Genomic DNA, 62,209 nt, shown 5'->3' with positions numbered 1-62,209 from the left:
CACGACACAGCATTCACCTACGGTCGGACGATCTCAACAACTACGGATGAAAGACAATGGCAAGAATACAATACCGGAGGACAGCAACGAAAAACACTACTACTATGGGTACAACAATCCCAAGGCAACTAGTCTACATCTTCTCGGGGCAATGGCTGAGTGAGAGGAACCAAGGGTTCTGCTTCTAACACTTCTGATGGAGGATGTGCTGGCGGTTCTGCAACACCAGTTCTTCTTTCTGGTGGGTGGATAGGGATCCCTTCCAAGATCGGGGGATCCTACCTTTCAGCAGCCGACATCCTCCGCTCGGCCCTGGTGACAAGATAGGCCACCCATAGCTGATGGACATGCCGATCTTCAGCCTTGTTTAGAGCTTCCTCCATGGCAGCCTCTCGGCTCTCAGCAGCTGCAGCGCTGGCATGTGCTTCGGCGAGCTGCACCTGAAGCATCCGGTTGAAGATCTCGGCTTCCTCGGCGCGCCGAAGGCACGCCCCTAGTTCCAAGGCTTGATGGTCGTACTGCTCATCCAGAGCGAGCAGGTACATGGTCAAGTGCACCACGGTGGGACTATCCTCTTGCACATCCCGTCCTTGCAAAGCCTCCATGCGGGCTCTCCATGTCCATCGATTCTTGTCCAAAGGAGGAAAGAACCACATGGGAGTACGAGCAATGGGCTCCTCATAGATCTGGCAGAGGTATCGCAAGGCTTTGTGGGCCATAACCTGGTAGGTGTCGACGAAGCAAAACCCGATTGTGGTCACACTCCAGGCTTCGGTGAGGTCGAGGAACTCTTCACTCTTCCCGATGTAGATGGTAACCTCACACCGCTCGGTGCCATGCTCCTCATACTCACGGCCCTCATACTCGGGACGAGCTTGGACCCTGAGCTTTTGCACAGTGGCATGCAGGATTCTGGGAAAACCCTCAACGTTCAGGCAATAGGTACTAACCCAGGCTCCTACCATTTCTAGTGGTGGTGGTGAGGAAGGCTGAGCGAAAAGCTTGCTAAAAGGAAAAGCTAAGCGAGCTAAAGTGCGCCGAGTGGTAATACCAATGGCTAAGCTAGGCTCTACTTATAAAGGCGGAGCGCTCAGTGGTCCTAGCGCGGTTCACCAGTGCTCCCGCGCAGGATCACTACGACGAATCGACCAAATTCTGCGCGTTCGAGGCGAGCAACATGCGAGGCCATTACTGACTAGTACGACTACAGGACAAGGGTCCGACAACAGCGCAGAAAAGGGGTATAGGGAGACGTGGGTCACGACCAGTGCGAACCACGGGCGAACGCGAAACACGAAGCCACAGTGCAGACCTAACTATAAAACAAGAATGATCCAGTCGTGCACAATACGACACGCGTGACACCTATGGAGGGTGTGTCTACAAGCAATACGAGCGCTACAATGCACAACAGGTTATGCATGAATGCACGTCCTATACGTCCTTTCACTATTGCCAACATATAGGGCAACCGTTCTCAGAGTTTTGGCACATCGTTCTCTCCCTGTAGCTAGTCGATACTATCGGACTATGCTCGAGTCAGTGTACCTGCAGAAAACTTGATTAAGCCTATCTAAGTCAGCAGAGTGCCATCTATCCTGGATAGATAACCATAGCAATAGGGCTACTTATATAACTTCGCATACAAACGTCCTAACTTTTTTAAAAAATGGGTTGTCAATTTTTATTTTAGAAAAGGTTTTCGAAGCCTTATTTCCTCATTTGTGCTCTGATACCACCTGTGGCAGAACCGCCTAATCTAATGCCTCACAGGAGTGCTTATCTTCTATTAGACACTAAGCACTCGAGGGAGAACACTAAATTACTCAGTTCCATCGGGCACACCCCAGGGGAGAACCCAAAAATCTATATTTTTGCCATCAGGATCACAAATGAGAGAATAAAGCTTGCATCATTCTGAACCATTTCTTACATCACTTTTAATACGTCATCAGAGTATAAGATTTATTAATATAACAGCGGAATGAAATCATATTATCAGAGTTATGAATAATTTAATTGAACAACGGAATATAAACATGTGAACAGAGTTACAACGAAAATAAACATCTATTAATGATATGATGAAGTATTGATATATACACTACGACAACAGATTATGAAACTTTCATTTATAAAAGCATTTGGTGAGAGTTATAAATAGCAACTACGATCACAGCGTAAAGGAATCCTCGCTGAGCCCACTAGGAGGAATCCACACACAAAGGTCAGCTTTAGCATCCACCTGGCACCTACAACAGGGGGAATAAAACCCTGAGTACTCAATTGTACTCAGCAAGACTTACCCGACAGGAGGAAAGAAAAGACTCCAAGGATATGCAAGGCTTTCTGGCTTGTGGGTTTATTGCATTTGCAGGAAGCATTACTAAGTGTGAGTCCTTATATTTGATTTTTATTAATAGACGCATTGGTTCATTAACTAACCATTCTATGTAAGCACATGTGCTACTTTCAAGCAGGTGGTAAGCAATCAGATTTCCTTGTTCCATCGTCCATCCTTCATCTTCAGTTCTTACTACGATGCTAAACTGTAGACAAACCGTACCGGATCGTCCGGCGATTCATGAATCAATGTCCCCAGCTGGGTACCTCAAAAATACATGCCCCGCTTGTACCTCAGGCACAAGAAGGACCAACCCATCACTCTCCAGTCCTGGATGTCCAGGTCCCCATCCAAACTAGGACTCCAAGCCCCCGCCCCTGAGTCCCAGACTCAGTGCGGTGCAAGGACCTCCTCCACCAAAATAAAACCCTGATAGTCGGTCCGGAAAGAGCCAGATCCACGACAAGAGAGCGACAAGTCTTTCAAGCACCCATACACAAGTATGTGCTCGGGATAATAAGTCTGTGACCTGCCTAGAGTCTTATGCAACGATCAGTCCTTAACCGACCAGACAGGGAAAGCAGTATAACCAAGCCATGCCCCGCGTCCACGGCGACACAACTTCTTACATCCACCAATACCCAAACCATATCCCTGCTCGGTCGCCATTTTTCCTTTCCACCATTTTATATATTCCAAGTGATAATCTTATAGTAATATATTTCCTATAGCTCGTGAGTGATAGGCAATCACCCGACTTTTACCGAAGTCCTGTAGCATAGCAATCTACACAATCCTATCATACTAGTAAGACTCATAGGATAGATATATATATGCAAGTGGGTTTCATTCAACTCCTTAAAACTTAATGCACAAATATAATTTAAACTGCAGAAAGGTAGAGGTTATGCACCGGGGCTTGCCTGGGTAAGATATATTTAAAGTTAGTATCTGCATCTTCAGATCATCCACCATCAACTGAATAGGAATCCCATTGCATCATCTTCGGATTCCCAATCATCCTTCAATCGATCCGTTGATCCATCATCGTACCTATACGATATGCAATGCGATGCAATGCAAAGACATAATTAATCGATTGCAACCGTGACTCGTAAAATACGATTTACGTCTCTCGAGTTAATGGGCTAGTTCTGACGACGACCGTACTCAGCTACGTATCCATGTTGTCGAATCAATGCGTTATTTCCCAATAATTGTTTTAGTTATACAAACCCAAGTTGTTTCTTTATTGCATTCTATCGATTTAACCTTTATTCGGAATAGGGCATCGTTATCTATTTAGCAAGCTAATTATTTTGGAACCAATTTATCACAACAATTCCTACCAGTTATCTTTTTATAATATTAAGTACCTTAAATTAATTACATAGCTTCCAAGAATATTAGCAAACTATGGGAACAAATTATACTAATAGGTAGATCATGATTTTAGGAATCTAACAAAATTAGTTTCACAATTTTATGATTTTTATTTGATTTATTACGGATTTATAAATTTCAGCCATATTAAATAAAATAGCCAGCTCAGCAACCCACAGCCGCACAAGGCCCAACCGGCCATCAGCCGGCCCAGTGGTGGGTAGGCGGTGGCCTAGGCGGCGCACGACCAGCGCGGCCCAGGCGCAGGCCACAGGCCGGCCCTGCGGGTAGGAGGCGGCCCACGCTGCGTGGAGTAGGCCGTGACCGCAGAGGCGTAGGGCGAGCGGCCTAGGGCGGCCCAGTGCTGGCAGGTGCACAGCACATTTGCGAACAGGCCCTCGTACTTTCTTGAAATAAACCCGCAGGACATTGGCACTATTTACTTGAGTCATGTATTTAGCAAAAAGGACCCCGTATAATTCTTTTGCTTGGATATATACCCTCCTCACCTCGCTTCTTCAATCTCAGAACAGAGCATCGTCAGGCGAGGAGCACCGGCCGACCACGGCGTGCTCGCGCGTGGGCGGCTGGATGTGCGACGCGTAGCTGTGGGCAACAGCGGAACCGAGGGGTGCCCGGTGGGCGGGTGACGATGGCCGAGGACGGCCACACGGTGGTGCAGCACACGGGCGCGGCAGCTATGGAACAGAGCGGCGGGTCCAACGCGGGGAAGGTCGGCACCGATGGCGTGAGGCGCGGCGCGGGACAAGGCAGACAGCATCGGGGCTCGGTAGGAGCCAAGGGGTGTGAGGCGAGGTGAAACCGCCTGCGGGCTCAGGCGGGGTGCACGGCAGCATGGCACGTCCACGCTCGGCGCGACGGCGGGCGCACATGCACGGGAAAGGAGCACGCGGCCGGGAGACTCGGGGAGGTAGAGTTGCGCGCGGGTCACGGCCATGGCGTGCTGCGGCTCGAGGACGCGCTCGCGGGGAGGACCGGCACCAGCGACGCGATGTGTGAGGCGAGTGCTGCGGAGCTCGGCGCGAGGAGGTGCTGCGAGTCACGACGGCCCGGCGAGGGCAGACCCTCCGGCAGCGGCGGACCCAGCGCGGATGCTCGGCGACGGGGCAGCAGGGAGCCCCAACGCTGGAGGTGGAGCAACGGGAGGAGAAATCGGCAGCGCTAGCAGAGCGGCGAAGGAGGGCTTTGGCGCACCGTGGTGGCTGCGGTCTCGGCCGGTGCTGCGGCACGGCGCGCCGAGGGCAGCAGGCCCGCGCGGAGTCAGGGAGGGGCGCGCTCGCGAGGGAGAAAGGAAGGGGTGCCGATGAGCGGCTGCGGGCGCGGCCATGTCTGGCCGGGCGCACGGTTTGCTCGACAGGCGATGGGAGAGGAGCGTGGGGTAGTTCGGTCGTCGGCTTAAGCAAGAAGACAGCAGGCAGGCGTATTCAAGAAGCCGAGGGAGGCCGACAGGGCAGCATGACACCACGCGGAGATAGGATGGGGCGGTGCAGTGTGGCCGGTAGCGGCACAGCTGCACGCACAGGGAAATGAAAATGACCCGGCGTGACAGGGCAGCAGAGGTATCAAGGCAGAGAGAGGGGACGCTGACGCACTTGGGTGCTCGCCAGATGCATATACATACATATATATATGTGTATATATATATATACACACACTGAAAAGTGCTGGCAGTGCTGACCGCTGAGAAACCAAGACAGCCGAGTGTATATATATATACATCGAAACGTGCAGTTGAGGCAGTCAGAGACATTGATTGCCCTGCCGAAAAAAACACGACGGAGCAGGCACATACAAACAAGGCAGACAGAGACAAGCCGAGGCAGACAGAGACAAGCCGAGGCAAGCACAGCCAGACACCGATAGAGTGAGACAGAGAAAATGCGGGACAACGACATTACACGGGTCGGCCATCAGGGCGTCCAAGGAGCAAACAGCAGAGAGGGGCAAGGCCAGGACGAGCAGAGGACACGATGGTTGTTGACGCTGCAAGCCACTGCCGCCGCATGCAAAATTTTACTACCAGGAAAAGAGCCGGGTGGATAGACCAGAGATGGGGTGATAATGACATGAGTACAGTACAGTTACATATTATATATAGAACACGTACTACACTACACTAGTGCAGACACGTCTAGTCTAGCATGACAGTACGTCTCATGAGACCCAATCAAGTCACGTCAAGAAAATTAAATGAATATTGTGCTTTGTCTCATTATGTGTTTATGCATTGTCCGATCCGATTAACTTCCACCAATAATTATTTCACGCAAAAGTTCGTACTACGCACTAACCCATAGAGATAAAATATTTAAGCGCTATTTAATTACTTTGCCCAATATAGTTTGTCAAAAATGGCATTTTAAACATAAACTCAAATATTTTAAAATTTAAAATTTATAAATCCGAGAGACTTGTTCTGGAAATTTTTCTTAGGCCTAAATCCCGGTGCTAAACGAGCTCGTAACACCATGGGTGTTACAATTATTGCGGCAAATTTCAACCCCAAATTCCCATTTACACCATGGGAATCTCTTTTTAGTAGTAAAATCCTAACCCTATGAAGAAACCCAACCCTAGTAAGATACAATACACTAGGGTGGATCTTGCCAAAGTTGCACTGGATAAGAAAGGAAAGCTTGGGTATTAGGGAAGGGAGAAACACTCAAGTATCATGTGTAGCTTTTTTCAGAAACTTGTACAATATTTTTCGTGAGGAAAAGTTTGACTTTTATATGAATCCTCACCACTAGAAGAAAAAAAGCCGGAATTCTTGGCTCCTTATTTTTGGTATGCCCAGTATAAAACTTTATTTCGATAATATATTAACTATGCTTGTCCAAATTACTTATATTTTTAAAAGAGGCATGGTTAATTTAGAAGAGATCTAATTATTCAAAGTTTTATGGATAAATTTAGGGCTCACATTTAATAAAAAAATTCATTGGACTTTCATTCATCTATTCCCTAACTTAATACACAGTTCTGATATTTAACCAGCTAATTTACATGCTTTTCCATTCTATATTAATATTTTTGCCCTTTGCATCATATCTCCATATGTGTTCAATTTGTGTTTTATTTAAAAGCTTACCTTGAAGGCTTGAACTATGTTAGCTTCGTTATTGTATCCCATTTATTGGTCCTTTATAAATCCAAACTTGGTCATTCCACCTTGAATCATATGTCCTGCCCCCTGCTAGCTTCAACTTGCTGCCGCTTTACAACCACATATAGTAGCCATTATATTTATTAAGGGGCTCTTGTGTTTGTACCCTTGTTTTGTATCGAAATTGTGATTTTGTCCCTATTTGTTTGACTTTGTGAATTTATCCCTACTGTGCCATTCACGAAGCACCAGTTTGCCCCTGCTCCGTCATGCACCCCTAACGGTGTTAAACTTTGTACAAAAGGACATGAATGCCCATACGATTTTACGCCTGTTTGTTATCCATAATTGTGATTTTACCCTGATTCGTGAATTACTTACTAGTGGTTCTTCTTTTCTTTGCTTTGCTTTTTTTACTGGAGGTCATCAGACATTTCTTGCCAGAAAGGAAGGAAACACTTGACTGACTTGACTCGTGTCTTTTTAACTGACACCACATTTTTCACTCACTCCATTGAGTTCAGGACTTCAGGTCAGTCATTCCCGGCTGATCTTTACTTTTCGACTGAAAATTCACCCCCAAAGAATCCACTGTACTACTGAGCTGCAGTCACCTGAAAATTCACTTGCAATCTGGTATGGGGAATAAGGCTCGGGGGACCTCCTATGTACGGGCTCAGGCTCCCTCTGGTAACAGCCTTCTCCCTCCATCCCCTGCTTCTTCACCCCTCCCCTGTTTCCAGCTGCTCCAGGAACCGAAAACAGAGGAGGAGCAGCGCGGCAGCGAGGCATGGATCGATCGATCATCAGTCGTCGTCGTCAGTGTCAAGAAAGAACCAAGGAATCAAGAAATCATTATCAGGCCTAGGCCTCCAGCTCCCGTTCGCCGATGAAGGTGCCGTGGAAGCCGTAGGGGACACGGGACAGTGGATGTCGTAGCTAAGCGCGAACAGCTCGCTGGACGCTGGGTCCAGCTTCGGGTGCACGATCATGGACGCGCACCCGGCGAGCTGCCCGTCGAAGTCGTACCGCCCCACGGTTCGGAGGTCGCCGTCGGCGGTGACGCGCACCTGGTACGGGAGGTCGTCCTCGGACATGGCGAGGAGTCGGCCGTTGAAGTAGACGAGCCCCGCGTTGGCCACGCTCGTGCCACGGGACGGGTCAACGAGGCCGCAGAGTCCGCGTGCGTAGAAGAGCGCTAGGCGCGCGATGCCGGAGTGGCCGTGCAGCTCGCCGATGGCCTTAGGGAAGACGGCCCTTCCCAGGGCGCGCTCCTGCCGGAGCCGCACCGTCTCGGTGAACCAGCAGGCGTAGGACTCTGCGACGCCATTCCGGACGCGGACCGCGTGCACCATGCCGTCGCCATCGAACAGGTGGTGCCCTGCCGCCGGCTCGAAGCAGGGATTGGCGTCGTTGCGGACGTACACTCCCGTGCCCAGAAGAACCAGAGGCGGGTGCCCCGAGCCACGCCGAGAAGAGACCCGCCGGGAGCCGCAGACGGGCGCCGCGGAGACCCGCTGCCAGGCGCCACCGGGAGCCACGGCCAGGCGCTGCCGGGAGCCGCGTCCAGGCACCGGAGCCGCCCGCTCCGCCAGCCCTGATGCCGCTCCTCCCACCCCTGCGCCCCGGCCCGCTCCGCGTCCACGTCGCCAGGCGCCCCGGCAACCGCGACCAAGCACCGCCACCGCCCGCCCTGATGCCGCGACGCCCGCCCCCGCGTCCCAGGCCGCTCTGAGCCCACGTCGCCCCAATGTGGGGTTGCCGGAGCGCCATGACCGGCGGCGCGAGGTCGCGAGGGCCACCATCACGCCGATGCGGGGTTGCCGGAGCGCCATGACCGGCGGGCGAGGTCGCCGAGGGCCGCCGTCGCGCGGGCGCGGGGTTGCCGGAGCGCCATGGCCGGCGGGCGCAGGGGCGCGCGGCCGCGATGGTGCTCGGCCGCCGGGGCGCGGTCGCCGGTCTTCTGTCTGCACAGAGCTTTCGCGTCAGTCGCGAGCAGACAGCAACGAATAGAACGAGCGGATAAGAATGAGGAGGAAGGGGCATTTCAGTCATTTCACAACTGATTTTATGTGTTTTGTTTTTTTTAATCGTTTAATCAGCCTCTAAATAACGGACATCCAAACCAGGGGCAAACGACTCCTTCGTCTCAAAATAACAGGGGTAAAATCACAAAGTTGAAAAAACAAGGGTAAAATCACAATTGAACCTCTGGACAGGGGTAAAAACATCGTTTTCCCATTTATTAAAGATAGATGATTAGATGAATATTTGATTTGATATTGTAGCTCCTAAAAGAATAGGACAGGAGGAGGCAGGAGCCAATCGTTCAGATGGCTCAAGCATCACTGAATGAAACTCCACTTGAAACCAACTGCAAGTGCAGACACAGCGAGAGATGGAACAAGTTGCATTACAAATTGGTGCATTTCTTTGATCGAGGTCACCCTAGCTGTTGCTACGCCATGCCCACATCTTCAAGACATCATCTTCTTCACCATATGCATATGCATACAGACATACATATACATACATACATACATACATACATCCACCTGCGCTGACTTTGGTAACCTAGAAAGTTCATGACCATTAAAAAAAAACTCGACCGGTGAGGGAAGAACCGCCCTCACGGCAATGTCATAGGAAGGGGACCGTATGACCCCGGTCGAGAAAACCTCCGAACCCTGGCACATACTCCGAAGGGCCAAGTGAACCGGGATAGATCATCAGGCCAGCGCTGCTAGAGGCGCACCGTTGCCGACGCAGTCACCAGGCTCGCGTGCACAGCGAGGGGATTTTTTTGGGTGCGAGACCGGAAATTCTGCTCCCGGGGGGATCGAACTCCGGCCGGCAAGCCCCAGCACCTGGGCACTTGCCACCCGAGCTAGGCTCGGTCCGCAGTTCATGACCATTAACAGGAGCACCGGCACCTGCAGACTGCAGTACAAGATCGAGCTAAGCCATTTTCTTCGTGCAGCTGGTGATTGGATGAAGACAACCTCAGGTCAATCCCCAGGCCGGAATATTTTTGTATAATACATGGCACTACTTGCACACATGACATACATGAAAAGTTCAGACGTAGTTTTATTCGAGGGTAGCAAGTGGACTACTCACTTGTATTTGTATACAATATACGCACCCATACGTGTAGCAGTATACAATGAGGTGAAATATTAGTCTGTGTATGCCGGGGCCAATGAATCGCCGGGAATATCCTGGCGGATCTTAGCTTGCAACATGCGTTGGCTGTGGTTCTTGTGACGTCGTTGGATAGAAAACAATGCTAGCAGTACCATGATAGCAAGGGAATTGTTTGATATTTGACTATTTGCGGATCATGTTGAGTATAATACTGATCGATGAGGCTGCTCAGAAGTCATAGTACCTGAATTGGTACTGAACTGCCGATGATGACCTCAATCTTAACCATTCCAGTTTAAACTTGTTCGTTAAGCTATGCATAAAAAACTGAGCGAGGGATTTCCACTCTGTTTTAGTGGCATTTCAAGATCGTCATCCTATTTCCTTTCTGATGACATCAGGATCAGCATATGACAATCATACATCGGACAGGAACTGTGAAAGTGCCAACCGATTGAATCTATTTTTTTTTGTGCTTACATACTCGGTGATAAAAGGCAGAGAAGCTGAAGGATTTCAATACAAACTCTTGCGGAGTTTTCCCCTCTTTTTAAGTATATTTTTTCCAGATTCCCTCGTGCCAAAAAATGAAACTCAATTTGAACATAGAGCGAAAAGAACAAGACAGAGGTGACTTTTTTTATTATCAAATGAATGTGACTCAGAGGACTATTGAAATTACTGTACTCTACAGAAAGGGTATATAATCATCTTTATCTTTATAGCACTTATACAAGTGCGCAATTGACTTAAAGAGAGAGGTGCTCACAGAATATGGCAGCCTGTTCGTTTGGCTGTGGCTTGTCGTAAACGATCGTAAATTTTCAGCCGGAACAGTATTTTTCTTTCACACAAACCAGCCAGCAGTACTTCTTCACGAACCGGCAATGAAACGAACCTGCCAACCGAACAGGCTGATGGTTTGTATACACCACTATGATTAGACTGCATGCCCATCCCAGATTCTGCAACTTTTGTTTTCCTTCATCTATTTCCGCTTTCACTTTTTCTTTCTGTCTATTCTTAGGTTCATTCAAGTGAAAGCATATTATGAGCTGTTTCTCTCTATCTCTCTCCGAAAAAGAAAAAACAAAAACACATTTCAAGTTTGCAAGATTGTTCAGAGTTCAGACCATAACTGAAAAAGATACTCATATCTTTGTTCTTTGGCTCAGTTAGATACTTAGATATCACCATTCCATTATTTCATTAAAAAAGATATCGATATTCTGCTATCTAAAGGAAAAGAGAAAATCCAGAACAGTAGCCTGAAAACGTAGCTGGTCATGTCGATACTTTGAATTTTAGGGTACTCTGCATTCTGCAAAATCTTTTTCAGAGACTAACTGTGGTGGCCAAGTGGAAAAAGATACTCGTATCCTTTTTTTTTTGGCTCAGTTACTTAGATATCAATTTTCGATTATCTAAAGGAAAAGAGAAAATCAAGAACAGTAGCCTGAAAACTCTTGCTGGTCATGTTGATGTTACAGATTTCAGGGCTCTCTGCATTCTGCAAAATCTTGTCTGAGACTAACTGTGCTGGCCAAGAGGAAAAAGATACTCATATCCTTTTTTTTGGGCTCAGTTACTTAGATATCAATTTTCCGTTATCTAAGGGAAAAGAGAAAATCAAGAACAGTAGCCTGACTGTAGCTGGTCATGTTGATGTTCCAGATTTCAGGGTACTCTGCATTCTGCAAAATCTTGTCAGAGACCAACAGTGCTGGTCTTTGGCCTTGCCTTCGTGCGCAGCAGCGCCATTAGTTGCTAGTAGCTTTCTGTTTTTCGTTTTGTTCCTGTTTTCCCCTCTTCTTCTAACAGTAATCATGCCCGAGCGCTCTGTCTTTTCCAAAATGTAAAAAAAGATTAACAATATTGCCATGACGCATGGACTTCTGGTTAGAGCTCTCGCAGGAATGCCTTACTGTTTAGCACCAACTTTGAGTGATGCAGCCCTGTTTCACACACATATATATTGTTCATCTCAGATTTTGTAGCACTGTAAATAGGTTCTCAGATTTTTTTTTGCAGCATCTCGTTCTCGTCAGTCACAGCAAGAAGCAAGCAGTGACTCTGACGCATGGGGCCGTCAGTCAAACAGAGACACAGGTAATGCAGAAAAACACATATATTAAATCAGGCACGAGGCGGACATAGGAGGATAGACGACGACGGCATCGTCAAACCGCGAGACGTTGAGATGAACCCCAGGAGACGGAGACGAGGCAGGCGACTATGCATGAATAATGGCGGTGCACGCAGTTGACAGGATCTTATTTAGACGCCGCTACATAGTTTAGTACGCTGGGGGGTGGTTGTCTCCTTCCTCCTCGTGCGCCATCGCGGCTGGCTCAGTTGCAGCTGCAGCAGGAGCAGCCGCAGCTGGTGCCGCACTTGCAGGTGTTGCAGTCGCAGCCGCCACCCTCGGTGGCCACCTCGAACCCGCCGGCGCTGGCCTTAGTGGTGGGCTCAGCGAGCACCATGGGCTTGATGCCGACGGTGGCGGTGGTCTCCACGTCAGGGGACATCTTGCAGCTGCATGCATGAGGATGGATCATACATACGCATTCAAACATATATGATCATCATCTGCTCGTCATCAATATGTATACGATATGATTGTGATGTGAGGAGGATTAGCAATCTGATTTTTTACCCGCCGCAACCGCTGCCGCACTTGCAGCCGGAGCCGCACCCGCAGTTGCCGCTGCAGCAAGACATGCTCGGTCGAGTGGATCACCGGCGAAGGGCGCAGGGGCTGCTGTGTTACTGAAGAAGGAGTTGTGCTGCCTTGCTTGTGATGAGGTTATGGCGAGGGCGAGGAGGGGTATAAATAGGCCGGGCGGCGGAGTGGGGGACGGCAGCCGGTGGCCGGAAAGAATGGACGCGGGCGAGCCAGGGACCACCACTGCTTGCTTTGGGAGCAGGAATATGGATAGGGAGACACAGCAGCCTCTCTTTCCCTCTCACTTTCTCTCCGTCTTTTGGAGGGAAAGGGTCCAAATGGTGCAGGAACCGAACAAAAAGGGATTTTTTCTGCAGTAATTTCACTTTACTTTGAGCGAGCGAGGAGTAGCTCGCTGTCTGTCTGTCGCCATCATATTCATATCGTGGCAAGAATAAGTTTGTCTTTTTCATCAGAAACACAGAGACCGATAGATGCAAGGGGATGATGAGGCACAAATTAATATAACTCAAACTCTGCGCAGTTTATGCTAATTGTTAAGCACCAACCAACCAATTAATCAAACTGCAGGCAGGAAAGAAGTCAGGGATGTTGAGATCAGTTTAGGATTAGCTGATCAGGTCGAGTTCTCCTTGATCAGATCAGGTGTGCAGAGTCCAGGGCCAACAGTTCAGACTTGAGAGGTAGGTTCAGTCAGATAAAAAAATCTGCAGGTGGCCAGGCGTGCTCGCTGTTCCTCCCATTGCTCACTCAGGAAAGAGAGAAGAGAGGTTGCAGCACCAGCTACAGATTAAATTAAAATCACTGCATCAATGCCATCCTCTGCCGTCACTTTCATCTGCAGGACGAACACTTCGTTGCCGAATCAGAATCTCTGCCACATCGGCGAGGCGACGATGGGGGTTGCGTAACAATCCGCACGGCATCAATCAGAGAGATTGCCGGACGGGCGCAGTGATCACGGATGTGCATGCGGATCAGACGACGAGAACGACGGCTCGCGGGAACCCAACCACTCGTGAAAACGAGAAACAGTGGGCGAAGCAGAAGCAGAGCAGGACTGTTGGTGGCGCCCGCCAATTATTGCTTGCCGCGAGCTGGAATGGAATCGATGGAGCATCGCGCAGCAGTCGCTGCTGCAGGACGCGAGCATCGGGTACTAGTGTGTGTGACTGTGAACTGTTGTCGTCGATGGAGCAAGGGCCTGCCTGATGAGAGTGGAATCTCCGTGCCCATCAGATCAGTCCCACACGACCCGGATGCTTGCTGGGAGCATCATGGATGCATGCAGTAGTGACTAGTGAGTGGTCACCACTACCAGCATCAGCGGCGGATGGATGGACTCCTGCTATAATGCCTCACGGGTCATGCACTGCTCTGCTGAAACCAAGTTCAGACTCGAGAGTGATCGTCATCGTCACTTCGGTTTCAGTTCCTGAGTACATTCACACCAAAGGCGTGGCTCAATTTTTACGTAGTGTTTCCATCAACAATGCTGGAACGTGCACCAAATAATATATAGGGTTGACCCTAAGCGGATCATCTGCAGAAATGTCAGCCTAGTAACGAAGTGGGCGCCATAGGATTCACTGGAGGACTTCATGACCTTGGCGATTCATTCGGTGAAGCTAAGCTAGACTTCGTTTATAGTTGGCCGACTTACTGTGTTATGTTATATGATTCAGCAGAGGACCGCGTGATCTCGGCAGATCATTCGAGGTAAATGTCCAACTTGACTTAATGACTTGTCGCCATGGTTATTGGAGTGCATCGTATGATCCAACAGAGGACTTCATAACCATGGAGGCTCATCAGGTGGGTTGAGCTAGATTTTTTTACCAGCTGGCTAAGTCTCCATGGTGCACCATATAATTTGGTTGGATTGTGTGACCCACCGGTGTATGATACAGCATACGTTTATTCAAAATGTTTTATCTGTTTGAGACGTATGTTGCAAGCGTTTTGATCCGGATGTTTGTATATGTTTCACACATATTTTGCAACAACATGTTCCATATGTTTTTCATCTGTTTCAAACGTATGTTGCAAGTATTCTATCAGGATGTTCCATATGTTACAATGTATGTTGTAAGTGTATGTTCCATCTGTTTTAGTTGTATGTTTTAATTGCTTCATTCGAGTGTTGCAAAAGTAGATCTCAATATGGAGCTGTTTAGCGAGGAAGAGAGAGCTAGTGCAAGAGCCATGGTGGTATCGGCTGTAAGCTGGCGGTAGCGCTCCACATCCGTGCTAGTGCACGCAGCCCATTCCGTACGACATGCTACCTCCGCTGGCCCCGCCAGAGGTCCTGTTGCAGAAGCTGTGGCATCTCCGTGCGCGATGGAGATGCAGACCCTGGCTATGGAGGTGACGTGAGCATGACGAGGTTGAGACCCCCTGTGGACGTGGCGAGCGGGCAGTCTCCCTTGTTATGTGGGCGTGGCAGACGCTTTGTTAACGAGGGACGGGATAGGGTGCAGCAGAGCTGTGTCCGGACGCGGGACTAGGCTGGACTTCCGGGCACTACGCGCTAGTTATTTTGTTTCTTTTAGAGCCTGATTGGTTGGCTTCCAAAATTTACCAAAGTAAAGATTTGGCAAGCCATAATTTTGGCTATTATTTGGTTGGCTACCAAAACTTGCCAATCTCTCACATTTGGCTTGGCAAATCTATGGCAATTTTTTTACTAGCTTTAGCTTGCCAAATCTTTAGCATGATAAATTTTAGTCACGAATCAATCAGCCCTTAATTCCTGGGCAAGCTTCATTGGAATAGGGGAATATTCGACCGTTTGCTTCAAAAAGAGGATGAAATCCATCATATTAAAAAAAACTGAAATAAAAGTTTTTTTCAAATTAAATTCTTTATTTATCTTTTATTCCAAAATTCCCCCGAAAATCCAATTTCATCTTTTTTTAGAAGAATCTGGCCGACACTTTTTTTTAGCAGACGACACTTTTCTTTTCTTGGGCATTGTCCTTTTCTTACCGGCCTATCAACGGACGCAAGCCCACCTGCCGCTCCGCCTACTGCAGCCCAACATCGCAGCCTGCAAGCCAGCTAGTTGCGACTTGACTTGCGAGCGTCCTCACTCACCCTGGCGGGCCGTCGTCCAACGTCGGCCCAGTTCAGCGCCGCGCTCGCCCACTCCGTCTGTGCGGCTGACGCAGCGGGCCCGCACTCAGCGTCCATCTGCCTCTGTTCTTTCTTGGTTCCCGCACGGAGGGGAAGACAGCACGTGAGTCCGACGAGAGATATCAGATATGGAGTAGTAGTATATATTTATTGCCATCACGGTCTACCAAATCGAACGGGAGCAAGATCGAGTAGCCAGCGAGCGGCGCCGCGTCCCTGCTCGTCCACGATGGCTCTGAATCCGCGCCGTAGCTCGCTCGCATCTCTCGTCGCCGTCGCTGAATCCGGCCGTGGCGGGTGGAAGAGGAACGCCGGCAAACATCGACACGTATGCCTACATTGCATCCGTATCGGAGTCAGCAGCACCTGCAGGTGACGATGGCAGCAGCTCTTCGCCACCGCCATGGCCAAAGCTCAAGCTGGATTCAGGTGCCAGTGTCCATATGGTGGGCGATCCCAGACTCCTCTCCGACCTCCGTGACGCGCCGGCGGGGCTGAGAGCGGTGGCGGCGGAGGACGGCAACACGATGCCCATCACCAAGATCGGCAACATACAGATACCCGGCTTCTTCACGATCCGAGGTGTTTGCCTTGTGCCAGGACTCAAAGTAGACGGCCTCATCAGCGTCCGTCAGCTCGCGAGGCAGAGCAGGATCTGTACGTGGTTCGTCGGAGACCGGGCGATGCTGTACGCGGGGCCCAAGCTGGTCGGCGTCGCAGTCGCTCCACAAGAGAATTTGTTCGGTCTCTACATACTGCAATTCTTGAGGACGATGCCAAAAACATCTGGTAACTGCAACTGCTTGGATGGAGATATAAAATTACTGCCTGTTTGGTGCGGCTCCTCCGCACGCACTCCGCGGCCGGAGTCAGAGCGCTTCACGTGGAGCCAGTTTTCGCCGATCCGTGTCCATACACGAAAACAACTTCGGCTCCGTCTCCATATGCAAAAGCGCCTTCAGCTCCGTGCTTGGCTAGCCAAAAACGATCGTCCACGTGAGACCATTTGAGGTGGCTTCCGTCCGCGGAGTGGAGGAGAACACGGCCTTAGTCTAGTTAGTTCCATATAGATATAATGTATAGACATGTCAATGGGCTGGACGAATGGTAAGGACCAGCTATCTTCTTCAATTTTCCGCAAACATGAATCGCGCACGTCGTTGCTTGGTAAACTAGATGATATCCCGCACGTTGTTGTGGGAACTTATAGTATTGATAGGAGTAAGAATGGATGGAATGAAAAATAGTAATCATAAAGTTAAATGTGTTCTTTTTATCAGAATCATCTGTGGGTCAGAATGCATTTTTTTTATATTAAAGGAATTCACCAGCCGCCGGCTCGGCTCCCGCTGGACACGAAGCAGCCCTGCCGCTGGTGGCCTCCCTCCACGCCGCCGTGCTCCGGTGCGGGGTCCCTGCGCTCCTCGCGGCGTCCCCCATCAACGGCTACTCCGCTGCGTTCATGGCAAAGCCGCTCTCCCCTTCATGCACGGCGACTCCGCCCCTGGAGCTCGCCGATGGCGCTCCACCGCGCTAGCTGCCGCCATCGACGGGGATCCCTCCAAGCGGCTCTGCCCCTTGCCGCTGCGTCCCCATGGAGCTCCACGGTCTTGATGTCAGCCCGGGTTTGGCCTTCCAGCTTGATCTCTGGCATGCTCTTGGCCTTCCGATTTCTAGTTCTTCCTCGTCCCGTTCTTTTTTTTCTGGTGGTGTCTTTCGGTCGTTGCAAGTTCCGTCTTTGCTCTTCCTCTGTGAGTTTGCTTCTTCAGACCACCATTGGTGGCTCGGCTTCTGAGTTTGGGGTGATTGCGTTGGGCAATCGGGTTTTTCGCTTCTCCGTCTCTTCCAACCTAGTTGGCCACTGCATTTACAAGCTCCGATCCTTTGAGTGCTCCCTCTATAAGTTGTTTTTCCATCTCTGGAACAATGGAGGTCCAAATTGGCAACTGGAGTGAAAAAAGTTCAGGTCTGAAAAAGAGAGTTCTTGGCAGCCTGCTCAGAAATCAAAAGGCACCCCAAATGTTTCTGGGCTTGATCTCAACCAACCGCCCCTTTCTGGGGCCAATGCCATCCCCATCAGAGTTCCAGTATTCAAGCGTTTGCAGTTTCCTCCTTCTGTGCCTGGCTTTCATGCTCGTTCCTCTGTTTTTAATCTGCTGAAATTTCCTAGCAAGCAAAACCGGACTCAGACAGTTCGTCAGTCCTCGGCCACGGTTCTTGGTCCAGTTCGTGTGTCTCTCCATTCAGACAATTGGGGCCAAGGATTTGCTCCCGTTGTCTGGCCACTATCCATGAGAGGCGCTTCTGCAAGGCTCCCGTCAAGTGCCATGCATGCCTGCATTGGGGACATGTCATGGTCAATTGCCCAGTTAGTAGACAGTTGAGCAGCAAATCGGGTGAAGTTACTCAGGCAGATAAAGGAAAAGATACTCTCGGGCAGCCTAACCTGTTCAATGCCCCTTCCGGGTCTGGCTCGAGCAAGCCGCCCGTTTTTGAGTCGTTTGCGGATTGCGCCGCCTCTCATTTACAGCGTGCGAGTGCCCCGAGCCAACAAATTACTGTGCCTTGGGTTTTACCCCCTGAATCGATGACAAGAGGGCCCCATAGCAATTGCACCCCGTCGTCAGTGACATGTAACTCCCACTCTGCAACTCAGCCTCGCCCCTTCAACTTCTGATCCCCCTTAGCTTATTTCAGCACAGTCTGAAGAGCGCTAAGAAAACCCCAGCTCAAATCCATTGCCGCTGCCTCCTCAGTGCCAAAGCTCTTCTCCTCCACTGCAAATGGCCTTTCAACGTGCTGACCCTGCACCCTTCATTCCACGTGGAATGCACCTTCAGCATGTGGAGAACAGGAGATTCATGGTTCGTGCAGTTGCTAGCTCCAGACCAATCCCAAGAAATGAAGATTGGGCAATCGCAACGATCCAGCCTCTCCCGGGTAATCTTCTCAACTTCCAAAATGTCATAGCAGTCTTGGATGATTTTTTTGCGGATGTTGCAAGGGTCCAGATCATAACCATCCAGCGTAGTCACCTTGGTCAGGCTCTGATTAAGTTTGCTAGAGTTCCTGATAGACAGTCTTGTTCTCAACAGTCCACATCAGTTCGGAAATATATCCATTTCCTTTGTTAGGCACAATCAAGGCCGTAACTGGAGGCGAGTCTTTTTTAAATCGAGAAGTATGGCTGCTGCTTCTAGGTTTTCCTTTTGACTATGTCAAAGAGGAATACATTGACATAGCCTTGGGTCCATTTGCTAGAATGCTATCATGGCATTATGATCCAGAACATAAAACAAGGTTGCTTGTCAAAGGTCGAGTGGTTGACCTGGAGTCAGTTCCTCACTTCATCTTTTTTTCAGAAACTGAGGGCATGGAGGGTGACTCCTGGACCATACAGTGTGAAGTTGTCCAACAAGAACTCCTGGGGGCAGGACCACAAGATGAAGATCAAGTTCCAGAGAATGTTCAGAACTTTGGACAGTTGCCCTATGACTTTTTTGGTTTAGGACAGCAGGGACCAGGACCTTTCCAAATGCAGAACTAGGACCCACCTGCATTGAATCAAGGACAACAGGGGCAGAATCAGGGACAGAACCAAGGGCAGCAACCCCCTCAAGCAGACCAGCAGTTACCTGACCAAGCTGAAAACTAGAACTTTTGGCCTGATGCTTTGCCAGCTATTGGTCAGCAAGAAGAAGGAATCATTAACATTCAGTAGCCAGTACTCCAGTAGGACCTTAATGAGGAGCCAGTCATTGAAGATCCAGAAGAAGTGATCATCCATCCACCCCCAGCTGCTGCCCCAATTCAAGACCAGGAGCTTGACTGGGAACACATGAATGAAGAAGTCGAACAGCAAATAGCTCAGCCAGCTCCACCAGAACCTGAAGATGTGCCCCCAGTTGATCCAATTGATAACCAAGCTATCATCTTTCCCCAAGAGTTCCCTGATGACCTCCTTATGGAAGATGCTGATTTAGCATTAATGGATGATGATGATTTGCAGGCACAAGATCCTCACCTTTTGGGTATGCCAGTTGTGCAGAACAACCTTCAGTTAGGAAGAGTGCAGCTCCTTGAGGACAATTCTGAACATCATCAGTTCGTCCTTCAGAACAAGAAACTGGCCACTGGAGGCTTGTCAGATCTGCAGAGAGAATTCTGTCACAGTTGAAGTCCCAAAGGCTTGGGCTGATTTCTTTGCTTCCCTGCTCCAAGCCCATCTCACTTTCCTTGTGCCAAAGATTTTGGATAGTCTGGTGCTAGCAATCTTCTCCACTTGGCTGGTCCAACTAGCACCCTAGACATTCCAAAGGCTTCTACCTCCTCCCCTGATAATTGCTGCTCCCACCTGTCACTTTGGAAGCCCATTTCTGCTGAAGAAGAAGAAATAGAGGAGGATGAACTCCAACTTCAAGATGACCATCTGGACATCAGCATGGAGGGCCCAGCCCAGAATTCTCCTAGTGGTTCAGGCAGCTCCAGGAAGGCCAAGGCCAAAGAATACCTGGTTGACTCAGAGGTTAGGAGAAGTAGTAGACTGAAAATCAGAAACGAAGGCTTCAAGCAAAGCTCATGTGGGAAGGCAAATTGCATTGGTTGCTCCAGCAAACCCCCAATCATTCCAAGCTCAGTTATCAGGAACTTGGGTATGGAACTGGCTCAGATTGACCCAGAACTGCTTACTGATGACAACCTCATGAAGAAAAAGGAAGTGGGAGTGGTTGGCAGAAAGAAGGAGGGTGCCAATACCCCCAAGAACAAGAAGGCTGACAATGGCAAGACCAAGAAGAATGATGACAACAAGGATGAAGCAGAAGACTAAAAGGCTTGGCCTGCTTGCTTTTGGTGCTGCCTACCAATTGGAACCCATATTTTTCTATCTCCTTTTGTATGCTGTGGCCTCGTTGCCCTTTTACTTTTCTAGTCTTAATTTCTTGGGCCCTCTCCTTTTGGGTTGGACTTAGCTTTTGCTTTTCTCCTTTGTTGCTGCTCTGTGTGTTGAAGTGAGGCTAGACCTCTACTTCCCCTTGTTTCAACTCCCCCATTTGGTTTAATGAATAGTAAGCATTTCTAAAAAAATTTGTGTTGGAATATCAAAGGTTTAAACTCTGATAAAAAATGGAACTCCATAAGGGATAAAATCCAAGAAAGTCGTTGCAACATTCCGTGTCTTCAAGAAACTAAAAGGCAGTCCTTTGACATCCAGTTCATCAGGAATTTTTGTCCTCACAACTTTGATAGCTACCTTTACCTTCCTTCTAATGGAGCCTCAGGAGGTATACTAGTTGTTTGGCAGGGCAACTTATTCCGAGGAGACTTGGCTTTCCAGAAAGAGTTTGTGATATCCATCAATTTTTCTTCCAAGATGAATGAGGCCACTTGGATGCTTACAACAGTTTATGCCCCATGCACCTATCAAGAAAAAAGGGAGTTCCTCAATTGGTTTTAAAATGTTCAAGTGCCTGAGGACCTAGACTGGTTGGTAATTGGGGACTTCGATCTCATTAGAAGACCTGAAGATAGAAATAAGGACGGAGCTGGTGTTCAGGAAATGTTCTTTTTCAATGGCGCCATTAGTACACTGGGGCTAGTTGAAATCCCTTTGCTAGGAAGGCAATTCACTTGGTCCAACAAGCAAACTGAACCTTTATTAGAAAGATTGGACTGGTTCTTCTCCTCCCCAAGCTGGACTTTGAACTACCCCAACACAGTTGCCAAGTCTCTAACTATGGAAACTTCTGACCACTGGCCCTGTTCCATTGAGATCAGTACTGAAATTCCTGCAGCAAAGATTTTCAGATGTGAAAACTTCTGGCTTCAGCATGACAACTTCAAAAACATTGTGCAGCAAGCTTGGACAGCACCCACCCAACCACAAGAACCAGCAAGACGATTGACAGCTAAGTTTAAAAAATTGAAGAGTGTGTTAAGAACCTGGAGTGCCAATATTTCCTCCCTCAGCCTGCTCATCAAGCATGTCAAATCCCTCATTTATCTCTTTGAAACTATGGAACTGCTCAGGGATTTAAGTATTCAAGAATGGAATTTCAGAAATATTTTGGATGACAGGCTGGTCTCTCTTCTCAGGATGCAGAAGGCTTACTGGAAACAAAGGAGCAAAGTTGCTTGGGTCAGAGAGGGTGATGCAGGAACCAAACTGTTCCATGCACATGCCACTGTAAGACACAGAAGGAATACAATTGCATCTCTGTTGGATGACAATAACATCCCTATCACTGAACATAATCAGAAGGCAGAACTCATTTGGGATGCCTTTAAGCAGAGGCTGGGAATTTCTGAATTCATGGGTATGGATTTTGACCTAGAGGACCTGCTCACCTTTCACCTTGATCTGAGTACCTTGGAGGATGATTTCGGTGCTAAAGAGATTAACAGCATTATCCTAGAATTGCTAACTGACAAATCTCCTGGGCCTGATGGCTTTAACAACGAATTCATCAAGAAATGCTGGTCCTTCATTGCTCAGGACTTTTAGGACATATGTGAAGCCGTCCACCAGGGATCTCTATGCATAAGAAGCATCAATTCCTCCTATATCACCCTCATACCCAAAATTGAGGGGGCCTCTAGAGTGAATGACTTTAGGCCCATCTCTCTCAACTCCTCAATGAAGATCATAACCAAGCTCCTAGCTAATAGGCTCTAGTCTATCATTCCACAGCTTATTCAGAAGAACCAATATGGTTTTATCAAAAAAAGGACCATACATGATTGCATAGCCTGGGCTCTTGAATATCTTCATATCTGCCACAAGTCCAAAAAAGAGCTGATCATCTTAAAACTAGACTTTGAGAAGGCTTTGATAAAGTGGAGCATGAAGCAATCATGCAGATCATGAAAAAAAGGATTTGGTCAGAAGTGGCAAGGTTGGATTAGAGCAATCTGCTGTTCAGGGACTTCATCTGTCCTGCTCAATGGTATACCAGGAAAAACAGTACATTGCAGAAGGGGAGTCAAGCAAGGGGACCCCCTTTCTCCACTGTTGTTTGTACTGGCAGCAGACCTCCTACAATCAATTCTCAATAAGGCCAAAGATAGAGGGCTAATCAATCTGCCAATTGCATTAAACTATTCCTCAGATTTCCCAATCCTCCAATATGCAGACGATACCCCCATCATTATGCAGGCTTCAGCTATGCAACTCTTAACCCTTAAGGGCCTGCTGCAGTCATTTGGCTCATCAACTGGGTTGAAGGTGAACTACAACAAGTCTATGATGGTACCTATCAACATCTCAGAGGAAAGACTTGATCATCTAGCAAGAACATTTAACTGTCAAAAAGGGAGCCTCCCATTTACCTATCTAGGCCTACCTCTTGGTCTGTAGAAACCTAGAATCATCGATTTCTCTCCTTTGGTCAGCAAGTGTGAAAGAAGGCTCATAGCTGCATCTTCCTATCTCAACCAAGCAGGCAGACTCCAGTTGACTAATTCTGTGATTACAGCAATGCCGACCTTTGCCATGTGCATCTTCAAGCTTTAAGACACAGTTGTAGAGCAAATTGATAAATATAGGAGACATTGCCTTTGGAGAGGTTCAGATATGAACTCTAAAAAGCCAGCAGTTGCAGCATGGCCCTTAGTCTGTAGATCCAAAGAAGAAGGTGGTCTTGGTGCTCTAAACCTGAGGACACAAAATGAAGCACTTCTAATGAAATTTCTCCATAAATTTTTCAACAGAGAAGATCTTCCCTGGGTTAGCCTGGTCTGGGAATCATATTACAGAGATGAAAGACTCCCAGGTACCAACAACAAAGGCTCTTTTTGGTGGAAGGATGTTATTAAGCAGCTGGACAAATTCAAAGGTTTAGCAAGGGCTGAGCTTAATGATGGGAAAACCTGTCTTCTCTGGCAAGACATTTGGGATGATTGTATCCCCCCAGTTGAACTACCCGGAGCGGTTCTCTTTTGCCAAGAACAAAGCTGTAACAGTGGCAGAAGCCAAAAGCATTGAAAGTTTATAGGACATTTTCCACCTGCCACTCTCTGAAGAAGCTTACTCCCAGTTCCTGCAGCTCCAGCAAAGTATAAACACTTTACAGCTATCTGATGACAAGGACATTTGGGGTTACATCTGGGGATCAAATTTTTTTGCATCATCAAAAGTTTACAAACAGCTCAGTGGCCACAACAACATCCACGCAGCATCCAGGTGGCTTTGGAGAAGTTCCTGTCAAAATAAACACAGAGTTTTCTTCTGGCTCATTCTTCAGGACAGACTAAACACTAGAAGCATGTTAAAAAGAAGAAATATGGCCCTTGATGACTTCAATTGTGTCCTATGCAATGGACAGATGGAGGAAACAATTGAGCACCTATTCATTACCTGCCCTTTTGCTACTGAAAGCTGGAGCCTACTTAATCTTCAAGTCAACCATAGCCTGAACCCCATCCAAAACATGGAATGGCTCAGAATTCAAATAAACCAGAAGTTCTTTATGGAGATCATTATCCTTCACTGTTGGGCTATTTGGATGAGCAGGAACAATCTGATCTTCAGACAGATCCCCCCCCCCCCCCCCCCCCCCCCCCCCCACCCCCCCGGCACTCAGAATTGCAAGAGCATCTTCAGGATGGAGCTAGAGCTGATGCTATTTAGAGCAAAGAGGACGCCGCACCGGAGGCCGCACAGGCACGCGCGCTCGGAGCCAAGGACCACAACGACACGCTCCAAGTCCCCGTCACCGCGCCAACGCTGCAAGTCGCCTGACTTCAACGGTGGAAACGGCGACAACCATCATCCATCACCAAGCCCCCCCAAGGTTCGTGCTAATCAGAGTCCATTCAATGATCAGCCTCTCACCCCTCCGCTCCCTGCTTCACCATCCTGGGAGCCGAACGCCAGCGCAGTGCAAGACCGCACCACCGAGCGTCTCATCTTCGGAGCCGCTGACGACTACTGTGACTCTTTCTTGCCTGAATGAACTGCAGGTTCTCCCGTCAGCGACCACGACAACGCGACACGGCGGCGATCACACAACCTCGCTGCTGAACGTCGCTTCCGCACGGGACGAGTTTACTCCAGGCGGCCTGCTGTCCCCGCCCCACAATGGAAGCAGGCGCAACCGGCTGGTAGCAACCAGGTGGTGCGGTTCTGCCCCGGGCTCGTCTACTCCAGACGCTGCACCCGCGGAACGGCCACCAACTGCTCGCGCCGTCGTCGCGGGCCGGATGGACTCCAGCAGCACCAGACCAGCGTCTGTCACACCAGCACTCCGGAGGTACAAGACGCCGCTGGCCAGAGCACAACGCCCGCTGCAGCGGGGGTGTCGCAGTTCCTAGAAGGGATCTCCCTACCTTTGCCTCAACCCATCTTGCAGGGTCTAGTGCGCCAGCCCAGCCCTCCACAGCGATGCAAGCGGGGAACGGTCCCGGCACGCAGGAGCGTGCGCATTGCGGCCAAGAACTGGCCGAGGGGTGACACTCAGGCGAAGGCCAGGCAGGTCCTGATGAAAAAGCTTGGCATCCTCGACATCCAAGGCCTCGGCCATGACGAGGCGTTGTTGCGCTACTTCAACCTGTTCAAGGGGCTGCTCACCGACGACGCCGCCAAGGAGCTGACGGCCTTGTGTGGCCTCAACGCGGCGGCACCGCTGGCCACCACGTACGCCTAGATAGCTGCTGAATCTCAGGGGTACATCTTTGGACTATGTTAGTAATCGTACATCGCTACGGGAGCTCATGGAGCTCCACATCTTTTACAAGTGTCCAGCTATGGTGCTTGGGCGGGGCGACAGCCAGAGGCCTACAGTCGCCTCCCCACCACACTGCTTGCACCCTTCACCTCGTAGTTAGCTGTAGTATCAACTCTGAGAGCAGCAAACTTTTGCTTTCTATCGCTCTGCCGACAGCCAATGGCTTTCAGATATATCGGCGACACCAATTTGCACCTCTCAAGAATGCATGCCCCCGTGTCTTTACCTTACTGATGATTGCCTGTATCACAGCCACAGAGGGCGTCCTGCTTGCCTCCCTCCTCAGTTTATTATTAGAAAGGGCCCAATTGGTTTCCTTATGGCACAGTTGAATTGCCAGATACTTAACTGGAACGTCAGGGGCTTGAATGACGGAGCACGACAGGACTCCATGTGCGAGTTAGTGAGAACCACTGCTGCCACCATCGTATGTCTACAAGAAACAAAGATGCAAGTTATGGATCAGAATGTGGTGCACAGTCGGACAAAAATTTGTAAACTCCTATACTGTGCTACCGGCGGAACAGACTCGAGGAGGCGTCTTCCTTGCGGTGAATGAAGACTACTTCGATCTCTCCGACATTGTACTTACCTTGAACGCCATAACCGCGCAGATCAACATGAGGGCCGATGGAACAAGGTGGCAAATTACGGTGGTATACGGCCCGCAGGGTGAGGCAGCCAAACTTCAATTCCTCCAAGAATTGAAGAACATTCCACCGCCAGTCCACAATAGATGGCTCATCCTGGGAGATTTCAATCTCATCTACCAGGTGGAAGACAAGAACAACTCCAACCTAAACCAGCGCCTCATGGGGGCATTCAGAGCGACGATCGATCATTTGAGGCTCAAAGAAATCAAGCTAAATGGACGCCGCTTCACTTGGTGCAATCAACAGGAGAACCCGACGCTCACTAGAATTGATAGACTACTATGTACCCCCCCAATGGGACCTGCTCTTCCCCGCGTGTTTCTTACACTCCCTCCCATTGCTCATGTCGGACCATACCCCGCTGCTACTCCAGGGAGAGCTTGACCACCATCAGAGCACGTCCTTCCGCTTCGAAAATTACTGGACAAAGATGGAAGGATTTCAAGATCTTGTCCTTAATTCTTGGAATAGGCCGGTCGCCTTGGCTTTTCCTATGAAGCGATTGCACATCAAAATGGCGCGTGTGGCAAAAGCGATCAAGCGCTGGAAGAAAGACAAGATAGGGTGTAGGGACCGTGACGCCTAAGAGGGGGGGTGAATTAGGCAACTTAAAATTCTAACTCTAAACTATGGCCTCTTTTTCTAACCCTAGTAAAACCTATGCAATAGATAGGCTATCTAGATGTGCAACTATGGTTTTGCTAATGTGTTGCTATCTCTACCGCAAACGTAGTAAAGTAATCAATGTAAATGCGGAAGCTAAAGAGCAAGGTAGAGATATGCAAACTCCCGTCGACGACTCCGGTAATTTTACCGAGGTATCGAGAAGCGCGCAAGCTTCCCCCTAGTCCTCGTTGGAGTCCCTCACAAGGAATCCCTCGCAAGGGCCAAGCTCCCGGTCGGGTAACTCCGTGGATAGCCTCGAGCCTTCCCCACGCGTAAGTGGGTCTCCGATGTGCCTCTCGGCAAGTCTCTCCCGGATGCTCCTCGCCGTCTTCACTATCAAGCTTCCGGCCGAAACGCCGCGGGCCTTGTTCCCTCCGGTACATGGTGGCGGCCACACCACAAACACGGTTGGTGTGATCTCGCAAGACTTCAAGCCCCTCTGATGTACAACACTTGTGCTCGCAAGCACGGGGTGGCAAGAGGTATGCAAACCTCACTTAAACACTAGGCAAACACCTAGAGCAAGCGCATAAGCGGTCGTCTAATCAACCTAAGCACTTCGCAAAACACTTATGCTAATCACCTAATAAAACACTAAGCACTATACATGTGGAGATCACTCAAATGGTGTATCAACACTCTTAGTATGTTTCCTTAGCTCCACACCCCTCAAATAGCCGGTTGGGGGTTGTATTTATAAGCCCCACTGAGAAAGTAGCCGTTGGGGTCGAATTTCCGCGAAACTGCTACTGACGGGACGCTGAATCGTCCTGACCGGACGCGTCCGGTTGTCCCAACAGTTGAGCTAGCAATTTACTGATCGGACGCTAGCTAGTGTCCGATCGCCTACCACCGGACGCGTCCGGTCACAGATTTGCCGCTCTAGAACCTTACTGTAATCGATCGGACGCCGCGTTCCTGCGTCCGGTCGGTTGCCGCCAGCGTCCGGTCCTCGCATCCGGTCGCCTGTCTGCTGAGCCACCGGTCCAGCGTCCGGTTGCATCTGCGAGCTCATTTCTTCGTGATCTTGCATATGGCTTGGTTCCTATCTTCATGCTTGGACTTTGCTTGATATCTTGGGTCTTTTCTTGTGCTCCTAAGGTCTTGCTTAAGGTGTTGATCATCGGATCATCACGTCGCCTTTGTCCAAGTCACGTCTTGCACCCTGTTGGACTACAAAACAAACACTTGCAAATTGATTAGTCTAGTTTGGTTGTGTTGGTCATCAAACACCAAAATCCAAAGTAAATGGGCCTAGGGTCCATTTTTCTTACAATCTCCCCCTTTTTGGTGATTGATGACAACACGACCAAAGCAAGCAAATGATAGAGATTTTGAAATTTAAAAACTACCTATTTGCTAGGATGCCATGCAAAGGGCAAGGTTATATGATGCTAGAAAATCCTACTTAGATACCAATCGAAGACCATCTTGTCCTTACAAAAGTCCCTATGTGTCATTATGGATTCCTACTAATTTTACCATTACTTAGTCTAATCCATAATCCACTTTCCTCCCTTTCTTGAACCATTACCACTTGTAGACATCAACTTGATGCTTGCCTTTGGTCCTTCAAATTCTCCCCCTTTGGCATCAAACACCGAAAAGGAAGACATTAGTAGCACAAGAGAGGGTCAAATTTCATGATCCTTTGTGTATAGAATGAAGTGGATCACAAAATTTGACTCTCACATTATATAGACTAAGCTCCCCTTAAATGTATGCATACATATGGTAGAAAGCAAAGCATATGCATAATTAGCAATTTATTGCACAAGAGAGTTTAATCTATATAATGCATAGAGAAAGCATATAAATATGAAATGAGATCAACATGATGATGCTAAATAAAGAATTATGCTTAACTCTGGGGACTCCAATTTCCTTACAATGAGACTACTACACATGAGATAAGTTTGAAAAAATTGATACCATTTGAAAAAGTGTTAGTCTCAAAGCATCCAAGTTGTAGATTAAGCTCCCCCTAAATTTGTGCACACAAGTGTTGAATACTTGTAAAATTTGTGCACATTGATTTAAGTATCAAAATACCACTTGAAAAATGATATTTGGGAGAGATTATCTACAATTTGGACTTTGGCACATATTAGATAGTTAATTGTAAAACAAGCTATGTGTCATGTTTCTAAACAATTTTAAACCATGTAGGTTTGCTCCAAGGGTTGATAATGAAACCGAGCAAGCCTACCATATGATATACCAATTGAATGCATGACAAAATATTTAAGCATGTAAATACAAACATTAGGCATAAAAGATAACTAGATGCTTTAAGAGTATACCAATTGAAAGACAATACCAATTGAAACAAATGCTAATTGAAAGTAATGACATCTAGTTACCTAACATGGGAAGGGGAATTTGGATCCATAGTATTCACTAACCTACTTGGCAATGACTTTGTCCATCATGATGCACCCCATGAAATGCACCCACACTTTGCCAAGTCTCCAAATTCCCTGAAGTCTGACGGACTTCTTACTTCCCTTTCGGGATCCAAACCTTCTTGGTGCTCTTCATGTTGGAAATGATTTCCTTTGGCACCCAAAAGCGTTTGACCCCATTGTTGGCTTGCTTGTTCACCTTGATGGCCACCACCTTGTCATTTTTCTTCTTCTTCAAGAGATAAGGTGTGGAGGCCTTCTTGTCCACCTTGTTGGTGTAGGTGTTGGAGAGCTTGCTTGTTTGCTTTTTCTTCTTCTTCTTTGCTCCTCTCCCATTCTTCACTTTGCACTCATAGGACTTGTGGCCTTCTTTGTGGCACACGTAGCAAATCACGGTTTGTCCTTCATCAAGCTTCTTCACTCTCTTGACGGTGTTATCTTGATGAAGTTGGGTTTGCTTCGCCTTGCCTTTCACTTGAGTCAAGTCCTTGGTGAGGCGAGCTACTTCTTACTTGAGTTGCCCATTCTCTTTTGCAACCTCTTGTGTGCATGTATCTACAATCACTTTCTCAACACAAGCTTGGTTGCACAAAGGTAAGTCTAAACATAAATCATTGCAAGAGGTAGAAGCATCCTTTTTAATTATGTCATTTCTTTTAGATGCCTTGGTAGGGGTATTTTTGACGGCCTCAAGATTAGCAACTTTATTTGTTAGCTCATCACAATGTTTGCACATGATTTCCATTTTAGCAAGCAAACTTTGATAATCATTTTGTGAGCTAGCTAACTTTTTTTTAATTTTTAATTTTTCTTTTCAAGTTGCTTATCATTAATTGTGCATGCACTTGTTGTTGCACTAGCCTCAAGTTGCTCAATTTTAGTAGATAGTTCAACATTGAGATTTGCAAAGTTTTCATATTGTTCAAGCAAATTCTTGTATGCTTCTTGTGAACTACCCAGCTCTTCTTTTAAAGTTTTGAGCTTCTTTTGTTGACTAGTACAAACTTTAGCATATTTAAGATTTTATTGCACAATTGTATTGTAAGAAGGCAAATCATCATCACTATCACTCTCACTAGAGGATGAGCTTTCGTTACCTCGTGCCATAAGGCACACACGAGAAGAGCTTGATGATGAGTGCTTGTGACCTCTCCTCTTGTGATGGTTTTCTTCTTCACTTGAAGAATCATCCCATGACCTTATTGTTGTGAGGGCTTTGTTCTTGCACGCCTTCTTCTTTGTCTTGGGTGTGGGCTTGTTTGGACAAACTTCCATAAAGTGCCCCAACTCGCCGCATCCATAGCATCCCCTCTTTCTTTGCTCGTTTCTTTGATTGGTGAAAATGAGATCTTGAATTTGGATGGGCACACCCTTGACATTGAGTCTTTGGATCATCTTCTCCACCTTGTTGATTAATTTGATTGATTCTTCATCAAGGTCAGAGGTGGAGGAGGAAGATTGATCATCATCACTTGAATCTTCATCATCATCATCATCCTCATCTTCTTCTTCACTTGAGGAGCTTGAGCTTGAGCTTGACTCAACTTTCTTGCCCTTTATTTTTTCTTCTCACTACAAGCGAGAGTTTTGCCTTTGCTTGATGAAGATGCTTCTCCTTGACCCATCTTACGTGACATTTCAAATGCCACTAGCTTGCCAATGACAATGCCCGGGATCATGGTGCTCAAGTTCTCCATGTTGTGAAGGATGGTGATGATGCTTGCATATTTCTTTTGTGGTAGAATGGAGATGATCTTCCTTACGATGTCTGCATCATCTAGCTTTAATAATCCTATTGAATGGAGCTCATTGATAATTAGATTCAATCGAGAATACATATCACGAATAAGCTCATCATCATTCATAGCAAAGGAATCATAATTTTGCTTGTCTAGACAATGTTTTTGCTCACGGACATTACTTGTGCCGTCATGGAGCTCTTGGAGTTTTAACCAAATTTCATTTGCCGTATTTAAGGTGAACACTTGGTTAAACACATCCATGCTAAAGGATTCAAACAGGCAATTCTTAGCTCTAGCATTGAAATGTATTTGTTTTTCGTCACTCTCTGTGGGTTTTTTAGGATTCTTGATGGGTTTCATCCCGTCATGAGTGACTCTCCATACACCCAAATCAACCGCCTCAAGGTGGCAAGCCATTCTAGCTTTATAGTATGGGAAGTTAGTGCCGTCAAATTGTGGAGGCCTAGCGGTATCCATCCCAACCACTCTAAAATAGCGTCGACTCAACGGCGGTTAAGCCAAAGGTCCAAATATGAGCCAACCGGCTCTGATACCAATTGTAGGGACCGTGACGCCTAAGAGGGGGGTGAATTAGGCAACTTAAAATTCTAACTCTAAACTATGACCTCTTTTTCTAACCCTAGCAAAACCTATGCAATAGATAGGCTATCTAGATGTGCAACTATGGTTTTGCTAGTGTGCTGCTATCTCTACCGCAAACGTAGTAAAGTAATCAATATAAATGCGGAAGCTAAAGAGCAAGGTAGAGATATGCAAACTCCCGTCGATGACTCCGGTATTTTTACCGAGGTATTGAGAAGCGCGCAAGCTTCCCCCTAGTCCTCGTTGGAGCCCCTCGCAAGGAATCCCTCGCAAGGGCCAAGCTCCTGGTCGGGTAACTCCGTGGATAGCCTCGGGCCTTCCCCACGCGCAAGTGGGTCTCCGATGTGCCTCTCGGCAAGCCTCTCCCGGATGCTCCCTGCCGTCTTCACTATCAAGCTTCTGGCCGAAACGCCGCGGGCCTTGTTCCCTTCGGTACACGGTGGTGGCCACACCACAAACACGGTTGGTGTGATCTCGCATGACTTCAAGTTCCTCCGATGTACAACACTTGTGCTCACAAGCACGGGGTGGCAAGAGGTATGCAAACCTCACTTAAACACTAGGCAAACACCTAGAGCAAACGCATAAGCGGTGGTCTAATCAACCTAAGCACTTCGCAAAGCACTTATGCTAATCACCTAATAAAACACTAAGCACTATGCATGTGGAGATCACTCAAATGGTGTATCAACACTCTTGGTATGTTTCCTCAGCTCCACACCCCTCAAATAGCCGGTTGGGGGTTGTATTTATAAGCCCCACTGAGAAAGTAGCCGTTGGGGTCAAATTCCCGCGAAACTGCTACTGACCGGACGCTGAATCGTCCTGACCGGACGTGTCCAGTCGTCCCGACCGTTGAGCTGACAATTTACTGATCGGACGCTAGCCAGTGTCCGGTCGCCTACCACCGGACGCGTCCGGTCACAGATTTGCCGCTCTAGAACCTTACTATAATCGATCGGACGCTGCGTTCCTGCGTCCGGTCGGTTGCCGCCAGCATTCGGTCCTCGCGTCCGGTCACCTGTCTATCGAGCCACCGGTCCAGCGTCCGGTCCTTGCGTCTGGTCGCATCTGCGAGCTCGTTTCTCTGTGATCTTGCATACGGCTTGGTTCCTATCTTCATGCTTGGACTTTGCTTGATATTTTGGGTCTTTTCTGGTGCTCCTAAGGTCTTGCTTAAGGTGTTGATCATCGGATCATCACGTCGCCTTCGTCCAAGTCACGTCTTGCACCCTGTTGGACTACAAAACAAACACTTACAAATTGATTAGTCCAGTTTGGTTGTGTTGGTCATCAAACACCAAAATCCAAAGTAAATGGGCCTAGAGTCCATTTTCCTTACATAGGGGATACGAGGATATAGCTCGCCATAGTAAAAGAAGTATTGTTACAATTAGAAGCAGCCCAAGAGCATAGGGTGCTCACTGCCATGGAGCTTCACCTATGTCGCCGCCTCAAATCCCATAGCACTGGCCTCGCTGCTATTGAAAAATCAAGAATCAGACAGAGATCGAGGCTAACATACATCCGATGTGGAGATGCTAACACAAAAATTTTCCATAGTAGAGCCAATGCACGACAGAGAAAGAATTACATACATTGTCTACATACGGATGGGGGAATTGCGGTGGCGCGCCAAGATAAAGAAAAGGTGATACAAGATTATTTTACAAACCACATTGGCTCCACGGTGCCGAGAACTTACACAATCAACTGGCAATCCCTTGGCTACAATCAACATGATCTCTCCGATCTGGAGGTGCCTTTCTCCCAGGAAGAGATAAAAAAAACTATATATTCAATGCCTTCCGACAAAGCGCCAGGACCGGATGGCTTCACGGGTGCCTTCTTCAAAGCTTGTTGAGAAACCATTAAAGATGATGTTACGGCGGCAATGAACAGTTTATTCACATTGAATGCCCTAGGCTTTGAATGGCTAAACTCGGCATCCATTATCCTTCTACCCAAAAAAGTCGATGCATCAAGAGTTACTGATTTTTGACCCATTAGCCTAGTCCATGGCATTGTAAAGATCTTCTCCAAAGTGTTAGCTAACAGACTTGCCCCTCGACTCAACTCCCTTGTATCGAACTGCCAGAGCGCTTTTATAAAAAACAGAAGCATCCATGATAATTTTCTGTACGTCCAGGGCGTGGTAAAAAGACTACACAAGCAGAAAATTCTGGCTTTGTTCATGAAACTAGACATCCACAAAGCCTTTGACATGGTACATTGGGGGTACTTGCTTGAGACTCTACAGGCTCTGGGCTTCGAACAACGATGGTGTGAGTGGATATCCATCCTCCTACGTACATCCACCTCGACACCCATGCTGAACAAGCGACTGGGGGCCACTTTTAGCCATGCAAGAGGCGTCCACCAGGGGGATCCGCTTTCACCCATGCTATTCATCCTAGCCATGGACCCGCTTCAACGTTTGCTTGACCTAGCAACCCAACAGGGGATACTCACCCCATTACCAATCACGGCGGCAAAATGGAGAACCTCAATGTATGCAGATGATGCGGCCATTTTTCGTTAGCCCCACAAAAGACGATGTAGAAGCCATCAAAATCATCCTGCAGCCTTTTTGGCACATTCTCGGGACTACATATTAATCTACAAAAGAGCTCAGTACATCCAATCGGTTGTGCAGACGTCGACCTAGACCAAGTCCTGGCACCTTTCATCGGTACTAGAGGTGGCTTCCCATGCAAATACTTGGGACTGCAACTACACATTAGAACACTGCAAAGGATCCATGTGCAACCTCTCATAGACCGTATTGGGCATAGGCTACCCAAATGGAAAGGAAGATGGCTAAACAGAGCAGGACGCCTCACTCTTGTAACCTCTGTCCTCTCCTCCATGCCAACCTACCACCTGACAGTGTTTCCTCTGGCCGCTTGGGCTAAGAAAAAGATCGACAAAATAAGGAGATCTTTCTTGTGGAAGGGGGAGGAGAACGCTAATGGCGGCCACTGTCTAGTTAACAGACGAACGGTTACCAGACCAAAAGACCTGGGCGGTTTAGGCGTCCCTAACCTGGAGAGATTTGGGCGAGCCCTCCGGTTACGATGGCTATGGCAAGAATGGGTGGACGAGTCCAAGTCGTGGAGCGGCTCAGAGCTTCCATGTTCTGATGATGGCCGCCTCCTCTTTAACTCCTCAATCATTATATCCTTGGGGGATGGTGCAAAGACAAAGTTTTGGCACCACAGTTGGCTTGATGGTCAAGCTCCTAGGTACCTAGCCCCGAACTTGTTCCGCCTAGTCTCAAGGACAAACCGAATGGTGCAACAAGAGCTCCGGAACAACAATTGGATGCATAAACTAGGAAGAAAAATCACCTTGGCTATCCACATAGAGGAGTTTGTGTCCCTCTGGATACGGATACAGGATGTGCACCTGCAATAGGGCGTCCAGGACACCATCACCTGGCGTTGGACCAATGATGGGAATTACTCCACCCGATCGGCCTACAGAATCCAATTCAGAGGTTCGCTCCTCCCCTTCCGTACGGACTTGATTTGGAAAGCGCATGCGGAGAACAGATGCAGGATCTTCACCTGAATCTTAGTGCAAGATAAAATTCTAACAGCACAAAACCTACAAAAGATAAGATGGCCACACCAACAACAATACGTGCTGTGCAACGGTCCCTTAGAGACAGGCCTCCACCTATGCCTTTGTTGCCCTTTTGCTAAGGCGGTTTGAGATCAAATCCTCTTGTGGGAAAACCTCACTCAAATTTAACAACACCACCAGGCAAACCCCACCCATATCAAGTCATGGTGGGAAGACGCGGCAGCAAAAGTGCCAAGATCTGAGCGGAGGAGGCTTAACGCACCTTCTAGAACATATGGAAAGAGAGAAATAGAAGAATTTTCGACAACAAGACTGAAACGGTGCCGCAAATAGCCGCAAGGATAAATGAAGACATTGAGCAAAGGAAGAGAGCATTTGATTACGTTTAGCTCACATGCTTATGGGGGGTTGAAACCATAATCTCATTTGTCTTTACTTGTACATAAACTTTCTTTCCCTATTTTAATTGAAAAGCAGTACGTTCAAAAAAAAATTTAGAGCAAAGAAGAAGTACTTCCCTAAAATTCAGGAATGGATAAACTGCTTAAATTAAGTTAGAGGCCTCTTGTACTCGCTTTACTCTTCTCTGTCTTTCCTTTCCTGGTTCCCTAGCTTCCCCTCCTTATTCTATTATTCTCAACGCTCTGGACCTTTTTTTTAAACTGAATTCTGCTTTTTATCTAATGCATTCCAGTAGGGCCTCCTTGGCCTTCCTGTTTTATCAAAAAAAAAAGGAATTCACCACGTTTTCGCAAAAAAAAAAGGGAATTCACCACGTGTAAAAGCATTCTTTGCACGCACGGCTTTGTCCTCAGTTGCTGCAACTTCTCCACTCAAACCAAACCATCACAGAATCACAGCGACGAACTGACAACTGCAACCAAACCGCAGAACTAACGAAAAAGGTTGCTCGGAACATTCACACAAGGCAAAACCGCCGGTCGGAAACGAAGACTGAAGGTGGTGGTTTATTGAACTAGACATGACTCCACTGAACAAGTACTTATTCTTATTGTACGACAATGGCACTGCAAATGCAGTTGCTCTTGCTCAACTAGGTAAGGCAGTTGATGAACTCCACGGCTGTTGCGGCCGCGCCGGCGGTAATGGCATCCTTGATGATCTTGTTTCTGTGGTTGTTGCTGGCGCCGGAGATGAGGGCACCGGATAAGGCGCCTCCGATCATCGCATTCTTCTGCAGTCATGATAGCAGAAGGGGTTAATGAACACCAAAAGATGACTCAGAACATGGGTGGAATGAAAATGAACGGGTTACAGATTAAACAATTTTTATGATGAGGTGCTTAATGGTTCCAAACAACAAAAACACTGTATGAAGACTGAAGACCTACCTTGTCCTAGTCTTCTACATAGATGGACATCAGTAAAATTTCTAATAAGCATCAGATGTTGCAAAAACCTTGATGTATGAGGTACCAGTGCCATACAGAGCTCCAGCCTTCATTCATACTATTTGTAGAAAAAAAAATGTTGCCTAACAGTAAAAAGGTCTAGATTTCGAACGGGATGTTACTTTTCACCAACAGGCAAGCGGAATTTTTCCCCCCATGAGATGATGTTCAATTAATCACCATAAAACAGAAAGATTCATACTCTGATTATTCTTACCCAGTCGCTGCGACCACGGACCCTTTCCACACCATATACCATGCCCACATAAACTCCAGCAACGGTACCTGCGTGTTAGACAAATAAACATCTGAATTATTCCGAGTATATAAATGAAGAAGGGAAAGAAGCCAACAAAAATTATTTGAGTCTGAAGCGACAAAAGGCACAAATTGATCAATTAATTACCCCAATATGCACCCTCCTTGCACATCTTCTTCAGCTGCATACATATTGAGAAAGTGTATCAGTTTGATGTGTAAACCAGAAGTTGCTAGGTGCAGGGTTTTTTTTTTCGAGAACGTGACTTCACACATTTTTCATTAAGGAGAGGTGAAGGGTTTTAGTTCAACATTTCCAGTAACACATAGAATTCCTGAGATGACAGTACTGCATTGAGACTACAACTAGAGATCTGCAGTATTCATAAGTCATGGAATGTGTTTTAGAATGTCAAGTAAATCACGATCCACATTTAGGAACTGCAAGCAAAGAATCACCTAACTGGCAACGCTAGGCATTTGGATCATGGTATTTAAGATCCCCAATTGAAATGGGGCCTGGAGCTAGAACAGTTAAAAATCAGCGATACAAAGGTTGTGGATATATGACTTACGGCATGCTCAATCCTGTGCTTTGAAACATCCCCTGCAAACAAAAGAGGTTTTGTCATAACAATTTCTTCTCTGATTGCCAGTAAAATGTAGGACAAAAAATGGAAGCATATGATTTCCTTGTCAGCAGTACTGCTATTATTCTGAAATAGCATTGGTTAAATTCAAAGTTGAGGCGAGTCTTCAGTAAGATCCATTGAGGTAATTAACGACCATTTGAACCGGCTCGGGCCCAAGATTGGGAGCTAGTACTAGCGTGTACATCTGGAGTGAATCTTCAGTAACAAAATCAAAATTTTCTCGTCATTTCAGTCATTCAATCATGACTGAATGTAAAATGCAGGCTACAGAAATGTGCAGAAACTCAATACAGACTGAATGTGAGATATTCAGGCTGCACTACAAATTACAGTCTGGTGTTATGTCTGCACCCATTGTTTCGCTCTCTGGATTCACTTGCAGAGGCATAGAGACCGCACTGACCAAACGTTTTGGGGGGAAGATCGTATCAAAATCTCTGACATGCAAATGCATGAGGCAAAATCGAAACTTTTCCCCATCTAACTAGCAAGGGTTCCTGGGCTATGGAATGCAGCATGACTGAAACTGAATACGAATGAAGGGGGCGAGGAAGAGGCGGACGCACGCACGCACCCCTGTGGAGGCACTCGAAGGTCTCCTCGGCGGCCACCTTGCAAGCGCCGACGGCGCCGATCTTGAGGAAGCCGTCGACGGTGCGGTTGAGGAAGGGGTTCCCCATGTCGATGACGACGTCGATCTTGGGCGACCTGAGGGACCCCGAGAAGCCGCCGCGGGGCATCCTGGCCTGGCCCTACCTTCCTGGCACTGGCAGTGGCAGTGGCAGGTCAGCTGTGTGTGTGGCAGTGTGTGAGAACTGAGAAGGAGGATCGCCTGGGCAGGTTCTCTCACCTCGGAGAAGATAAAGAAGTGGAGATTGGGCGGTGGCGTTGGCGGCGGCGTTGGCGTGCTGTGCTGTACTGGTGTTGGATCATATATCAGGCCAGGGACAAGCAAAGCATGGACGGCCGAGAATGAGCCCGGCTACGTGCAAGCTATGTGTTGGCAGGCCACCCACGTCACGATCGCGCTCGTGAGGTGAGGCTAACTGCTGTACAGCTACTCTTCTGCTGGTAGTGCACCCTCCTACCGCCTGATAATAAGATCAAACTGAGCGTTGTTTGTATCCAGAATTTGTTTTTAGTTATTACATCGAGACACATGGGTCGTGATTGATTGGTTGTGTATACTCTAGTCAGACTCAGACCCACGGGATACATGTTTAGGATGATTGGTCGCCTGTACGGCACTTTGGGTCTATCTCTCTGCTCATGCAAAAATATCTTCTCGCTCCGACTTCTAAGGACAGTCCTGATGGTGCATTGATGATGGTTTCTATCCTCATTAAATGACTTGCCACGTAGGCAAAATGCTGACATGGCAACGTAATTAATGAAGAAAGAGAGCAAAAATCATAGAAATGGTTTCTTCATGAAGAAACCAGGTCTACTCTTGACCCAATGCACCAAGAAATCATGAAATCGCCATTAGGAAGAAACCATCAGTTTCTAGGGAGCTCGCGTCGCACTCCCATTGGAGGAAAAGATAGAGTTGGGAGAGAGAAAGATAAAATAGTTATTACTCATAGAAACCATGGGTTGAAAAGCAGTACTTTTTTGGTACGGTATCCTATATTATAGAAACTACTAGTTTCTTTCATTGGAACTGCCCTAAGACTGTCTCCAATCCAACGCATGATCGGGCACCCAAACCCAAATGACATGTTCGCTTTTCTTATAATCCACATTTTTTCAGTTTATTTTTTTAGCTGAAACAGTATTTTTCTCTCACAACAAATCAGCAGGAACAGTGTTTTGGTTTATTTTTTCAGCGAAGCGAACGGGGCCTAATGAGTTATACTGTATCAGCCTTTAACAGAGTATCTGTACAGGAGACTTATTTTGGGTGTCAGAAGAGGCACAACCTAAATCTGAGTATCCTCTCTCCAAGAGATCCATCTGCAGAAAGGGTTCTTTTTTGGGTCTTGTTGTTGAAGAAGAAAAAAAAATGAATATCGAACCCTTTGCATGTTGCGCTACTCAAACATAGAATATGTCTTATATTTTGGGTGGCGTCGTTGGAGATAGTATAAGATAGATAGTTTTTTTTTGTTCTTCTACAGAGCTAGCCTGTTAGATGAGAGCAATTATCTAGATAACGACATTATTAGTGCACGACTAGCATATATTAATTGATATTAATGTATTTTAAATAATATTAAAGAATAATAAGATAAATAAAGATAGTTTCTTATAAAAAAATTATGATTTATATTTATTTTACCTAATTTATCTATTGCAATATATTCTTCGTGCAAGCAACCAAACGTCCTCTCAACTCGACCAGGCTAGCTAGCTAGATGCTAGCAACAAAAATATACTCCCTCCGTCCTAAAATATATGTCGCTTTCGTTTTCCGAGAAACAACTTTGATAAAATATATATTAAAAAATATTAATATTTATGAAACATAATTAGTATTATTGGAAAGATCTTTGAATCTAGTTTTTTAATAAATTTATTTGGAGATACAAATATTGTACGTATTTTCTATAAATCGAGTTAAACTTATGACACGGAAACCGAAAACGACAGATAATATGGGACAGAGGGAGTAGCAATGTTGCGTGCGCTCCGCCGCCTATCCCCTTGGGGCCATACGAGTCAGGCTGGGACGGATACGCAAATCACTCACACCCATAGGCTCTGATTGTTTGCCTGCATTAGCCTATGTCCAAGTTTGTGCAGTGCAATATAGTTGGACAAAAGGCACGAGGCCCATGTGCCAGCCCACAACCTAGCATGGCATGTAGTACCAGTATGGCACAACCTGATTAAGTGGCGCCATAGAAACAAAGAGAATTTGATCATTGCCGGTTTAAGACATTATAACATATCTATTTAGAATTTGATTAAGGGAGTACTTTTGATGAATTTATACATTTGACTAAATATTATAACATATCTATATCGGTAGTTTAATTGTAAGCGCTACTTTTTATAAAAAATACTATTACACACATAATACTCTAATAGAGAAAATTCAGCAACTTGAGTGTTGTGGTAAAGGCTAAAACAATTGTTTATTTCACTATATTAACTAAGAGGGTAGCCTAGTGTCGGGTACCATAAAACGGGGTACCCTGAGCGTATACTAAAAGAGTCACTTAAACCCCATAAAAAATAAAAGCCAAAGGGTAAGCCATTTGTTAAACCCCGGCCTCGTCCGAGCCCACTCGCTCTCCGCCTCGTTCCTGGCCCCGCGCGGGAGGTCTCGGCGGCCTGCCAAACCTCCGCCTCGCGCAAGGCCTTGCACAGGGGGCCTCGACGGGGAACCGATTTTCCGTCTCGCCCGAGGCCCCGCGCGTAAAGCCTCGGACAAGATGTCTATTCTCCGTCTCGCTCGAAGCCGGCTCGGCAATAATCCGTCGCTTCTGCCTCGACTGGGCTCCCCGACAGAGTGTCACGTCCCATTAATGCGTCAACCACTCCCGCAATCTCAGCCGAACGACGGCTCGACACCGCAGAGTGGCCGACGGGACAAGGAGTCGCATCAACGCCATACCGACTAGGACAGGGCGCAGCTGGGATTACCGGCCACTGTGTTCTGGTGCTGTGCCCACGATCAGCGCCTGCACTACACTGTGCCACGTAACCCCCGCCCCGAAGACAACGTGGCATGGGGAGTCTAGTCCGGGTCACCATAGCCTCGGAATCAGCGTACGAGACCAACTGTTCTCTCCTAGCCTCGGCAATCTACATCAGGGTCTCAGCAACCTCGGGATTCACGTCTACCGAGACCCCCACGACGGTTCGGCCTCGGCACCAACTAAGCCTCGGCTTCTCGCGCAGTCAACACACAGTGACCCGCACGCCGACCGCCACGCCCGCTTTGAGGTAACCCTAGAGCTCCCACGACGCACAAGATCGGATGTGACCGGCACGTCGCACCAGTACTTTAAGGACGGGACCACTCCGTCGCCCACGCCGCCACAGTAACAGGCTACAGGGCTCGGACATGCCGCCTCCGTCCGCACGACGCCGTGTAGCTAGCGAATGTATCACCCTGGTCCCCCCTTCAACTATAAAAGGGAGGGACCTGGGCCGTTTCTAAAAAGAGACGGACGATTAGGCCTACGCCCAGGCAACGAACTCACGCATGAACACACAACGAACGCTCGAGCTTCCCCGCTATCTGAGAACAACATCTCAAGCAATTCACACCGCTCCATGTAGAGACCTAGGACTAGCTCCCTCTCTCGCCCTGCTTGTAACCCCCTACTACGAGCACTTCGGTGCAAGGAATACAAGATCGATCTCTTGAACTGGACGTAGGGTGCTCATTACCCGAACCAGTATAAACCTTATGTCTCTTTGCATCATCATCCAGGATTGAGAACACGCAGTACAAATTCACTAGTTGGTTGAGGGCCCGCTGGTCTGAAACACCGACAGTTGGCGCTCTAGGTAGGGGCCTCTGCGTGTCAGCTTCGTCGTCCCAACAAGTTCCGAATGGCAAACCCTGTACGACCGCTATGTCTCGGCACGATGATCTAGTTCGGGAGCTTAGAGTTCATGTCTCTAGGATGTGAATACGATATGGTACTTCTCACACCGAGCCCCACCGACCGATGACGACGTCACGCACCCACAGCCCAGGCGCAGGCGGCACCCGGGCGGCCGCTCTCGTCGCGCTCGCCAGGCGTGACGCGAGCAGGGCCACGCCGACGCCACGCGAACCTAGGGCGACACGCCACGCCCCGCCGGTATCCCATGCCTAGCTGTTGGCACAGGGTCTCTGGTTGGGGACCTGTCTAGCCTGAGCCTGGACAAGGGAAAGACGCCGGTGGCATGCGGCAACGCCCCATCATCAAGTTCTGCCACGCCACCGTTTGAGGAGCCGGCTCCGGTGAAGCAGAACCTAGCGACGGCACCATCTCGGTACCCCTTCGGGTTGAGAAATGCCGCCGCCTCCTATGCTCATGCCTACGCTTCTACACACGCGAAGCCCTCGGGACACCACCAATGTTTTGCCCTTGACCTCGATGCCACGGCTTCGACCCACACCCACACTGACTCCTCGGAGGAGGACGAGGCGTGGGCCGGAGCGGATTTCTCTGGAATCCACGACCCTGAAGCCATACGCCACTTCTTGGCCGCAAACGACTACTGCTTCGGCTACTCCGACTCCGACGACGAAGGCACTTACGATCCCGCTCGTGAGTGCTTCCACGTCGGACTCGGGATGCCGAGCACGGGCGACGAGGACGAGGGGGTAGGCAGTCGTACTCTGCTTCGCTAGGGAACAGGCGACATCACGCCCTCACGCATTGTCCCACTAGCAGTGCGGAATGAGAACCTTGCCCACGGACAACTTTGACGCCCGGACCTAGAGCAGCTCGATGAGTTTCAGGCCAAGGTCGAGCAAGATCGACTCCTTCTGCAATAGCTCCAAGACACTCTTGAGCAGGAGCAGCAGGGTCATGGTGACGGCGGAGGAGCCCGACGGCGGGCCCACGACGTCCACCACCGCATCAACGACGACGAAGGGGGCGAGCATCCCCCAATCTTCAATCGCGCTAGCCAGAATGTCGTGGCTGCGGCGATGCTAGTTCGCATGATGCCCGAGCCCTCTACCACGGAGGGGCAACAGGTCCACGGTGAGCTCTGGGATCTCCTAGAGACCGCCGCGATGCAGTAGGCCGAGAGTTCCGCCTCCCGACGGCGTGGAGCCGCCTCGGACCTCCCCTCGGCACCGCATCGGTAGGACAGGGAGGCCTCGGGTTGTCCTGAGCCCGCTCGAGCACCGATAATCAACAGGGTCCCCTTGCTGCACGACCGCCTCGACAACCGACGCGAGGCACGGGACGACCATGAGATGGTCAGCAAGCGGCGACACCACGACAATGAGGGGCCTGCCTGCGGCTACCATCCACACCGAGGCGGCCGCTACGACAGTGGGGAGGACCGCAGCCCCTCTCCTGAACCGCCTGGCCCTCGAGTTTTTAGCAGGGCCATCCGCGGCGCTCAGTTTCCAGCCCGGTTTTGCCAACCGGCCAACCTCACGAAATACAGCGGCGAAACCAACCCTGAGCTTTGGCTGGCCCATTATCGCCTGGCATGTCAGCTAGGCGGCACGGACGATGACCTGCTCATCATCCGCAACCTCCCCTTGCTCTTGTCAGACTCGGCACGAGCCTGGATCGAACACCTTCCTCCCTCATAGATCTACGACTGGCGCGACTTGGTTAGGATCTTCGTCGGGAACTTCCAGGGCACATACGTGCGCCCTGAAAACTCCTGGGACCTTAAGAGCTGTCGCCAGAAACTGGACGAGTCTCTCTGAGACTTCATCCGGCACTTTTCCAAACAGTGCACCGAGTTGCCCAGCGTCGGTGACTCGGAAATCATCCAGGCTTTCCTCTCCGGCACCACCTGCCGAGACTTGGTCCGAGAGTTAGGCTAGAACATACCGCGCTCGGCCACCACGCTCCTCGACATCGCCACCAACTTCGCCTTGGGCGAAGAAGCAGTTGGAGCCATCTTCCCCGACAACGACGCCAAGGGGAAGCGGAGGGACAAGGCCACCGAGGTCTCGGCTCCCCGCCTCCCCAGAAAAAAGAAAAAGGGTCGCCAGGGAAAGCAGGAGATCCTCGAAGCCGATCTAGTCGTGGCTGCGGAGCGCAAGAATCCCCGAGGCCCTAGGGGCCCGGGGCTCTTTGACGACATGCTAAAGGAGCCCTGCCCTTATCACCAGGGCCCGGTGAGGCACGCCCTTGAGGATTGCACCATGCTTCGGTGTTATTACGCCAAGCTCGGGCTCCCCGACGACGACGCCAAGAAGAGGGGCGCCGGCGACCGGGACGACAACAAGGACGAAGGATTCCCCGAGGTGCACAACGCCTTCATGATCTTTGGCGGACCCTCGGCGTGCCTAACGGCATGCCAGCGAAAGAGGGAACGCCGAGAGGTCTTCTCGGTTAAGGTGGCCACTCCCCAATATCTCGACTGGTCTCGGGAGGCAATCACCTTTGATCGAGATGACCACCCTGACTATGTCCCAAATCCCGGGCAGTACCCACTCATTGTCGACCCGATCATCGGCAACACCCGACTCATCAAGGTGTTGATGGACGGAGGCAGCGGCCTCAACATCCTCTACGCCAACACCCTGGAGCTCCTGGAGATCGACTGGTCGTGGCTCCGAGGTGATGCCACGCCTTTCCGTGGCATCGTGCCAGGGAAACGCACGCGACCCCTCGGACGCATCGACCTTCCCATCTGCTTCGGCACCCCCTCTAACTACCGCAAGGAGGTTCTTACCTTCGAGGTGGTTGGGTTCAAGGGAACCTACCATGCTGTCCTAGGGCGGCCGTGTTACACTAAGTTCATGGCGGTCCCCAACTACACCTACCTCAAGCTCAAAATGCCAGGTCCCAACGGCGTCATCACGGTTGAGTCCATGTACGAGCTTGCATACGACTGCGACGTCGAGTGCGTCGAGTACGCCGAGGCTCTCGTAGAGGCCGAGACCCTCATCGTCGACATCGACCGACTCGACAGCCAGCTGCCCGAGCCCAAGCGTCGAGCTAGGACTTTTGAGCCCGCAGAGGCTGTCAAACTCGTCCTAGTCGACCTCGCCTGCCCCGATGACCGGGCACTGAGGATCAGCGCCACTCTCGACATCAAATAGGAAGTCTGCTCGTCGACTTTCTCCGCACGAATGCCGATATGTTCGCATGGAGTCCCTCGGGCATGCCGGGCATACCGAGAGAGGTCGCCGAGCACACCTTGGACATCCAGGCCAGCTCCAGACCGGTGAAGCAGCGCCTACGCCAATTCAATGAGGAAAATGCAGGACCATCGGCGAGGAGGTGCAGAAGCTCTTGGCGGCCGGATTCATCAAGGAAGTATCCCATCCGGAGTGGTTGGCTAACCCCGTGTTAGTCAAGAAGAAAAATGGGAAATAGAGGATGTGTGTAGACTACACCGGTTTGAATAAAGCCTATCCGAAAGTCCCCTTCCCATTACCTCGAATCGATCAAATCGTTGACTCCACTGCGGGATGCGAGACCCTGTCTTTCCTTGATGCGTACTCCGGTTACCATCAAATCAAGATGAAAGAGTCCGACCAGCTCGTGACTTCTTTTATCACACCATTCGGCATGTACTGCTATGTGACTATGCCTTTTGGCCTCAGAAACGTAGGGGCCACATATCAGCGGTGCATGACCTAGGTCTTTGGCGAGCACATCGGGCGAACCATCGAGGCCTATGTGGACAACATCATGGTCAAGTCCAGAAAGGCCGAGGATCTCGTCGACGACCTAGAGATAGCCTTCAAATGCATCAGAGAGAAGGGCATCAAGCTCAACCCCAAGAAGTGTGTGTTCGGGGTCCCCTGAGGCATGCTCTTGGGATTCATAGTCTCGGAATGTGGCATCGAGGCCAACCCAGAGAAGGTCTTGGCCATAACCAGCGTGGGACCAATCCAAGACCTCAAGGGAGTGTAGAGGGTCATGGGATGCCTTGCGGCCCTAAGCCGCTTCATCTCGCGCCTTGGCAAAAAAGGCTTGCCTCTGTACCGCCTCTTGAGAAAATCTGAATGCTTTTCTTGGACCCCCGAGGCCGAAGATGCCCTCGCCAAGCTCAAGGCACTGCTCACCAATCCTCCTGTCCTGGTACCGCTAGCCAGGGACGAGGCCCTCTTACTCTACATCGCCGCAACGACCCAAGTGGTCAGCGTGGCCGTGGTAGTGGAGAGGCAGGAAGAAGGGCACGCTCTACCCATCCAACGACCTATTTACTTCATCAGCGAAGTGCTCTCCGAGACCAAAACGCGCTACCCCCACATCCAGAAGCTGGTCTACGCCGTAGTCCTGGCCCGGTGCAAGCTATGTCACTACTTTGAGTCCCACCCAGTAACCGTGGTGTCATCTTTCCCCTTGGGAGAGATAATCCATAACCGGGAGGCCTCGGGTAGGATAGCCAAGTGGGCCATCGAGCTCATGGGGGAAACCTTGACTTTTACGCCTCAGAAAGCAATTAAGTCTCAGGTCTTGGCCGACGTTGTGGCTCAGTGGACCGACACCCAACTGCCACCTGCTCAAATTTAGACGGAGTGTTGGACCATGTACTTTGATGGGTCCCTGATGAAGACCGGGGTAGGCGCGGCTCTGCTCTTCATCTCGTCCCTTGGAGTACATATGTGCTACATGGTTCGGCTCCACTTCGCCGCCTCCAACAACGTAGCCGAGTACGAAGCCCTCGTCAATGGCTTGCAAATCGCCATCGAACTTGGGGTACGGCGTCTCGACGTCCGGGGCGACTCGTAGCTTGTCGTTGATCAAGTCATGAAGGAGTCAAATTGCCTTGACCCCAAAATGGAGGCATACTGCAAGTTGGTATGTCATCTAGAAGACAAGTTCGACGGTCTTGAACTCAACCACATCGCGCGGAAATACAATGAGGCCGCGGACAAACTAGCAAAGATGGCGTCGGCACAGGCTCCGGTCCCCCCAAAAGTCTTTGTTAGAGACCTCCACAAGCCTTCCATCGACTGCGCCTCGACAGCGGAAGAGGGCCCGCCGGCCGAACCCACCGCAGGGCTCGACGCCCCCTTCGTCGCCGAGACTCCTTCAACCGAGCCCGAGGTCATGGAAGTCGACAGGGAGCCTCCCCAGACCGACCAGGACATGGACTGGCGAGTCCCGTTCCTTGATTGGCTCGCTCGAGAAGAGCTTCCTACTGATAGGACCAAAGCCCGGTGGCTTGCGTGACAAGCCAAAACTTACGTCCTCTGCAACGGCGAGTTATACCGACGAAATCCATCTGGTGTCCTCCAACGATGCATCACCGCCGAGGCTGGCCAGGCCCTACTTTGGGACTTGCACGCGGGGGCTTGCGGGCACCATGCGGCGCCTCGGACGCTCATCGGAAACGCCTTCCGCCAAGGGTTCTACTGGCCAACAGCGGTTGCTGATGCCACCAAGTTAGTACGCTCCTGCGAAGGATGCTAGTACTACGCGTGGCAGACGCACCTCCCGGCCTAGGCCCTCCAAATCATCCCCATTACATGGTCGTTTGCTGTGTGGGGGCTCGACATGGTTGGGCCTCTATAGAAGGCCCCCGGGGGCTACACCCATCTACTGGTAGCAATCGATAAGTTCTCCAAGTGGATTGAGGCTCGCCTGATCAATCAAATTAAATCCGAGCAAGCGGTGTTGTTCTTCATGGACATCATCCATAGGTTCGGGGTTCCAAACACCATCATCACCGACAACAGGACACAGTTCACCGCCCAAAAATTCTTGACATTCTGCGACAACCACCACATTCGTGTGGCCTAGTCGGCCATAGGACACCCAAGGACAAATGGCCAAGTAGAACGTGCTAACGGCATGATCCTACAAGGCCTCAAGCCAAGAATTTACAACCGGTTGAAGAAATTTAGCAAGAAATGGCTCGCCGAACTCCCGTCAGTCATCTAGAGCCTGAGGAACACCCCAAGCTGAGCCACGGGGTTCACACCCTTCTTCCTAGTCTATGGAGCCGAGGCTGTCCTCCCCATTGACTTGGAATATGGTTCCCCGAGGCTACATGCCTACAACGAGCAAAGCAACCGCACCACCTGCGAAGACACCCTCGACCAACTAGAGGAAGCCCGAGATGTGGCGCTACTACATTCAGCCAAGTACCAGTAGGCCCTACGGCGCTATCAGGCCCGACACGTTCAAAGCCAAGACCTGAAGATATGCGACCTAGTGTTGAGGCTAAGACAGAGCAACAAGGCCCGCCACAAGCTGACCCCGCCATGGGAAGGACCATACATCGTCGCCCAAGTGCTGAAGCCCGGGACCTACAAGCTAGCCAACGAGAAGGGCGAAATTCTCAACAATGCTTGGAACATAGAACAGCTACGTCGCTTTTACCCTTAAAATTCCAAGCATTGTATACATTGTTTCTCAAAATACAATTAAGAAGCGTTCTTCAGTTGTTCTAATTCTTCGAGAAACCTCGCGAGCCCATTAAAGGCCTCGGCATTATGATAACGTCACAAGGGAGACATGGCTCTGCTTCTGCAGAACTGATCCTCCCTTGGGGGCTAGATGGGGGATTCCCCCCTAAGTCCCACGCACCATTTTTTAGTCGTTTTTTGAAAAAATTCCTATGCCAAAACTCTCTAGCACGCTCTGACGAATCGGTTGTGAAAAACCCAAGGACCGAAAGTCTGCCTTAGGGCCAGAAGGCCGGTAGAGTTGTGAGACGGCCTACGCCTCCGGGCTACGGCACTCCCTCACCACCTTTCGCCCAAGAGGCAGCTTAGGTTCTAGGGGCTGTTTTTTGCAAAAGACATCTGATCAGAGACAACAAGAGGGCAGAGGCTCGGAAACACAAGAAAAATGATTAAGAAGCACGAGTACTTTAAAAAAGGCCTCGACGGCCACAAGCGTTACGATACAAAGTTAATCCCTATTCTATTTACATGGCCTCTTGGGCCCAAGTCAAGGCTCAGGGCCTCCAGCATCGGCGTACGGCGAAGGAGGGACCACCTCCTCTTCGAACATCTTGGCCAGCGCTGTGCTGGGGTCCTCCGCCGCCTCTATCAGCTTCGCGACCGCCTCATTGGCCTCCTCGTCATCGTCGGGCAGGATGTAGCCATCGCTGATGGCCTGGAGGTCAACGCTGATGTAGTGCGAGGCGATGATGGCCAGCGCGTGCTTGACACCCGTGTGCAGCGCCCCTCGGAGCTGCTCGCACACTTGGCCGCTCAACGCAACTAGATGGCTCCCAAGGGAGCTGCCTGACTGAACCACCTCGACCTCTAGGGCCTCGCAGGCGGTACGGGCAGCACCTTTCAGCGCGTCGTGCTCCCCAATCTCGGTCTCGAGCATCGCCTGCACCGTGACGGAAGCCTCGGTGGCCCGGGTGACCTCCGCCTCCAACTCTGCGCCATAGGAAACAGGATGGGATTGAGCGTAAAAGAAAACAAGCCAAATAGGGATGGAAGCCTACGGGACTCACCCTTGGCCTTCTGCTCCTAGCATTGGGCCTCGACCCGAGAGGCCTTGGCTCTCTCCCTCCAGCATTGGGCCTCGATTTAGGAAGCCTCGGCCTTCTCCTTCAGGCGCTGGGCCTTGACCCGAGCAGCCTCGACTGCCCTGGAAGCCTCGCTCCCCAGCTCTGCATCACACCAGGGAGTTAGGGGCCGAGCACAAGAAAAACAAACTAAATAAAGGGAACGAGACTCACCCTCGGCCTTTCCCCTCCAGACCACTGCCTTGGTCCGGGAGGCCTCAGCCACCTTAAGGGCCTCATCCAAGGCGCCTTTCGTCAGCTGGTGCGCACTCTGCTTCGCCCCTAGCTGCACAGCAAGGACCTTGCCCGAGGCCGTGGCTTCTTCAGCCCGGGACCTAAAGGCATCCCGATCACCGGCCATGTGGGTCAGCTCCTCCTCCAACTCCTTGACCCACGCAGCCAGAGGGGCGACCTACTCCTGGGCCATGGCCGCCTTGACCTTCGCATCAGCACAACAAAGGCGGGGGTCCTCCACCTCTGCGCTCCGTGCCAATAGGAGCTCATTGGCGCCGACAAGCAGGCCCTTCTGCTGTTGAAGCTGGTCCCAGACATCCCTCTCCCACTGGAGAAAGACCGACTTCCCAAGGGACCGGGTCTCGAGCTCCTGGGTGAGCAGAACAGGGGTCATTCACTACAAGAAAAAACTAGGAAAAAGATGACACCGCATGAGAAAAGAAAGCACGAACCTAGGCAACTCCGGACAGATCGTCGGCCACCATGGATAGCGTCATCCGTAGTGACCGCTCTGCCAGCTGGCGGTATTGCTCGAAGGTGTCCCAGCGCCCGCCCTCGGCCGTGTCCTCGAGGGTGAGCAGAGGCTCCGCCTCTGGGTCGTCCCGGCTCTGCCACAGGACACGCGAGTGATCCCACCCACGGGACTCGGGTCGTACCTGTGCGAGGGCCGAACTTCCCTCACCCAGGGTCGGAACCGGCTGTTCCATGGTGCCAGCCACCTCGGCGTCGACCACCTCCTGCACCCGGGAAGTATCGTCGGAGGAGATCGGATGGACCTCCACCTCCCGGGCGCTCTCCCGCAACGACGACGGGCCTTGAACCAAGGGCGCTGCCGAGGCCTCCGCCACCTTCATCTCCACTTCCTGGGCCGATGGCCTCACCGCGATCATGTCGGCCTCAGTGGTCCCGGGGGCTCTGGCCTCCGCCATCGTGGCCTCGGTCGTCGTGGGGGCTCCGGCGCCTGCCGCTGTGGCCTCGGTGGTCCTGGGCACCTCGACCTCCGCTGCCTCAGACTCGGAGACCCTGGGGGACTTGACCTCGGTGGCCTCGGCAACTGAGGGCACCTTGGCCCCATCCGACTCATGGGCCTCGCCCTCATGGGGCGGAGGCACTTCCTCCCCCGTCTGTGTCGGGGCCGCCTCGGCAGCCCCTCCTTGGGTGGCCGGCTCCTTTGGGTCGGCCCTCGCCGACGCCGCGCCACGTTGTAGGGCGGCCTGCGCCTCTGCCACCCAGTGGGCGGTGGAGCCGGGGTTCACCTTGAGTGCCTTAAGGGGCGCCAAGGTAGGCACCTCCGTGGGTCGCTTCCAGCTAAGGACAAAACACTTACAGGGTCAGCACAAGACAAAAGAACGAACGAGAAACGCTGCGGCTCCACCAAAAATACGCTTACCTTGAGCGGGGCTGCAACCGCTTCGGCACGGTGACCCTCATCTGCAAAGGCAGTGGCGGTGGCAGAGGCACGGCCTCTGTATCCATCGGCACCGGCCGGCCCTCGATGGACCCCAGCGCCCCCAGGGGCAGTTGCGTCGCTCCCGCCGCCACCTGCTCCACCGCTGTCATCGAGCCCACCGGGCTGACAGCACGCTTTCCCAACGTCCGCACCTCGGGCGTGTCAGCCTCGGCCCTGAGGCGGGCGATTGCTGACCCCGAGGCAGCTCCTCCTCCTTCCCTTGGGAGCGCCGGGCTACTTGCCGACGCCCCGGGCATCGTCTCCCCGACGTCAGGGAGATGGTCCAGGGGACCCCGCCCCATCTCGCCCTCGTCATCCCCGTCCAAGGCATCCGTCGATAGCGACGGCGACGGGGACTCCTCCAATGGGAGACCATCCTTCCTTTGCTACCGGCGGCACTTATCCAGTTCCTCGTGCGTGAGGATCTTCTTCGTGCGCTTCGCCACCTTGGTGTCCTTCCGCTTTTTCTGTGCCTCGGCGTGCGCCCGGTTGACCGCCCGCCGCCTCGCGTCCTCGGGAACGGGCGGTAGGGAGGCTTGCATGTCCCTCATCCCCTGTAGGAACGGCGAACACGGGTAAGGGAACAAGAAACAATGAAAAACGGGGAGGCCTCGGGGGCTGCAGCGGCACATGACTTACCAGCGAGAGGAACCCCCACGATAGGCGCATCGCGAAGGGGGTTAGGCCACCACCCCTCAGCTTCGCCTCCACCGTCTCCCTCACCCAGCGAAGAATTTCCTCATCGGAAAGGGCAGATGCAGACATCCGGATGCCCTCGATCGGCTCATCCGGCCTCATCTCGAACAGGTGCCACCGCCGAGCCATCAACGGCAGCACCCTTCGGCTGTGGAAGGCGGCCATGACCACAGCCGTAGTAAGGCCGCGGTCTCGCAGCCTCTCCAGCCCCTCTAGGAGTGGCTGCAGCTTGGGCTGGTCCTCCCTCGGGACGCCATACTTCCACCTCTCCGGGCAGCTCCCCACGACCCACTCGGTGTAGGGGGGAAGTCCACCGTCATCATTACGAAGATAGAACCAGCTCGTGTACCATCGGCGATTGGTTAACGTGAGCTAGGTCGGTATGTAGAGGTGCTGACGGTCCTAGCACACCTGGAGAGTGCAGCCACCGGCCCTCACCGCCTTCCTCATGCCCGACGTACCCATCGGCTTGGTGGTGTGCCCCGCCCAGAAGAGGTGGAGCCATAGCTCCCAATGGGGAGAAATCCCTAGATACCCCTCGCAGACAGCAATGAAGATGGCCACCTGCGCGATGGAATTAGGGTTGAAGTTGTGGAGCTCCACGCCGTAGTAGTGTGGGAGCGCCCGCATGAACCGGTCCGCCGGAAGGCCGAGGCCGCGCTCGTGAAAAGACACAAAGCTCACGACGTAACCGTCGTGAGGCCTCGGCTCCGGCTCATCTGACAGAGCGATCCACTCTGGCCTATTGAGGTCGGTGACCGGATGAAGAAGCCCGCCGTCGATGAGTGACTGAAGCATCTCCACGGTGACATCGGATGGACCCCAAGGGTCCGCCTCGATGACGACAATGTCGCCGGCCATGAGTGTAGTGGAGGGTTCGACTACGACAGTGAGTCCCTCTCTCCCTCTCTCTCTCCGCCTTGCCTCTCTCCCTTCTTCCTCCCGAGGCTCTCTGCTCTAACGACGGCTCAAAGGCGGCAAAGCTAATGCAGGCAAGGTAAGGAGGGGAGGGGCAGGGCTCGTTGCGTATTTATGCAGGGTGAAGGCGAAACAGACGAGCGATGAAATCAGGGAAGTTTCCCTTGGACCCGACGCGGTTAATCCCGATCCGATTTTACTGCCCACGTGCCCACCTTTTCCTCATTAATCATGGGAACAGTTACATCCCATCCACTGACACCATGTCGTGTCCGACCACTGCAGCGGCAGGCGTCGTTCCGCCTTCCTGAGAAAATCGCCTCAAAAGGCGCGCCAGCCGTTGTCGAGCCAATGGGGGAGATATCCCCCCACCCAATTCCTTTCAAACGAAGGAACTGGGCGCCGAGCCCATTACGGTCCAGGGGTTCAAAGGCTAGGCCCCTAAGGGTTTCGACAGCCGCCCCAAGGCAATAGAGTCAGGGACAACCGCGGGCGAGCCCACGCGGGGCTGAGACCCAAGCAAGCAAAATGCTTGGGACGCCCTAAGTCGTGTCCGAGACCAGCAGGGAGGTCTCCGAATGGGATCCCACCGTAGGGAGGCACCAAGCCACTGGGGCCCAGCAAACGGCCCTAGCACCCACTAGAGAAACCCTCTGGTACTCTTGGAGTGCGTCTTTGGACCGCTAGCTGACCCCTAGCGAATGGGGCACGGGCCTCCACTCAGACTCACCCGATAACAGCTCACCGGAAGTGACACTGCTCGTGCCCATCGAGGGTAGCTTGGCATATTCCACCCCTCCTTCCGAACGAAAAGGAAGCGCGTGGGTCGTACAAAAAGCCAGGGGAACCCTTGACGGCCCTATTGCTCCGTGCAGAGGCTAAGGGGCTCTTCCTACAACCTTGCCGAGACCCAGCGACCCAGGCTCGCATTCGAGGGGGCTCGGCAAAATAACCCCTCCTTCCGAGCGAAAAGGACGCGCAAGGGTCGTACAAAAAGCCAGGGGAACTCCTGATGGCCCTCTTGATCCGTGCAGAGGTGAGGTGGCTCTTCCTGTAGATATGCCAAGACCCCGCGACCTAGACTCGCACTCGAGGGGGCTCGGCAAACAAACCCTCATGCGCGAGGGGCGTACAAAAAGTCAGGGAAACTCCTGATCGCCCTCTTGCTCCGTGCAGAGGCCCGGGGGCTCTCCCTGTAATTTTGTCGAGACCCAGCGACCCAGGCTCGCACATGAGTGGGCTCGGCAAAAAACCCCTCCGTCCAAACAAAAAGGATGTACGAGGGTTGAACGAAAAAGTCGGGGGGACCCCTGATCGCCCTCTCGCTCCGTGCGGAGGCTCGGGGGCCCTCCCGCACCCAAGACAAAGACAAGCGAACCAAGCCCGCACTTGAAAACTCAAGAAAACGCGATAAAGGGCATCGAGCCCGTTACGGTTCAGGGGTTCGAAGGCTGGGCCCCTAAGGGTTTCGACAGCCACCCCAGGACAACAGAGTCAGGGACGACTATGGGTGAGCCCATACGGGGCCAAGGCCCAAGCAAGCAAAACGCTTGGGATGCCCTAAGTCGTGTCCGAGACCGGCAGGGAGGTCTCCGAATGGGATCCCACCGTAGGGAGGCACCGAGCCACCGGGGCCCAGCGAACGGCCCCGGCACCCACTAGAGAAACCCTCTGGTACTCTTGGAGTGCGTCTCTGGACCGCTAGCCGACCCCTAGCGAACGGGGCACGGGCCTCCACTCGGACTTACCCGATAACAGCTCGTCGAAAGTGTCACCGCTCGCGCCCACCGAGGGTAGCCTGGCATATTCCACCCCTCCTTCTGAGCGAAAAGGAAGAGCGAGGGTCGCACAAAAAGTCAGGAGGACTCCTGATTGCCCTCTCACTCCATGCAGAGGCTCAGGGGTTCTTCCTACGATCTTACCGAGACCCCGTGACCTGAACTCGCACTTGTGGGCTCAGCAAATACGATAACATCCCTCGGTCAACGTGAGAAAAAGACCCTGGAGGAATGAATCCACTCCCCCAGGGCCTCGGGGGCTACACCCGGCGGGTGCGCTCGCACACACCCACCAAGGCCTCAAAGTACGAAACACTATTTTGCTAGAAGCTACCACAAGTCAAGCCTCGTCAAAACCTCAAGAAGAGCGCTCACACTCTCCCTGAGGCTCGGGGGCTATTGTCGGGTACCATAAAACGGGGTACCCCGAGCGTATACCAAAAGAGTCACTTAAACCCATCAAAAACAAAGCCAAAGGGTAAGCCATTTGTTAAACCCCGGCCTTGTCCGAGCCCACCGGCTCTCCACCTCATTCCTGGCCCCGCGCAGGAGGTCTCGGCGGCCTGCCAAACCTCCGCCTCGCGCGAGGCCTTGCATAGGGGGCCTCGACGGGGAACTGATTTTCCATCTCGCCCGAGGCCCCTCGCGTAAAGCCTCGAACGAGATGTCGATTCTCCGTCTCGCTCGAAGCTAGCTCGGCAATAATCCATCGCTTCTGCCTCGACCGGGCTCCCCGACAGAGCGTCACGTCCCATTAATGCATCAACCACTCCCGCAATCTCAGCCGGACGACGGCTCGACACCGCAGAGTGGCCGATGGGACAAGGAGTCGCATCAACGCCATACCGACTAGGACAGGGCGCAGCTGGGATTACCGGCCACTGTGTTTTGGTGCTGTGCCCACGATCAGCGCCTGCACTACACTGTGCCACGTAACCCCCGCCCCGAAGACAACGCGGCATGGGGAGTCTAGTCCGGGTCACCATAGCCTCGGAATCAGCGTACGAGACCAACTGTTCCCTCCTAGCCTCGGCAATCTACATCAGGGTCTCGGCAACCTCGGGATTCACGTCTGCCGAGACCCCCACGATGGTTCGGCCTCGGCACCAACTGAGCCTCGGCTTCTCGCGCAGTCAACACACAGTGACCCACACGCCGACCGCCACGCTCGCTTCGAGGTAACCCTGGAGCTCCCACGACGCACAGGATCGGATGTGACCAGCACGTCGCACCAGTACTTCAAGGACGGGACCACTCCGTCGCCCACGCCGCCACAGTAACAGGCTACAGGGCTCGAACATGCCACCTCCGTCCGTACGACGTCGTGTAGCTAGCGAATGTATCACCCTGGTCCCCCCTTCAACTATAAAAGGGAGGGACCTGGGCCGTTTCTAAAAAGAGACGGACGATTAGGCCTACGCCCAGGCAACGAACTCACGCATGAACACACAAACGAATGCTCGAGCTTCCCCGCTGTCTGAGAACAAAATCTCAAGCAATTCACACCGCTCCATGTAGAGACCTGGGATTAGCTCTCTCTCTCGCCCTGCTTGTAACCCCCTACTACGAGCACTTCGGTGCAAGGAATACAAGATCGATCTCTCGAACTGGACGTAGGGTGCTCATTACCCGAACCAGTATAAACCTTTGTCTCTTTGCATCACCATCCGGGATTGGGAACACGCAGTACAAATTCACTAGTTGGTTGAGGGCCCGCCGGTCCGAAACACCACACCTAGGGACTAGCTAGGATACATTTTAATAAAATTAGAAATGATTTTTTAATAAAAGTTACAGAAAGCACTAGAGTTTTAATGAACTTTTGACTATTCAAATTTGAAAGCCAAAATCAAGATTTATGATATGTCATGACACATGTGCTGCAACAAGAGCTCGCATAACTCATGTTAAGGTTTGAACTAACCACATTAAAGATATGTGGAAGCACGATGCAAAGAAAAAATACTCTCAATATGAATGGAAAAATATAAGTGGAAAGATATATCATATTATCTATATGACTATATGAATATTGTATTAGAAAATGAAAAATAGATAGTGAGTGTAAATATATGTAATTTTGAGTAGTTCTAGGCACATAAGTGCAGCCTGAAACTATCATAGGTTCCATAGCATTAAATTTCATGCGAAGTAAGAAAAAAAAAACCCTGACGAGGAGAGAGGAGAAAAGCACGAGACGTCGTTTCTCATATAGGAAACGATTTCAGCTCGTTCTCCAAACAGCGAAGAAACGAGCTTCTGCGCATTGGACACAAGCGCTGGTTTCCTCCCGTCGTCGTAACCTGACCTCGCCCGTCTGCACATGAGCTCGCATCGCCGCCTGCCGCTCCTCCGCCCGCACGCAAACTCGATTCGCCGCTGGCCGCGCTTCCATGTGGGCGTACGTGCGAGCATGCCTCGCCGCCGGCCGGGCCTCCGCATGGGCGTACGCACGCGACCAGACGCCTCACCGGCGGCTGCGCCTCCAAGCACGCGAACGCACGCGCTCGCCTCGTTTCTGGCCACGCCTCCGTCGGCGTCCGCACGAGCACGCCTCGCCGCCGGCTGCGCCACCGCGTGCGCGTGCGTGCGAGGACACCTCGCTGCCAGCCTCACCTCCGTGCATGCGAACGCGCCCACATCCAGTTGATTCCTCGCCGCATTGTACCATCTCCGGTCACTGACTGGATAAGGATGGCTGGAGATAGACAACGAGATATGGATTATTTTTTGAAAGGCAAATCACATATTCATTAGACATAACATTGAGGCAAATCGCCTGCAACAAGTTCACTTACAAACTCAGGGCTTCGGCTGGTTAACAGCTCAGTATCAGATGATAACATACAAACTCCATAAGTAGCCAAAGCATCAGCTACGTTATTACAACACCCGCTACAATTTGAGATAACACATGATGAAAATTCAAATCGCATTATTTGTCGGGCTTGTCGTATGAGGCCACCAACACCACTTCGATCAATTCCATTCGCAATAAGAGCAGAGGCCTACACAGAAGCGTCTGTCTCTAGAATGATGTGTGGCATGCCCCATTGTGAAGCAAAAAGCAAACCTTTGTATGCCGACATTGCCTCAGTGTGTAGAGCTGAAGCTGCATAGTTGATTTTTTCAGCCCCTGCAGCAAGCAACTCACCATGATTATTCCGCACAACAAAGCCCTAACCTCCTGTTCTTGTTTTTGATCAAAAGCTCCGCCAATATTAACTTTATATATGTCCGTAGGTGGTGGCTTCCAATTATCTTTAGTAGCTTGAATTGATTTCTTCTCGGACACGTTTAGTTTTTCAAACTCCATTTGAAAGTAATTGACATAATTATTAATTTCGTCTGCATTTAGCATCCTTCCCCCGTCATTGGCCTTGTTCCTCGCTGACCACCACCTCCGAAGGAAAATTATAACCTTCAATTGAGTATCTTTTTCTAGCTTCCAGATAATATTGTAGGTTTCCCATGCCGAAACACAATTCAACAATTGAATCCTGATGTGTTCCATATTCATTAGACGCCAGCATAGTTTAGCATACTTACACTTGAAAAAGAAATGCCCGCTATCCTCATCAAGCCTTGTACAGACGGGACACCTCGTGTCAATGACAACTCCACGCCTTGCTAAATTTCTTCGTACCGGTAAACTGTTATGAGCAAAATGCCACATAAACATTTTGACTTTGTTAGGTACGTTGAGTTTCCATATTATGTACCATTCGAAATCACTGTCATTTGTTACGGTCCCTGAAGTAGAAGCATCCAACCAGCCAATGTGTCTCTTCTTGCCACTGCAACCTTGTTGGCAAATTTGACAGAAAATAAACCTTTTGCATCAAAGTACCATGCAGGCCAATCCTAAAAAATTTCAGCAATTGGTATTCTTAAGATCTCATTTGCATCTTCCGACCAAAATGTTTCACGAATAAGTTGCTCATCCCATACACCTGTTACAGGTTGATAAGCTCACTAACTTTTATTAAGAGGTTAGTTCCCTTAGGTGTAGCCGGCTTTCTTGTCAACCGTTGAGGGATGATTCGATGAGTGTAAGAACCATTGACTTTAATCTTATATGAGACCGAGAAAACACATTTCACAATACGTTACACCCATCTATGATGAAAACCCATCCTCCTCATCATATTTTCTAAGAAGGTTCACTCCACTCTATTGTAGGCTTTACTCATATCAAGCTTAATAGCAGCCAACCCTTTTACCCCCTTCTTTCTAGAATTCAAGTGGTGAATTAATTCGTAGGCCAACAAAACATTATCTGTAATTAACCTTCCTGACACAAAGGCACTTTGAGAAGGGGAAATAATCTCAGGTAAAAAAATTCTTAAGCCTATTGACAAGCACTTTTGAGATAAGCTTATATAAAACATTGCACAAGCTAATTGGCCCTAAATCTTTCGACATCTTTGATGAGTTCGTTTTAGGAGTTAGAATAATAATTGTATCATTCCACCCATCAGGTAGTGGCCCACCATGAAGGACATGAAATACTTCTTTTTTAACACGCTCTCCAATGAGAGACCAGAATTTCTTATATGCGCTCGCGCTCGTCGCCGCGTGCTTTGCTGCCGCGCTCGCGCTGGCCGCCGCTGCTCGGTAGCAGGCTTTCTCGCTGGCCTAGCTCCTCCGGCCACCGCAGGCTTGGACCCATCCGCTGATGCAAGAGGAGAGAGAGAACAAGAAAAGGATGAACGGGACAGAAGCGTTGTTGATTGGTTACGTTTTGTCTAGGACCCACAAAGTAAATGTATGGATTGTGAGGTGTAGTTTCCAGTCGTGGATTTCAAGAATATGGAAACTACATTATAGTTTCAGGTTGGGAGTGTCCTAATTCATTTGTAAACTTTTATTGCTTGCTCCTAAAATTCTAGCTCGTGTGGGGAGAACGTTTGATGAACTAGTTATTGTCAATTAAAGTATATATATATATATGTAAGCATTTGAAGTATTTTGCTATCGTTAATTCTTTTAAGTTGTCCATGAGATACCTTTGAAATTATAAAAATTAGTTGACGTAATTAGAAGCTAGGTTTGAAAAATAGGCGGGATTTATTTGGTGGATTAATCACACTGATGGAAAGTTTATAGTATCTAGTGGGCACGGATGCATCAAACAAGGGCCATGACTAATGGCTTGATTAACAGAAGGATTCTCTCCACATACAGCATCAGCACCGTCATAAAAGTATATATGAAATAGAATTCTTCAACTTACAGTGAATTTCCCATCAACGTCGACTGCCATGGTTTACTCATCAAGAACAGATTAGACTACCTCAACCATCACACATATACCAGTGTCTCTACAGCTCTGCTTTCCGATCCTAGTTTACACGATATTCAGTTTTTTCAAAAGGCACAGTACAACTTGACTGTAGCCTAGATATTTAGTCCAGAGTGAAAAATTAACCCACGGTACAAATAGGCCAAATTTATTATGCAGAAGCAGTCGTTTTCGCTTACCAAGAAACAACTCTGACTAAATATATATAAAAAATATTAATATTTATGGTACAAAATTAATATCATTAGATAGATCTTTGAATCTATTTTTATAATAAATTTATTTAGAGATACAAATGTTGCACATATTTTCTACAAATCTAGTCAAACTTATGGCACGGAAAGAAGACAAATATTTAGTTTAAATTAAACTCTATCCCTAACTCTCAATTACAACTCAAACCCATTTATAACTAAACCGTACCCATATATTCGATACATGCATAACTGAAACCATTTACCTTGTTAGAGCGTCTCCAACAGACCATCTCATTTTCCTAAAAGTTTGAGATAAAGGAGTCTCAAAATATAAGAGATGGGTGCTGCAACAGTTCTTCTCCATTCCTCTCTTGACACATGGGACCTACATGTCAGTAGGTTACTATTTCTCTCTCTTTTCCTTCTCTCCTCTCTTCTCTGACGACGTGACAACGCGAGTCAGCTTGACGATTGAGGGCGCCTTTAGTTCACAAAATGAAAATTTTTGGATGTACGTTGGATGTTTTGGGATATCGAAGGGGTTTTCGAATACTAATAAAAAAATTAATTACATAGCTCGTCTGGAAACTGCGAGACGAATTTATTAAGCCTAATTAATCTGCCACTAGCACATGTTGTTTACTGTAGCACTTATGGCTAATCATGGATTAATTAGGTTTAAAACATTCGTCTCGCGATTTTCAACTAAACTGTGTAATTAGTTTTTTTTCGTCTACATTTAATACTCCATACATGTACCGTAAAATTCGATGTGATAGTTTAGGGTGAAAATTTTTGGGAACTTAACATTGGCCTGAGTGTGCGTGCGTGGAGGACGAGCACGACCGACCACGAGGCAATGCGAGAGGCAAGCAGCGCGACAAGACAGCGCCTGGGACTGGGGCGCAACGGGTGCTGGCCAGCGAGGTGGGCATGGGCGGAGGTAGGTATGTGGCAAAGGTTTGGCTGTTGCCATACCTGAAATTTGTACAAAAGATTACTAGTATATTATGTATATATACGTGAAATACACATAAATGACCGTTGTACGGCTGGATCTAGTGTCTAGCTAGTGCCTGGTGGGCCTGATGGAGTGATAAATTGGTGATCAATCATCTACATAATCTTTGTTTAGTAAGGTATTTAAAGTGACAATGCTTTATTTTTTATTTCCAACTTTTTTTGAAACAGATTTCCATTTTATTGCTGATTAGTACGTACTCATTGATCTTTATGATTCCGCCAGAGCTCCTCCGCAACTGGAGGTGGGCGAGGCCTGGTGAGTGGTGAGCGGTGAGCGGTGAGTGGTGAAAAAAACGGCCTGTGGACTATGGTAGGTAGGAAAGGGGACGGGTGGGCAATCCCCTTTCTCTTGTTTAGGGGAGAGGAAGATTTGGGGAGAGTATGCTGCAAGAAGTAAGCTGAGAAACACAAGATGGATTCTCTCCACGTACAACATCAGTACCGTCATAAAAGTATATATGGAAAAGAATTCTTCAACTTACAAATAATTCCTACTCGTTTGGATCCTTAGAATTGAATTTATTCTAATAAATTATAATTTAGGCACATATTAGTCGAGCTAATATTGTTGTATATATAATATATTTGCGTATAATTGTTAGCTATGCAAGGAAGATGCTTATAAGTTGTATTTCTTCTGTAGGGAAGCGAGTTGAAGAGCATGCTATAAGATGCAGATTATAAGTGATCTATAGAATCCATTTCCATTTTCCACCCTATGAATTTGATATAGGCTTATATGTGAATTTTGAGAAGTTGTGGAATCTCAAATTCCAAACCAAATAGGCTAAACTACTAAGTAGATTCTAGTTCCTCTAAAATGAAGGGATGCAAACGGTCCTCGGTGAATTTCCCATCAACGTCGACCGCAATGGTTTACTCATCAAGAATAGATTAGACTACCTCAGCCATCATACACATAATTTATTATGTAGATATTGTCAGAAGCCATGACATCCGGACGCTCAAACCTCCCACCGAAGGATACATTATATATAAATTAAAGTAT

General features: G+C 49.8%; 4 protein-coding genes across 4 annotated transcripts; 1 reads left to right on the top strand and 3 right to left on the bottom strand.

Annotated features, from left to right (window-relative positions):
* Positions 1–7,660: 7,660 nt before the first annotated feature.
* Positions 7,661–8,689, bottom strand: LOC136510304 (9-cis-epoxycarotenoid dioxygenase NCED5, chloroplastic-like). The gene has a single exon (XM_066504805.1). The coding sequence runs from the start codon at positions 8,687–8,689 to the stop codon at positions 7,661–7,663; it is 1,029 nt and encodes a 342-aa protein (XP_066360902.1).
* Positions 8,690–12,114: 3,425 nt separating this feature from the next.
* Positions 12,115–12,816, bottom strand: LOC136513343 (metallothionein-like protein 2C). Its single transcript, XM_066507338.1, has 2 exons — positions 12,658–12,816; positions 12,115–12,536 (listed from the first exon to the last, which is right to left on the bottom strand). The coding sequence occupies exons 1-2, from the start codon at positions 12,720–12,722 to the stop codon at positions 12,353–12,355; spliced, it is 249 nt and encodes an 82-aa protein (XP_066363435.1). The 5' UTR covers positions 12,723–12,816; the 3' UTR covers positions 12,115–12,352.
* An 8,740-nt stretch (positions 12,817–21,556) lies between these two features.
* On the top strand, positions 21,557–22,324 carry LOC136510303 (uncharacterized). The gene has a single exon (XM_066504804.1). It carries the CDS (start codon positions 21,557–21,559, stop codon positions 22,322–22,324), a length of 768 nt encoding a protein of 255 aa, XP_066360901.1.
* A 13,821-nt stretch (positions 22,325–36,145) lies between these two features.
* On the bottom strand, positions 36,146–38,511 carry LOC136513360 (outer envelope pore protein 16, chloroplastic-like). The gene is made up of 6 exons (XM_066507358.1): positions 38,375–38,511; positions 38,099–38,290; positions 37,447–37,478; positions 37,020–37,053; positions 36,831–36,898; positions 36,146–36,396 (listed from the first exon to the last, which is right to left on the bottom strand). Exons 2-6 carry the CDS (start codon positions 38,262–38,264, stop codon positions 36,256–36,258), a joined length of 441 nt encoding a protein of 146 aa, XP_066363455.1. The 5' UTR covers positions 38,265–38,290; positions 38,375–38,511; the 3' UTR covers positions 36,146–36,255.
* Positions 38,512–62,209: the final 23,698 nt, after the last annotated feature.

The sequence above is a fragment of the Miscanthus floridulus genome, chromosome 16 (assembly GCF_019320115.1).
Source record: "Miscanthus floridulus cultivar M001 chromosome 16, ASM1932011v1, whole genome shotgun sequence".
Classification (NCBI taxonomy): domain Eukaryota; kingdom Viridiplantae; phylum Streptophyta; class Magnoliopsida; order Poales; family Poaceae; genus Miscanthus; species Miscanthus floridulus.
This window is presented reverse-complemented; position numbering and strand designations above follow the sequence as displayed.

Excerpts from the sequence above, each read along its gene's own strand:
- LOC136510304 (XM_066504805.1), bottom strand. The coding sequence starts at position 8,689 with ATGGCGCTCCGGCAACCCCGCATCGGCGTGATGGTGGCCCTCGCGACC.
- LOC136513343 (XM_066507338.1), bottom strand. The coding sequence starts at position 12,722 with ATGTCTTGCTGCAGCGGCAACTGCGGGTGCGGCTCCGGCTGCAAGTGC. Across the intron at positions 12,537-12,657 it reads TGCGGCAGCGGTTGCGGCGG|CTGCAAGATGTCCCCTGACG; the intron begins GTAAAAAATCAG and ends TCATGCATGCAG.
- LOC136510303 (XM_066504804.1), top strand. The coding sequence starts at position 21,557 with ATGGAAACTTCTGACCACTGGCCCTGTTCCATTGAGATCAGTACTGAA.
- LOC136513360 (XM_066507358.1), bottom strand. The coding sequence starts at position 38,264 with ATGCCCCGCGGCGGCTTCTCGGGGTCCCTCAGGTCGCCCAAGATCGAC. Across the intron at positions 37,479-38,098 it reads CTTCGAGTGCCTCCACAGGG|GGGATGTTTCAAAGCACAGG; the intron begins GTGCGTGCGTGC and ends TTTTGTTTGCAG. Across the intron at positions 36,899-37,019 it reads CAAGGAGGGTGCATATTGGG|GTACCGTTGCTGGAGTTTAT; the intron begins GTAATTAATTGA and ends TCTAACACGCAG.